This window comes from Pleurodeles waltl, chromosome 5 (genome assembly GCF_031143425.1).
Source record: "Pleurodeles waltl isolate 20211129_DDA chromosome 5, aPleWal1.hap1.20221129, whole genome shotgun sequence".
Classification (NCBI taxonomy): Eukaryota; Metazoa; Chordata; class Amphibia; order Caudata; family Salamandridae; genus Pleurodeles; species Pleurodeles waltl.
This window is the reverse complement of record NC_090444.1, coordinates 678,466,757-678,538,845: the sequence shown is the minus strand read 5'-3', so window position 1 is coordinate 678,538,845 and position 72,089 is coordinate 678,466,757. Positions and strand designations below refer to the sequence as shown.

Here is a 72,089-nt window from a genome sequence, read left to right as displayed (position 1 = left end):
GTTAACCCCCCACTGATGTTTGGAGCCTGTGCTGAAAGGAGAGAGGGGGCACTCCCAGAACCAGTTGTAACTGGCTGGAACCTCCTCTCCCTACCACTGTAAAACACTGTAAGAACTGACTATAAGTACAGGGGAATTTTCCCCACAATTTGAACATTCTTGGAACTTGAAACTGGACACAGAACGCTGATGAATGGACTCACCAGGAAACCGCCTTGGACTGCTGCTGCTGTGCTGACCTGTGACCTGCCTGGTCACTAGGAGGAACTGCCACCAACTGCACCCCTTGTGCTGGCCTGTAGCTGGGCCCACCAGCCCTGTGCTCCTTCTTGTTGAGTTGTTCCCAGGGGCAGGGTGCTGTGGCCCCTGACCCCTGTAACGATCCTTTAGACCTTTGCACAGAATGCGTCCACCAGGAACAAGGCATTCTTTTAAATTGCTGAGGCTGCTGATGTGTCCTCGCGCTTTGAAAGCGCTTTTCTTTGACTAAAAAGGAAATCACCGCCGCAGCCCGGGCTTTTAATTGTGCCCTCGCGCTTCCTGGAGCGCGTTTCTACTAAAGGAGATCACCGCCGCAACCCGGGCGCATAAATGTGCCCTCGCGCTCTCTACAGCGCCTTTTCTTTGCTGGAATCACCGCCGCAGCCCGGGCAGAGCATTTGCATTCCAGCGCGAGGTCCGCGCTGTCTCTAGTGCCCCCGGGGCACTTTCAGAAGTCAAGGAAGGAGCTAGCACGCTCCTAGCGTGCTCCTGGGGGACGCGCGCTTTTCAGAGCGCCCCCGGGGCACCAGCAGGCCCCACCTTGGGCCGCGACGTCATCTGGAAGTAGAGGAAGAGGAGGACGCCTCTCCCTCGCGTGCAGGAGTCCCGGAGGACTCTCCTGCTATCCCAGGCCGGGCGGCAGCCTCACCGGAGGCTCGCCCTGGCCCCCAGCTCTCTTGTTGGCCCCCTCGCGGGCCAGGAGTATGTCATTTCGGGGTCTCCCATAGTGGCAGGGCCCCCAGAGGCCCAGGGAGTTAGCGGGTCCCCGGAGGGGCCCGTGTTTCAATTAGGAGGGGGTGCGAGGCACCCCCTCCCCCTTTAAAGGTTTCCCAGACCTGGGCCCCCCCTCGAGAGGGCCGGTGGAGGCCTGGGAGGGCCCCCAGTGTTCACGGTCCCCAGAGGGGCCCATTTTTGTCACAGAGGAGGTGCGTGCCGCCCTCCCCTAACCCCAGGAGATCAGGGAGGCCCCCGTTTTGCGCAGAGGAGCGCCGGGGGCCCCATTATTCGTTTTAGGCACTGGAGGTGCCTCTACCATCTACCAGGTACTTTTAAATGGACCAATAGGATCATAATTGAAGTTCTTGTTACAGACTTTTCTAATTGTGATATATTGCCTACCTGTTCTTTGATGGTTTTACATATGTGTGCACATGTTCCTTTTATGGGCATGACTTGCTAATATGTTTGCTTAAACTTGCCATAGATTTTCTAATGTTCCTATTATGGGCATTTTATGATATTCTTGTGACAAGTGTGCTAATGTGATAACGTGTTTCCTGACTACTGCTTATGTTGCAGAATACTGAGTAACCTGTGTGTTATGTGTGACTACTGCTAGTTTGCAGAGTAACTAATGTGTAACGTTCTGACAACTGCTAAGGTAGCAGGATAGTACTGTTATGTGATGTTGGTCTAATAATTACGTTGTGTACAATACAGTGTATTTTCATATAATCTGGTGTTGTGTTTCCTTTGTGGTGGGGATATTGCGTCACATGTATGTGTGTGTTGTGCAAACGCTTTACGCATTGCCTCCGGGTTAAGCCTGACTGCTCGTGCCAAGCTACCAAGGGGGTGAGCAGGGGTTATCTTGGACGTGTAACTCCCTTGCCCTGACTAGAGTGGGTAAGTTCTGCCTGGCTGAGGTACATACCCTAGCCAACCAGAAACCCCATTTCTAACACCCCCTTAACTGAGTTGACTTCAAGAAGCAACCCAAGAAAGTGATCTGGACAGAGGCTTGCCAGAACGCTTTTGATGCCCTGAAGGCTGCCATGTGCACAGCACCTGTGCTGAAGGCACCTGACTACTCAAAGGAGTTTGTTGTGCAAACAGACGCCTCAGAGCATGGTATTGGAGCAGTACTCTCACAGCTTAATGAAGAGGGCCTAGATCAACCCGTAGCCTTCATTAGCAGGAGGTTACTACCCAGGGAACGTAGGTGGAGTGCCATAGAACGCGAAGCGTTTGCTGTGGTCTGGGCACTGAAGAAGCTAAGACCCTACTTGTTGGGGACTCACTTCCGAGTTCAGACCGACCACAGGCCCCTCAGATGGTTAATGCAGATGAGGGGTGAGAATCCAAAACTGTTGAGGTGGTCCATTTCCCTACAGGGGATGGACTTTACGGTGGAACACCGTCCTGGTACAGAGCACGCCAATGCTGATAGTCTGTCCAGGTTCTTCCGCCTTAGTGATGAGAACTCCCATGAGGTTGGGTAGTTGCTCCCCACTTTTAGCTGGGGGGGACACGTGTTAGACTTTTCATCCTTGGCGTGGTCTCCCTTAACTTTTTGTCTCTGTTCCCAAGGTTGTTGATGTGTGCTGGATTCTGATTTTACTGTTTTTGTTACTCTGGGCACTTTACCACTGCTAACCAGTGCTAAAGTGCAAGTGCTCCTGTTTAAAATATGTACGTAATTGGTTCTCCATGATTGGCATCTTTGTTTTACTGTTAAGTCCCTAGTAAAGTGCACTAGAGGTGCTCAGGGCCTGTAAATCAAATGTTACTAGTGGGCCTGCAGCACTGGTTGTGCCACCCACACAAGTAACCCTGTAATCATGTCCCAGACCTGCCACTGCAGTGTCTGTGTGTGTATTTTTACACTGTAAATTCGACTTGGCAAGTGTGCCCACTTTCCAGGCCTAAACCTTCCCTTTTCTTACATGTAAGGCACCCCTAAGGTAGGCCCTAGGTAGCCCCAAGGGCAGGGTGCAGTGTATGGATACGGTAGGACATATAGTAATGTGGTTTGTATGTCCTGACAGTGAAATACTGCCAACTTCATTTTCACTGTTGCAAGGCCTGTCTCTCTCATAGGATAACATGGGGGCTACCTTTAAATATGATTAAAGTGTAGATTCCCCAAGAGAGTAGATGGACATGTGGAGTTTGGGGTCCCTGAACTCACAATTTAAAAATACATCTTTTAGTAAAGTTGATTTTGAGATTGTGCGTTTGAAAATGCCACTTTTAGAAAGTGAGCATTTTCTTGCTTAAACCATTCTGTGACTCTGCCTTGTTTGTGGATTCCCTGTCTGGGTCAGTTTGATAGTTGGGTTGTTTTTCATCTCACACTAGACAGTGACACAAAGGGAACTGGGGTGTAACCTGCATTTCCTGATTAGCCATCTCTGCTAGGAGGGAGGGGTGGAGTGGTCACCCTCCTCTGAAAGGGCTGTGCCTGCCTCTGACAATGCAGACTCCAACCCCCTGGTGTGTGTCTGAGGCCTTGCCTGGGCAAGGCAGGATTTCACAAGTAGGTGTGAGTCCCCTTTGAAGAAAGGTGACTTCAAAGACTAAAATGGGTATAAGAAGGGCACCCAAATCTACAGACTTTAGAAACACTTCTGGAACCAAGAGGAATCTCTGCCTGGAGAAGAGCTGATAGCTGAGGAAGAAGTACTGCCCTGCCTGTGACTGTGCTTTGTGGAGCTTTCCTGCAGTGCTGCTTCTGCCAGAGTAAGAGGGCTAAGACTGGACTTTGTGTGCCTTCCATCTTGTGAAGAAATCTCCAAGGACTTGAGTTAGAGCTTGCCTCCTGTTGTTTGAAGTCTCAGGGACAGCAAAGACTTCTCTCTGCCAGCACCTGGAGTCTCTGGAGAGACTCCTGCCCCGACAAGTGGTGGCCTATACAGTCCCTGGGCCCTTGAAAAGAAAGCTGGTGGAAATCCAAGGAAATCGACTTCGGACGACTCCGGACCGACGCCGCTGCTGAATCCGGTAACGCCGCCTGTACCCGACGCCGTGACCTTCACTGGAACGCAACGCTCTTTGCAGGCCCGACGCCGCTGCAGCCCCGCTGAAGTCCGCGACTCAGTGGAAGACACCGCACCACGTCGTGACCAACGCCGCTCGAAGTGCACAGATTCAACGTTTCGCACAGACGCTGCGATCCCCGACTTCGCGCATCGGCTTGTTTTCACCCTTCACCAAAGGTACTGTACTTGGGGGTCTACACGACTCTGTGTTTGGCGCAGCTGGTGTCGGCTTGTTGGGAACGACTCCGTCACGACGCCGTGTTAACATCTCATCAAAGCATTTTTGTTTCTAAGCGCTATTTTTGGAGTTTAATCTTTAGAAATCAATAACCTGACTTGTGTATGTTGGATTTTTGTGGTGTTGGTCTTGTTTTGTTTAGATACATATTTCCTATTATTCTAAACTGGTGTTGTGTCATTTTGTGGTGTTTTCATTAAGTTACTGTGTGTGTTGGTACAAATACTTTACACCTAGCACTCTGAAGTTAAGTCTACTGCTCTGCCAAGCTACCAAGGGGGTAAGCAGGGGTTAGCTGAGGGTGATTCTCTTTTACCCTGACTAGAGTGAGGGTCCTTGCTTGAACAGGGGGTAACCTGACTGTCTACCAAAGACCCCATTTCTAACAGCCACCAAAAGGGGATGCAGCGTGACAGCCATCTACAAGCATTGACAAAGCAAGACCGTTTGTCTGTCCCAATTCTTGTTATGGATTCTTCTTCTGACACGCAGACAACTATTATCTGAGTGACAGGGGAATTTCCATGCAGGATGGCTCAGTGAGATTAACACCTGTTCCTAAAACAAGTGTTGAATGAGAAGTAAATCATGGTAATCCTTCAAAGGTGAGTAAATTGAGTTCCATTACTTTTAAAAGTAAGAGGTGTGCCATGAAGCACCCTGATAAAATAAGTTAATTGTATTTTATTGAAAAAGCTGACCCTTTTCCTCTTTGTCCTTTTTGTCCAATACCAAAAAATCCTAGGTGCTCTTCCCTTCCCTCCCTTCTGTACAGAGTTCATAAAATACCTTTTCAGTTTTTTGTTAGCAGGAATGATCCCCAGCAATGCTCCAAGGTAATGTTGGGAGTACAGGCATTCTTACTTACTAAATATTTCCTAAACAGGATATCAGTAAAAGATCCATCATATTGCATGATCTTGAATTTCCTCAGAATAGCGCCAAATGTATTCTATAAAGAACATTTTAGATCTGTTGAAGGACAATCCCTAGATTCTTCACTCATTCCTCAGCTCATTTAAATCGTGTCAGTTATTTATTTCTACCTGCTAGGTTTTGATACAGCGCTTCAACACCCCAGCCAGGTGGTAGACAACTGGACAGTAATGCTACAAGATGCATTCTTCTTCGTTTCTTTCCTTATACCCTAGTGTTCCAATTTGTTCATGTTACCTTTGAACCCATGGAGTTGCTTTAAATTAGGAAGGGAGAGCAGCGATTCTGCTCAAAGTCATTTTCGTTTTGATACAATAGCCTCAAACCCTCTGATGTTCATGTTGTTTGGGACTCTTTGAGCAAAAAGACCCCTCCCTGCTGCCTCTACCTAAGTTTTATTTATTAGATTTATACCATTTTACCTCAGTCCCAACTACGCTTTGCAAAAATAGTTTTTCAAAATTAATCTTGAATCCCTTATTCAGCACTTTCTCTAACTACATTTGAATTCATCCTGTAAACATTTTACAGGTTAATTTATTAGAGAAACCAGTCCTTTGCATGACACCTTAAAATATGACAAAGACGCATTAGATGCTCATCATGCATGTTGGAAAAGGACATAATTTAATTGCTTGAATCTTGCTTTGATCTATTTTGGGCTCCTTTGATGATAGACCAAAACCCCACCATTTTGAGCTCTACATATTGTCTTGTGTTTCAAAGATAAAGGGCCTGATTCACAAAGGTAAACCTAGACCTGAAATCTAAGTTTAGACCTCAAGTCTAAATTTAGACTTCAGGTTTAAAGTAAGACTTAAGATCTAAAGTTAGTTCAGGTTTAAAATTAGGCTTCAGGTCTAAAGATAGATTTTAGGTCTAGGTTGGGCAGGTGACAGACGGGTCCATCTTTGCTGGCGTAGGACAGTGCATGCTGTCAATCTCATTGGTTGGCTTTGCACTGCACCCTTCCTCTGGCTGTGGTCGTGGAAGCTTCCAGTGGGAGTTTTACTCATATCCAGTCCTATGATAACTTGCAGATTGTGTTATCAGTGGAGACAGTGTAGAACGAATGGTAACCAAGGCCATTCTGTTCCACAGGAGTACCTAAAAAAACCTTGAGTGACAGACATCCTCAGGCATGAGCATGAGAGAGCGTAGCTTATATAATCTATATTAACATTAAATGTTTATGAATTAATGTGTGATGATGCCGCATAGAAACTATATTAATAGCGATTTTGCTAAAACGTGCACTTGAATTGTGACTGCGATGAGTGGCCACCAATGTGTACGCAAACTAATAATAATGATCAAAATGTTTATGCTACTTTCAATTAAGCTTATTCTAACATTTGCGTTATTGAAACTGTGCTGAAATTCTTATAGGCCCTAAATTAGCATGACCCGGAGTTTAGCTGCCTGGCTCTCGTATTAAATGCATTTTTCTATTTTTCAGTGTGCTGACTCACAAGGGACCATGACCCCGCAATGTTCTTTTTCTTCAAGCTTGGAAGATGAATGTAACCATGTTAAATCCGTTCTCAGGCGCCTTTTCTACACCCATGGAATAAATGTTATAAATGAAGTGAAACAGTGTAGATTAATGTAATGTACAAGGTCATTCAAACCGGTGAATACAATGGAACTGCTGACCACAAGATGTGCAAAGAATTATCAAGAAATGAAGTCATACCGGACGTGTCACCTCTAAAGACGTCAATAACAAGGACCAATCAAAGACTTGTAAACCAATATGGGGTGAAGATTAGGGTTACCTAATGTCTAATTTGATAAATTAAAGATAGTGGGGTATAGAAGATGTCCAATAGAATTTTTGGGGAATGTGCTACGAAAAAGGGATAAAAACCCATGTCACAGAGAGGTCTCGTAGGTGGGTTAGGGAATGCTATTGATTTTATCCAGAAACTCTGTCACTCTGTTTGGTGACTTGAGATTATTGAAAAACCACCCTTGCCCTTAGTTTGTCCATTTACACTTTTCCTCCTTATGAGGGAAGTGCCCTTTTTGCCCTTTAGCTGACATAATCCTTGGAGGGTAATTATGACAATGCATTTGTAATTTGTCTGTTTGCTTTTCCTTTCTAGGTACCAACTGCTTGCTTTTGACAGAGACCATAGCTAGATGTTTTCCAAATTGGTATTCTAAATTGTTTTGCATGAAGCCCAACATGCGAATGCTAATCAGTGGTTAGGACAGGTGTTCACCAAACTGACGCAAATAGACAAATGACCGAGACTATGCTTTGTTGATCTGACGCGACATTGACACTCTGCTAAACTTTGATCTATGTTCACGCCGTGTTATATTCTAATGTTTGTGATTCTTGCCTTAATGAAATCTTATCAAAGTTGCCATATTGTGATTATGCTGTTATGTTTCTTGGTTTTGAGGTTAACGCACTTAGGCCCTCATTCTGACCTTGGCGGGCGGCGGAGGCCGCCCGCCAAAGTCCCGCCGTCAGGTTACCGTTCCGCGGTCGAAAGACCGCGGCGGTAATTCTGACTTTCCCGCTGGGCTGGCGGGCGGTCGCCTTCAGACCGCCAGCCAGCCCAGCGGGAAAGAGGCTTCCACGATGAAGCCGGCTCGGAATCGAGCCGGCGGAGTGGAAGCTGTGCGACGGGTGCAGTTGCACCCGTCGCGTATTTCACTGTCTGCGCAGCAGACAGTGAAATACATGTAGGGGCCCTCTTACGGGGGCCCCTGCAATGCCCATGCCAGTGGCATGGGCACTGCAGGGGCCCCCAGGGGCCCCGCGACCCCCCCTACCGCCATCCGGATCCCGGCGGTCCGACCGCCGGGATCTGGATGGCGGTAGGGGGGGTCGGAATCCCCGCGGCGGTGCAGCAAGCTGCGCCGCCGCGGAGGATTCAATGGGGCGGCGGTACACTGGCGGGACCCCGCCAGTGGTGCCGGTCCGACCGCGGCTTTACCGCCGCGGTCGGAATCCCCATTGGAGCACCGCCGGCCTGTCGGCGGTGCTCCCGCGGTCCTCCGCCCTGGCGGTCAAAGACCGCCAGGGTCAGAATGACCACCTTAATCTTAGATTGTAACTAATAGGGAATAAAATTCATAAAATTCTACTAAACTGGTGTGGTTATTCATGGCTGAAAGGTCATGGTAGCGTCCTGAATTGATTAATGACTTTGACTAAGGTGAAATGTATTGTTGTGATAAATATTGATGATGTTATTGATGTATTGATTGATATATTGATTAGCTATCTCGTCCTACGGTGTCTCTCAACTGGGTCAAAAGATTCATTGGCCTAAAACGAGTCCTGATGTGAAATAAATTATCATAAAGGGACGCGTTAACAGTTCTGGTAGCAGAGCGACGGTTTGGCCCTTTGGGGCCCTAGGATGGAGAGTCATCGTTTAATTTTTTTTTCTGTGATAATGCAAATTGGAGATATGATGTGTTTCTAAATTCACCATTACTTTCCCGGGATCTCGGAGCCTGCCTAAGTGAGTTGGGAATGTTCTCAGCGTCATAGCGTGTGAGGTATAGGGTTTTGCGCTTGCTCAGCTTATGCCTTTTGCAGGTGATTGGTGAGGTTTGTGTGTATTTAGGCCAGGCAAATGTTGTTTTAGTAGGAGTGGGCGTACTCCTCAGTATGAGAGTAGGGAGGTCGGCATACTTCATATGAGTATGGCGCTTTGTGCTAAAAATTATCCACGTGGTTGGTTGTTTTGTACGGACCCGTCGTGGTCTAAGACTCCGGAGTATATTGACAAGTGGAGGAGACACTTGGGTTAATGTTGTAATCTGTGCGGTTTAATAGGTCAATCGGGCGTGGTTGACAAGTCGAGTTTGAGTCGAAATGTATGTATGAAACCTTCGATGGAGATTTGTCAAGTTCTAAAGTGCACTAGGACGAACCATTGACAAGTCGAGAGTAGGATTTGCGGGTCGAATTCTGCTTGCGTATGCGGGAATTGAGAAGGAGAGAGTAGCGGCCGAGGCTTCAAGTGAAATCTCTGTAAAGTTCTGAAGCAAATGTGTTACCCTTCCTGTTGTAAACCGGCAGATTTGTGTTGTTGTTAAAGGTGCTCGCAGTAAATTTTGCATGAGTTTTGTGTGAATCCAGTGAGGGGCGGACGAGCCGCAAGACTTTGGGGGTCATTCTGACCCTGGCGGTCATGGACCGGCAGGGCCAACGACCGCGGAAGCACCGCCAACAGGCTGGCGGTGCTTCCTGGGCCATTCTGACCACGGCGGTAAAGCCGCGGTCAGAAAAGGGCAACCGGCGGTTTCCCGCCGGTTTACCCCTGGCCCAGGGAATCCTCCATGGCGGCGCTGCTTGCAGCGCCGCCATGGGGATTCCGACCCCCTTACCGCCATCCTGTTCCTGGCGGTTTTCACCGCCAGGAACAGGATGGCGGTAACGGGTGTCGTGGGACCCCTGGGGGCCCCTGCACTGCCCATGCCACTGGCATGGGCAGTGCAGGGGCCCCCTAACAGGGCCCCATAAAGATTTTCAGTGTCTGCTTTGCAGACACTGAAAATCGCGACGGGTGCCACTGCACCCGTCGCACCCCTTCGACTCTGCCGGCTCCATTCGGAGCCGGCATCCTCGTAGAAGGGGGTTTCCCGCTGGGCCGGCGGGTGGCCTTCTGGCGGTCGCCCGCCGGCCCAGGGGGAAGCCAGAATGGCCGCCGCAGTCTTTTGACCGCGGTGTGGTCATTCGGCGGTTCCCGCTTGCGCCGCCCGCCAATGTAGGAATGACCCCCTTTGTCAGCTGCAGTGTGTGAGTGTGACGTTAGTGGTGCCGCCCTGAGATAGGTCAGTTGTCGAGAGGGGTTGCGCACGGATTGGCTGCCGTCCGTGAGGGGCAATAGGTTGAGAAAGGTGGGTGAAGAGTGTCCTGGGAATTAAAGTCACTTCCTGATTAAATACAAATAAGAGAAAACCGCAAAGATTAATTTTGTCAAGGCATTTAAGAGTGCTCTGAAAGGAGACGCATACATTATGGCAAGTGAAGGGGGGCCTACACCGCCTGAGGGTACTCCAACTTACATAGTTATGTAGGAAAAAGGTGTTGCGCCTTGTTTATGGATGAAACAGTGGCGCAAATTAACAGAGAAGGAGGGAAGTTTAGTGTTCCCAGAACACGGGACATTCAATCCAAAGGTGTTAGAAAATTTAAGGTGGTTGTTAAGTACACAAAAACTACCTCCGAGGCTAGCTCAGTGTGAGGCTTTAGCGATTTGGGATTTAATGGCCCTTAAACATAGACAAGAAAGATTCCAAAGAAGACTAAAAAGGGCAGAAAAGTCTTATGCAGAAGCTAGGTGGGATAATGAGAACAAAATGTGGAGACGGGAATAGTTGATGGATTGAAGTTGTTCCCAGCAATTACACAGGGAGAAGAGACGCAGGGAAAGAAAGCCACTTGTAAAACAGACAAAGATTCTAGCAAGCCTAAGGAAACTAAGAGACCTTGGGAAGAAGACGATTCAGATGATGAAGAATTCAAGGACCGAATTTTACATGATTGCCCGCCACCCTATGCGGTGAGCGACAGTGTTCCAAGCACTAGTGTGGGTCCTGGGAACCAGACGCAGGAGAAGGGAGTTGCTGATACGGTACAGACTAGTGATACGGTTTCGCTGCAGAATGGTGTCAGTGTACCCACTGCGCCAGACATGCAGATACAGTTGCAACCTCCACCGCAGATACAGAGAATCTATCCAGACGTCCTGGTACTCGAGACTACTACAAATCTGATAGTGCCGCCAGACCCGATATATACAAAGTCGAGGTTAGTGCAGATTGAGTCAACTCCGCAATTGCTGCCCCAGCCGCAGCCACAACTGATACCAGGATATAAACCAGTAGCAGGTCCTCCATTAATAGCTGCCCCGGATTCACTAGAACAGACTTTTGGAGTCACTGCTCCACGAAGTTTAGGACTAGGTCAGACACCTGCTGCAATTTTGTTACCGATTATTGTTGGTCCTCCGGTGCCATTGTATGCACAAGGTAAATCTGGCGTATGTGATCAGGGAGTAATGACCCAAGATGCAATAAGAGGAGGGTCCATAGGAACTCCCCAGTTAATGGCCCCAGGAGAACAGGCAGTTGAGAAACCGAGGTCTTTGATAGGCCTTAGCCCAGTTGAAACGCCATTAGAGGCAATGTGACAGGCAGGGCTAGGTCTGCTAACCCCACAGACAATAAGTATGAATGCTTCACAATCGCCAATGATACATGCAGGGAACATTTCATTGCAAGGTTTTACAGTACAACAGTTGAATGAATGGTTAGAAAAGACCTATGCTTCACAAAAGACCACAGTGACTGCGGTAGAACCGGAAAGGTTAGGGAAAGATGAGTACCTGAACTTTGTAAGATTGGGGGTGGAAGCTGCTGAACTAGTGGACGGAACAATGGGGGTAAACAGATTAGAGTCATACACAGAAGCAGAGCTGAGATATCTGTGCCCTAAAATTACTAAAGAGGTAGGCAAGGTACATGAGAGACTAGCAAACCTAGCAGACAAATACAACATTGACATTGAGAACACCAAACATTTGAAAAGAAGTTACAGGTTAGACTTTGACGTAAAAGACTTTGAGCACATGAGGTCTGCCGGAATGAAAGCGCATCTAAAAGAAATACGGCTAAGTGTGCAAATTTGGGGTGCGTTCAAAAAATGGGAAGGCAGATGGGCAAAGAAAAGTGATAAGGAGAAAGGAGACAGTCCGGGATTGAGTCAGGCTAAAGCTTCACCCGATACGGAATCGGTAAAAATACTACCCATGAGAGAAACAGCTGGTGGAGTTTTAATTCATGTGCCGTGGTCCAGAGGAGACATCCTATCTTTTACAAATGATTATCCCAGCTTAAGGGAGAAACCAATAGAGTGGTATCAACAAACAGATAGGCTTGTGAAACTTGCAAAGTGTCTCTGGGAAGACTTGAATACCTTGTTTGAGATCATCGTTCCGCCTGATTTGTGGCTTGAGTGTAAGAGAGGAGTAGACTGGCCGACGAAGGAGCCGGCAAGGAATAAGGTGACCGGAGCTCCCTCTGAGGATGTAATGAAGTACTATCATAAAGTGATTGAGTTTTTGAAGTAGAAAGTGTCGCCGAAGGTGACTGACTGGCAGAAAATCGACCAGACCTCACAGGAGGTTAAAGAATCAATTCATGTTTAATATGAAAGCTTGTTAAAGGCATTTAAACATTACATTGGTACTGAGACCATTGAGCCGAAAGACATGAACCACCTTGTGTTCAGATTTGTTGAAGGGCTGAGACCAGAGGTCAGCCAGATGATTAAGAATCATTTGATTTGTTGGCAAGCAAAGCCGATTGATGAGGTGTTGCAGTATGTGAAATACTGTAGTGACGAAATTGAGCTGAAGCAGAAAAAGTTTAAGGAGAAAGTGATGGTGATGCAGATAAGGGCTGCACTGGCAGGAATACAGGGAAATGGAGTTCAACAGATGATACAGCAGCAACCGCAAGTAAATGGTGTGTTCCAGGCGCAACCAAGAGGTCGAGGTTTTGTAAATCGCGGTCCAGACTTGAATACTGTTGTGGTTCAAAATGACGTGCAGGGGATGAAAAAGATGTCACCATGTCACGATTGCAGGGGCGTGGGGCATTGAAAGCAGGAATGCCCGAATGTGGTGCAGGATGGTGTCGTTCAACAAAGCACTAATGTCGGTACATTGCAAAATGTAAGAGGTCCAAAATTGAGAAATCAAAACCCGAACTTCCAAAATAACATGGTACAGATGCAGGGGTTACAGCCCATGCAGCAAATGCAAATGCCGGGTGTTCAGCCTGCACAAATGCAGCAAGTACAACAGCAGGTTCCCATGGTACCTAGACAGCAAATGCAATTACCAATGGCTCCGATGGGACAGCAACAGGTGATGCTTCCTCAGCAGGTCACAGGTCAAATGATGAGTCAAAATAATACAGTACAGCAATTCCTATTACGTGGTGAAGATGGAATGAATGAGGAGTGGTCGGATGACAGCTCAGATAGCGAAGAGTGCAGGTTTGCAGCGTCCCTAGAGGTAGATCAGAGGGGACCCTATGTAGAAGGAAAAGTAATGGGTCAAAAGGTGCCTTTCTTGGTCGATACCGGAGCTACCCGATTTACAGTCGGAAGTGCAGAGGTACCGAAATTGCCACTTTCGGGGCGTACCATAAGGGTGGTCGGAGTAGCAAACCAGTACCTGACAAATCCGATTACAGATCCAGTGCAGGTTGAGATCGGCAACTTTCAGGGACTACATAAGTTTGTTGTCTGCGATTCAAGTCCGGTATCCCTACTGGGAAGAGACTTACTGTGCAAGACAAAATGTTCGATTACCTGTTCCAATGATGGAATCAAAATGCAGACAAACAGTGATGATGATGGGGATGATGGTCAGTTCTCGGAGTTAGAGACAGGAACTACGAATGAAGATTACCCTTTGATTACATTGTTCCAGATGCTTACAGTGATCGACTTACCTGCTGAGTTACAGGGAACGGTGACAGAGAAAGTGTGGGATCTGACAGGAAAAGAAGTGGGTCTAATAAAAGGAGTAGAACCAGTCAAAGTACAAGTGAAACCAAATGCAGTGTTTCCCCAGGTGCCACAATATCATATGGCACAAGATGTTCTTATTCAAGTGTCACAAATAATTGCAGACTTTGTGAAACAGGGAGTCCTGATGTAATTCACCGATAATGGGTCTGAAAAAGCCTTGTGGGAAGGTTCGAACTGTGCAGGATTTGAGGAAAATAAACGAGATTGTGGTAAAATGTTGCCCCATAGTGCCCAATCCAGCAGTGATCATGTTTCAGGTTCCATGTGATGCTGAATGGTTCACCGTTGTAGACCTGTCACAAGCCTTCTTTTCGATACCTCTTTACGAGGATAGCCAGTTTTTATTCAGTTTCAAATTCCTGGATAAGGTGTACAGTTGGTGCAGAATTCCTCAAGGGTTTTCTGAGTCACCGTCCGTCTTCAATCAGATATTGAAAAAGGACTTAGAATCCTTAGTACTACCTTTTAACTCAACTCTAGTGCAGTACATTAAAGATTTGCTGATTGAATCCAAGACAAGGGATAACTTTAAGTACAACACAATTGCCTTACTGAATCATCTGGGAAAGAATGGACATAAAGTGTCACCCAAGAAGCTGCAATACTGCCAGAAAGAAGTGAAGTACTTAGGACACTTAATTGAAAGAGGGTCCAGGAGAATATAGAAAGAAAGAATAACAGCCATTTTGCAAATGAACCCCCCAACGACAAAGAGATGTCGGGATGTTTTCTGGAATGTTGGGCTACTCCTGCCAGTGGATACCCAACTTCTCAATTCTCTCAAAGCCTTTGATAAAACTGACAGGTAAAGAGATCAAGGATGAGCCTTATACCATAGCTTTGTCCAAAGAAGAGCTTGAGTCATTCATGGAATTGAGAGAGTGCATGTGCAGGGCACCAGCTTTGGGTATGCCTGATTACACGAAGCCTTTTCTACTGTTTTGCATGAACTTGATGCTTGTTCTTTGTCTGTCTTGACACAGGTCCATGGAGGGGCAAATCGCCCTGTAGCATATTTTTCAGCTACCTTGGACCCCATCGCAGCAGCCTTACCGGGTTGTTTGCGCGCAGTTGCAGCAGTTGGTCAGAGCCTTACGCAGTGTGAAGGCATAGTAATGGGATACCCCTAACAGTAATGGTTCCGCATTCAGTTGAAATTTTGTTGACTCGACCCAAAACTCAGCACATGACAAATGCTCGTCTTACCAAATATGAGACAATTATTCTGGGTTCACCTAATGTTTCACTGAAACGATGTACTTTATTGAACCCGGCAACTCTACTTCCTGCTGAGAATACTGAAGTTAATAATGAGGAGGAAGTTGAACACAACTGTTTTGAGGTAACAGAACTATGGACCAAGCCACGACCTGATATTCAAGATACACAGTTGAAAGAAAATGACTGCATAATGTTTGTTGATTGGTCCTATTTGAGAGATTCAGTCGGAACACTGAGAGCTGGTTACGCTGTACGTACCATAGCTGGTATCATCAAAGCTTCCTGGCTCGAGAGAGTGTATTCCGCACAAGTGGCAGAGCTAATTGCCCTTACCAAGGCATGCCACGCAGCTGAAAACCTGAGAGTCACTACCTATACTGATAACAGGTATGGATTTTGGAATTGTACATGATTTTGGCCAATTGTGGTCGCAGAGAGGTTTCATGACCTCTTCTGGTTCTCCTGTGAAAAATGGTGAACAAATAAAGGATTTGTTACATGCAATTCAGTTACCTCTTGAAATTGCCGTGGTGAAAAGCAATGCTCACGTTAAGTCACAAGACTTTGTGTCCATGGGAAACGGTTATGCAGATCAAGTCGCAAAGTTTTGCGCATTGAACTGTATATCGTTCAAGGATCAGTGGGAATTGTTACCGCAAACTGAAAATGACACATGCTTGAACCTTGCATTAAGGGTGGTTGATACCTTAGATGAGCTAAAGACACTACAGGGTCGTGCTAGCAAAGAGGAAAAACGCTCCTGGCAAAGAATGCAATGTGCACAAAGGGCTGACGACTTGTGGGTCTCAGGAGGGGAAATTAGTTTTGCCAAACAGTCTTCTGTCACAATTCGCTAGGCTCTACCATGAGCAGGCTCACCTCGGGAGAGATGCGATGATCAGGTCATTCAAAATCGATTGGTTTAATCCAAAGTTCAGGCATGCCGCAGAGGTTACCTGTGACAGGTGCATCATCTGTCAACAGATGAATGCCGGAAAAGGGACTGTGGTAACTTTGAGCCACATAGGGAGAGCTGGCGGTCCATTTAGCAAGTTGCAAATGGATTTCATTGAAATGCCTGTTTGCGGAGGATTGAAGTATGTGTTGGTGATTGTGTGTGTTTTCAGTCACTGGATTGAAGCTTACCCCACATGTAAAAATGACAGTCTCAGAGTTGCAAAGCTGCTGCTAAGGGAATTAATACCCAGGTTCGGGTTTCCGGTCTCTATAGAATCAGATAGGGGTAGACACTTCGACAATGAGGTGATTAAACTCTTGTGTGCCGTATTAGACATCGAACAGAAGCTGCACTGTAGCTACCGCCCTGAAGCATCAGGATTAGTAGAGGAAATGAATGGTACCTTAAAATCAAGATTGGCAAAGATGTGCGCAGCTACCAATATGAAACGGCCAGATGCATTGCCATTAGTGCTGATGTCAATGAGGAACACCCCTGATAAGAAGACAGGACTATCTCCACACGAGATCTTGATGGGTAGAGCTATGACGTTACCCGCAGTACCTGCAAATGCTCTAGTGAATATCACGGATGATATGGTGTTGGACTACTGCAGAGGCTTGGCTGATGTGATTCGCTCTTTCTCTCACCAGGTAGAAGCTAACACATTGCCATCGTGTAGTGCTTTCCTCTTATTTAGTCTCTAAGCACTAACATAACACAACAGAAATGCACTTCTGAGGTCAAAGAAGACTTTTATTGTTATTTTATTCTTCCCCAACCACAATGTTTATGAATGAATGACGAATTAGTAGCTTTCAAGTCCGCGTTAATCAAACAAAATATATCAGTTTGCAATATACACAGCAGGTTATATTTATAAGATATTGAATGCAAAGCAAAACAAATACTTCACCGTGTAGGAACTATTTACAGCTACATCTTTCTAAGGTCTGCAAGCTGATGACCCCTGTCAGCCGCGAGAAAGAGTGTCATCTACCCACACGGGATGCTGGCAGCTGGCGCCAAGCTCCAGCACGAGGTCCGGCAGATTCGAATCTGACTCTCTGCAGCCTGTTACATTCGTTACAAAGGTGTGCCCCCTCCTCCCAGACCTGGGAAACTGAGCAAGCCTTTTGGAGACTGGCCAGGTCTCCAAGACTACTCCTGTTCCCAAGCTCAAGCGAGGAGAAACGACGCCCATGTACTCTCTCTTATCAGGTCTAGTCTACTGTGAGAGCAAAACATCTTGGTTCTCTGGTGCAAAAACACAGCTTGGAAAAATACAGCTTAGATTCTCAACTGCCATGTCTAACTCCACGTTAAAGGCAATGGGCAGCTAACCTAAATATCAAATGCAATGTCATGTTAAAGGCAATAGGCAGCTAACCTAAATATCAAATGCAATGTCTAGTGTCATGTCAAAGCCAATAGGCATCTAAGCTGAATACAAAATGCAATGTCTTATATCATGTCAAAGCCCATAGGCAGCTGAGCTGAATATAAAATGCAATGTATAATATCATGTCAAAGCCAATAGGCAGCGGAGCTGAATACAAAGTGTAATGTATAATATCATGTCAAAGCCAATAGGCAGCGGAGCTGAATATCATGTCAAAGCCAATAGGCAGTTAAGCTGAATACAAAGTGTAATATATGATATCATGTCAAAGCCAATAGGCAGCGGAGCTGAATACAAAATGTAATATATGATATCATGTCAAAGCCAATAGGCAGAATATCTAATAGCATGTCAAAGTCAATAGGCAGCTAAACTGAATACATCATGTCAAAGCCAATAGGAATGCAATGTCAAAGCCAATAGGCGGCTAGACTGGATACAGCATGTCAAAGCCAATAGGCAGAATACAGAATGTAATGGCTAATGCAATGTCAAAGCCCATAGGCGGCTAAACTGAATACAGAAAGCAATGGCTAATGCCATGTCAAAGCCAATAGGCACAATACAGAATGTAATGACTAATGCAATGTCAAAGCCCATAGGCGGCTAAACTGAACAAAACATACCATGTGCTACTGGTGAACATTGAGCAACTAATATGCGCAGTGGTGAAACACAAAGTCATTGGTCAAAACAAAACTTATCAAATGGCAGGACATTCCGCCCTTTGACCAATGAATTTTTGTTTCACATATCTCATATTTCAAACAAAAAAAAAAACATCAGCACACAAAAAAAACATTATGATCAAAGCAATCCCTGTAAAGCAATAGAAGTGAATTAACACATTGATCTCATAACCTTTCACATCAGCTACATCTACATAGAGAAGACTGGGCACATTTTTTTTTTTTTTTTTTCTCTGAATGAGTCTCTAATTCAACAGTGTTAGCAATTTGATGTGGCATGAGTTCTACTCATGTAAAGATGCACGGTCCACCTGAAAGGTTTTCTGGAAGGTAAGCAAAAGTCAGAGTTCCATACGAGAGGGAAAAAAAAAAAAAAAAAAAAAACACAGCAAACAAGTTGAACTTGAACTGAAGGCGCAGTTTGCGCAAAATGGATCCATGGTGCTGGCACTTTACTCAGCCAGGTTCAGGTTGGGGATTCGGTCCCTTCCCCGACCCCACACGCACACACCGGAAGGGGGACCACACAGCACACTCAGGGACAGTGGCGAAACGTGGTCGGATCTGCAAAAGAAACAAGTATGACTTTTCTTGCAAATAACATTTTTCATTTAAACTGCACCCTTCCTCTTTCTTTCCCTGTTTTATAATCAGCAGGACGTTTTTGGGGCCCTTTGTTATATTCTCTGCAGGTTCTGGAGGGTCACTTGGGGCTTCAGCCCACACATCAGTACTGAGGTTTTTATCTGCTGCGCCACAGCTTCCTTTTTCTTGCACTGTCAGAAGGGCTGGGGCAGACTCATTCTTTACCAAACCTCCATTCACTGCACTTTTGTCAATTTGGGCCATTCTGTCTCCAATTTGTATGAATGAATCAGATTCTTTTCTAGGTATCAGCATCATTTCGATTTTTCCTTGGTAATTTGCAGCAATCACTCTCCCTAAAACCTGATCAATTTGCCATTTCTGTTCTGGCAACTTTCCTCTCCCCAACTGCTCTGTGACTGCTTGCATGACAGATTGCTTTTGTGCATGCTGCACAGTTTTTATCAAATCTAGGGGAATGTGCATCTCTCTCATCTCTGCCCACCTGTAAGTGGCTTTTTCTCTCAGCTGGGGCACCCACTTAGCCATCCCCACTAAGGCAGAATTCTGGGTGTACACTTCTCTCTCTGAATTTTTCTCATTAACATCTGCAAGGTAATTGAACCAGTTAGGTACAAGCCATGTGGCTAAAACATTATCAAAGAACCAAAAATCAGCATAAAAATGACACATCTCACGTAGCTCTTGCTTTAAAATCTGACACACATTATACAACGCTGTTCCTTCTACGGTGCCAGAAAGCAACATTTCAGTCAATGAATCATTAGTAAAACAAACATGCTTTTTATCTTCAGTGGACACGAATTCAAATGGTGCACTCAACTTCATTGGTAATTCTTTTATCTGTGGTACTCTAGCCCTGTCTTGCAAGTACCAGATCCATTGTATGATTCTAGCTAGGGGCACTATTTTCTTTCCTTGTTCATGATTTAAATGTACATAAGTATTTCCTTCTTGCACTGCGCAGAAACCTAAAGTCTGCATTATTTCATTTGCCAAATCACAAGCGCGCAGCTGCATATTATTTTTCACAGTGACCATATACAAAAGTGTTAGGATTTCTCTCAAATGAGGGCTATTCTTTTTCCAAAAATCAAACAAGCTAATGAAACTCGGGGTGTCTTGCTCTAAAATCCTTCGTTTTACTTGTGCATTTTGCAACGGTAACTCGTAAATCACATTCTGAGCTCTCTCGTCCGTGTTATCAGTTAAGGAATGCACTTTGGCTGCCAAAAACCCTGGCTCACACGGAAACTCAGTGCAGCTCGGAGCTGTCTTAACCCCCTCATTACTGGAATGGGACAAGAAAGATTCTTCAAAAACAGCCCTTTTATAACTTTCAGTCTTATTTTGAATTATTGTATCCTGGCTAATTTGCTCACGTAAATTCCTATTTTCATGTTCCAACTGCCTACATTTCTCCTGCATTTCTCTGTAAGCAGATAAAGGTATCCAGACCTTTCTGTCATCATTACTTCCAAAACACACTTTTTCTACATATATACAACGGGAATTATTTCTCAAAACATTATCAGGCCTTTTAGCTACACATGCATTTTCTTCTGTAATTCCCCAAACAGAAAACAATTCACAGTTTTTCTTAGCACCATCAGGCAGTTCATCAACACATGTATTCTCAGACATGGTCTGCCGTGCTACTGTGATTCCCCAAACAGAAAACAATTTCTGTAATTCTCCAAACAACAAAAAACAATTACACTTTTAAAGTGTGCACTTAGAAATCTACTAACTCGTCAAACCCCTTTAATCACCTCTTAATGACCGACCCCACGACTCCAGGTACCAATTGTAGTGCTTTCCTCTTATTTAGTCTCTAAGCACTAACATAACACAACAGAAATGCACTTCTGAGGTCAAAGAAGACTTTTATTGTTATTTTATTCTTCCCCAACCACAATGTTTATGAATGAATGACGAATTAGTAGCTTTCAAGTCCGCGTTAATCAAACAAAATATATCAGTTTGCAATATACACAGCAGGTTATATTTATAAGATATTGAATGCAAAGCAAAACAAATACTTCACCGTGTAGGAACTATTTACAGCTACATCTTTCTAAGGTCTGCAAGCTGATGACCCCTGTCAGCCGCGAGAAAGAGTGTCATCTACCCACACGGGATGCTGGCAGCTGGCGCCAAGCTCCAGCACGAGGTCCGGCAGATTCGAATCTGCCGGACCTCGTGCTGGAGCTTGGCGCCAGCTGCCAGCATCCAGTGTGGGTAGATGACACTCTTTCTCGCGGCTGACAGGGGTCATCAGCTTGCAGACCTTAGAAAGATGTAGCTGTAAATAGTTCCTACACGGTGAAGTATTTGTTTTGCTTTGCATTCAATATCTTATAAATATAACCTGCTGTGTATATTGCAAACTGATATATTTTGTTTGATTAACGCAGACTTGAAAGCTACTAATTCGTCATTCATTCATAAACATTGTGGTTGGGGAAGAATAAAATAACAATAAAAGTCTTCTTTGACCTCAGAAGTGCATTTCTGTTGTGTTATGTTAGTGCTTAGAGACTAAATAAGAGAAAAGCATTACACATCGATCGGAGATCCAGGTCACACCCTACAACCCGGTGACTGGGTGGTTGTCAAGAAGCACGTGAGAAAGTCGTGTTTGGAACCGCGCTGGAAGGGGCCATATCAAGTAATCTTGACAACAACTGTGTGAAATGTGCAGGCGTTCCGTACTGGATACATGCCAGTCACACAAAGAAGGTAACGTATCCAACTGATGAGGAACTTGAAGTTTCCGGCACAACAATCCCAGAAAGTGAAGTCTCAAGGCTAGAAAACAGCCAACAGGGAACTGAGACTGCAGGAGAGCCCACTGAGAACATCCTAGTCCCTCAAACAGTGAATGAGTTTGAGAGAGGTGACAGTGTGCCTATCTCAGTAGAGGCAGCAGGAGAACTAAATCAAGGAGAGGTTCTCCCAGAAGTAGACGGATACGGGTTAAAACTTGAACCCGTTACAGATCAAGACAAAGAGGAAGAAGAAGGCAAAATAATAGAAAGAGATCAAAGTATACCGGCATCCCCTGAGCCAGTTGCAGGTCCATCAAGAGAAAACACCATAGTACAAGAGGAGGGTGCTGTTCAGCGTCCTGAAAAGACAAACCGAAAGAAGACGCATAGGGGAGATACTTGGCCAGAGAAACAGGCTGCAAAAGCAAGGAGCGTACCAGGTGAAACGATAACAGAAGAGACTGATACATCTCGAGTAGAGGAGCTGAGTGAAGGAGAATTACAAGGTGAACGCACATTGAAAAGAAAGAGAACCGCAAACACAAGGTACGCAGGTCCTGAGTGGGCATATGCAACAACATCTGAATGGCAACAAGAATTCTTAGCGTTCTCTTTTGATCGAGAAGTATCAGGCTAATACTACAATACCTGAAATAACTCAAAGAAAAAGACTTTGTTAAAATCGAAAACTGAATAACGAAAGAAAGAGACTTATAATTTACCGGATGAGACATTGATAACCTGATTTGACTCTGAGAAACCTGATTATGACAAGCTGCTAACCTGATTTGACAAAGGGGTCCTGGAGTGAATGAAAACGCTGTAAATACACGCAGAGAGAGAGGAAAGAAAAAGTTTTATATTGTCCTCAAGTTGATTGTTGTTCTGCTATCTGATTCTATACAGACATGGCTTATAATAGAGGTAGTAACAGGAAGGGTAAGGTGTGTGGTTGGTTGAGTCTTATAATAGGTATTGTATGTGCGATAATAATTGTAGGAGTGATTGTGGGAATGCCGTGGTTGGATAAGAAAGTGACAAACAATGCTCCAAAACCTGAGACTACAACATTAACACCGTGGGAAAAGTTTGAGCAGGATGCAAGACATTTGCATGAGGGAACGAATTCAAAGGGGGAACTTTCTACTAATGTCTTCTATCGCTTGCTGAATGAGTATGTTGAGACGATGGATGCGAAAAATTGTTATGTGTGTACAAAGATTCCTTTGTCAGTGCAAGAAAGGGTCACCTACCATAGCTTACCGCTAACTTATGGGATAAGTTGTAGCTTGCTATTAACAAGATTCTATAATCAAGAGCATGTGCAATACTTTTATTCAAATCTGGATGTTGTGTTTTCTTTTGTACCTGTGATTGAGTTTCTGAACAAGTTAGCTAAGGAGCATAATATAAAAATAGTTAGAGGCTTCTTTGAACCGACGCTTACATTTGGGACAGCTTATGCACACCGCAACAATCTGACCTGTTTATTGACACCTGTAGAGAAAAGCTTCTTAGATCACACTGATGATAGGCGCAAAGCATTGAAGGAAAGATTAGAAAAGGGGATAGAAAAACGCACATATGCAAATCATTATGCTTACACTGAAATAAAGACGCAAGACAAATTAGCTATAGATGCATTACATGTAGGGAGGCTTTGTATATATAGGCCAAAATCTGACCAAGACACTTTATTTGTGGGAATGAGTGAATGCATGTGTTTTTGTTTCAGAGTAAATGGACATTTATGTTAAATGGACAGGATCCAGCGATCCCTGGGATCTATTACATCTGTGGACTTAATGCTTATTGCCGTCTCCCTAAGGGATCGTATGGGACATGTTATTTGGGGATAGATTTCCCAAAGATTTACCAGATTGATGATTTAAAGCAAATACCTAAAACGTCTGAATTACAACATGCTAGACAAAAACAAGAGACAGCGGCTGCTGTCACTGGAGATATATTTGGAGCCATAATTCCTTAGGTAGGGGTTATCTTAAACTCCATGAAGATTCAAAGGTTGTCTACTAGTGTGGATAACATGCTGACAAATTTTACAGGGGCTATACTCCTGATGGATACTGAACTTGCTGCAGAAAGAGCTATGACTCTTCAAAATCGGCTTGCTTTAGACATTCTTTTAGCAAAAAGTGGAGGGGTCTGCAAGATGCTCAACGAGCGTCATTGTTGCTCATTTATACCTGACAATAGTAAAGAGATTAGAGGGATGCTTACTAACCTAACCAAAGATAGCGCAGATTTGAAGGATTTGAAGGAACCTGGAGTGTAGGAGAAATTTTGAAAAGGAATTGCCAGAGTGGGGAGATCGTTTAGCAACATTTGGAATGGGGTACCTGCAAAAATATTAGGGGGTCTATTAATTGTTCTGGCCTGTCTATTAGGATTATGGGGAGCATTCAAAATTTATGATAAAATTAAAAGAAATTGGACAAAAAGAACCAGGAGGAATGAAGAAAGTGAAAGGGAGAAAATGTTCACAGAAATTTGGGAAAGTTCACACAAGGGACAAGATGTTGAAATGCGCATTATGCGTAAAGTGAAAGGTCAAAGGGAAAGGTTTGTGTGATGACGAACGTCATCAGAGGAGGGACTGAGAGAGCGTAGCTTATATAATCTATATTAACATGAAATGTTTATGAATTAATGTGTGATGATGCCGCATAGAGACTATATTAATAGCGATTTTGCTTAAACGTGCACTTGAATTGTGACCACGATGAGTGGCCAGCAATGTATAAGCGAACTAATAATGATGATCAAAATGTTTATGTTACGTTCAATTAAGCTTACACTAACATTTGCGTTATTGAAACTGTGCTGAAATTCTTATAGGCCCTAAATTAGCATGAGCCGGAGTTTAGCTGCCTGGCTCTCGTATTAAATGCATTTTTCTATTTTTCAGTGAGCTGACTCACAAGGGGCCATGACCCCGCAATGTTATTTTTCTTCAAGCTTGGAAGATGAATGTAACCATGTTAAATCCGTTCTCAGGCGCCTTTTCTACGCCCATGGAATAAATGTTATAAATGAAGTGAAACAGTGTAGATTAATGTAATGTTCAAGGTCATTCAAACCGGTGAATACAATGGAACTGCTGACCAAAAGATGTGCAAAGAATTATCAAGAAATGAAGTCATACCGGACGTGTCACCTCTAAAGACGTCAATAACAAGGACCAATCAAAGACTTGTAAACCAATATGGGGTGAAGATTAGGATTACCTAATGTCTAATTTGATATGTTAAAGATAGTGGGGTATAGAAGATGTCCAATAGAATTTTGGGGGAATGTGCTATGAAAAAGGGATATAAACCCATGTCACAGAAAGGTCTCATAGGTGGGTTAGGGAATGTTATTGATTTTATCCAGAAACTCTGTTACTCTGTTTGGTGACTTGAGATTATTGAAAAATCATCTTTGCCCTTAGTTTGTCCATTTACACTTTTCCTCCTTATGAAGGAAGTGCCCTTTTTGCCCTTTAGCTGAGTCCTGACTAATGGTGATCTGACAGATTTCCTGAAGATGAAGACTGAACCTGTGTGCTGACCTAATCCTTAGAGGGTAATTATGACAATGCATTTGTAATTTGTCTGTTTGCTTTTCCTTTCTAGGTACCAACTGCTTGCTTTTGACAGAGACCATAGCTAGATGTTTTCCAAATTGGTGTTCTAAATTATTTTGCATGAAGCCCAACATGCGAATGCTAATCAGTGGTTTGGACATGTGTTCACCAAACTGATGCAAATAGACAAACGACCGAGACTATGCTTTGTTGAATTGACGTGATATTGACACTGTGCTAAACTTTGATCTATGTTCACGCCGTGTTATATTCTAATGTTTGTGATTCTTGCCTTAATTAAATCTTATCAAAGTCACCATATTGTGACTATGCTGTTATGTTTCTTGGTTTTGAGGTTAACGCACTTAATCTTAGATTGTAACTAATAGGGAATAAAATTCATAAAATTCTACTAAACTGGCGTGGTTATTCATGGCTGAAAGGTCATGGTAGCGTCCTGAATTGATTAATGATTTTGACTATGGTGAAATGTATTGTTGTGATAAATATTGATGTATTGATATATTGATTAGCTATCTCGTCCTACGGTGTCTCTCAACTGGGTCAAAAGATTCATTGGCCTAAAACGAGTCCTGATGTGAAATAAATTATCATAAAGGGACGCGTTAGCAAGCATACATGCCAACATTTATCGATCAATTCTTTTTATTAAGAGAGTCACAAGACAAGTAGGAGGGTACACAGCTATAAGCCTACAACCCCAAGGAACCAGCACCATATTGTCATTAAGGACTTGGCTGATATTTAAGACCCTGGGGTCGGCTACATCGTTAAGTCAAGCAAACAATGCGAACAGTAGAAATCCCAAAAATGAACCCCTCCCCCCTATTCCTTCTGAAAGTATGTGGAACTGGCAGGCAGTGTAGTCAGTCTTGTTTGAGGTGAACTGGGGCAGCAGCATTATTTCAAATAGGCATTAAGGGGACATGAGCTGTTGGGGAATCTGGAGTGGGTAGCAAGCGTAGCAGTTTCAAGTAGGTGGGGCAGGTCAATTTGTTGAATTCTCTAATTAAAATGCACATGAAGGGGGCCCAGACTATGGCGTAGTCGTCCGACCTCTGATCTAATGTAAGCGACAATTACTCCATACCTAAAATATACCATAGCTTGTGAAGCCAAGCCGTGTGTTGAGGAACTTTATCAGTGCCTCATAGAGCGAGAATCACTTGATCCCCTCCAGCATTCTTTTGTGCTCCCTGGGTTCCACGCACCAATTCTGGTCAGGGTTAAATACCAATAAGACACAATCTTATATGCTATCTCCATGCTTGATATGTTGTGTGCTGTGTGCCGTGCTCTGTGGTAGATGTTTGCCCAATCCTTGTCTAAGAGAAGACCTGACAATCTCTTTCTCCCATCATCCCTGCCACTGGTAGCAGACAAGAGGCTGTACTCTGCCGAGGATAGCGTACAATTCAAAGACCAGGTGCCTATCACTTTCCTTTTGGATTATCCATTTTTCGAAGTGTGTCAGTCCTCTCAGCGTGTGAGTGAATGTAAGGCTGAAGCATCCAGCAGCAGACTTGGAGGTATTGGACCCGATCTGTTTCCTCCCAGCCATAATCAATTCTGAGCTGGTCAAAGAGGAATTATACTTGGGAGTCAAACAGGCATCTGATCCATTTACAACCCCCCTCTCCCGCCACCGCTTGAACCAGGGTAAACTCTGGGTTGTCAGGAATTGGTGTCAATTAAGAAGAGGAGGGTCGTCTGACCTGTTTTAGTCGCCACTGCGTCCCATACACGAAATATGGAACTCGTTACGGGTGAGGAGTAGAGTCCCCATGCCCTATGCTTTTTAGGAAACCAGGGTTCTTTCCAGATGTGGGAGCTGGCCACTATCTGGTCCATGAAACACTAGTGCTTCTCAGTGAGTGACCTGCTCCATTCCACCAAGAACCGCAATTGCAAAGCCTGGTAGTATCTCAGGAGGAAAGGCACAGCAAGGCCACCCTCACGCGTCTGTTGGCAAAGGAGCTGTTTGTGGATGCGTGGTCTCCCCCCTCAGATAATCAAGTTGACATCACCTGCATTGAGTGGAGTGAAAGCTTAGGGGGGGTCAACAGCAACACCTGAAAGAGATTAAGGATGCACGGCTGTAATTCTGCCCAGCCAAGAAAGGCCCAAATGTTCCCAGCTGTTTATATCCTTCTTGATTTGCCTGGCCATGGTGCTGTAGTTTAGAAGGATTGGTTTTAGAAAGTGATTTAGTCAGCTGGATCCCAAGGCATGGGATATGGGTGGGTCCATTCAAACGGGGATTGGGCCTGTATGGATGCTTCAGTTGCAGGAGTGACCGAGAGGTTGACGATCCGCAATTTTTGCATACTTACCTTGAAACCAGATAGGCTTCCAAACATCTGAAGCTCCGTAACCAGAGCAGGGAAGGTGCTCAAAGGGTCTGTAAGGGCTGGGATCACATCATCAGCTTATAGGCTGATTACCCGTTGTTACCCCCACCCCCAAAACGAGATGCCAGAGATGCCCGGGTGGGCTTGTAGGTGTTGGACGAGGGGCTCCATGAAGAGGGTGAAAAGAAGAGGAGACAGCCCTTCCACTCCCCCAGTCTGACCGGGAGAGACAATGAGCTAAGCCCATTGACCCACACCGCTGCCCTTGGGGAGTTCTACATGATCCATTCCAGAAACTGGGCGCCAAAGCCAAAAAGTTCTAGGGTCCTAAATAGGTAGGGCCAATGGACTCTGTTGAAAGCCCTCTCTGCGTATATGGAGAGAAGAAGGGCTTCCCTGTGTGATCCGGAGATTTTATCAATCAAGTGGTATAACCGCCTAGTGTTATCACCGCATTGGCGCATCAGTATGAATTACGCCTGGTCCACAGAAATCAATCCCGGCCCAAGCAGGTTAAGGCTGTAGGCTAATACACTAGTAAACAATTGGGCATCAACATTAAGGAAGGATATGGGCCTGTAGGACCAGCATAATGACCGATATGGGGATGACCGATATGGAAGTTTCTAACATGGATTCCATAGGTGCAAAAGAACTGAATAACCTTGTAAGGATTGGAGCTAATTTGTGGCAGAAGGTTTTATAGAACTTAGGGGAGAAGCCATTGGGTCCTAGAGACCACTTCTTCAGTACGTATAGGTTTAGCTAGGAAATCTACTGTTTGCGGTGGGGTTGGGGGTGAAATAAGAGGAAGTTAGAGGGGTCCACTGTAGGCCCTGGCTGTGCTGCATATAATGCTTTGTAAAAGTTATGGAAACCATTGGCAATCTGTGCGTCTGAATGTACCTGCATAGCCAGAGTGGGACAGATTACACAAATGGATCCTGAGTGTACCTTGGTTAATAGGTGGTGGGCCAGTAATGGTCCAGGGTGGTTGCTCCCAAGGTAGAACTTGTGCTTCACTCAGACTAGTGCATACTCAGCTCTATCATGGTCTAGGCGCTTGAGGAGTGAGCTTTTTCTCTCAAGCTCTCTCCATATCTGTGGGGCCCAGATGCATTTATTGATTGCTTCAATTTCTAGGACTTTCCGCTTAAGGGCCTTTTGTTTCTTCATCAGAAGACGGTTTTCTGAGGTGGAAATGGCACTAAATTCTCCCCTAACTACCAGCTTCTGCACTTCCAAAGGGAGGATAGCGCAGTCTGGGCAGTGTCTTTAGTCTACAAGTAGTCAGCTGCGTGTAGATGTGTCTAGATGTGACAGTCGAGGGGGACTCGAGTAGTGTGTCTCTCAGGGGCCGACATGGAGTAGGCGGCTGCATGGAGCTGATACGCAGGGTGAAGATTATAGGTGCATGGTCTGAAAGTGATCGAGGGGTTATGGCGGTGAGAGCCTGCAGGGCAGGGGTTGTCAGGAAATAGTTTATCTGGGCATAGGTTTTGTGTGCTGCAGAATAGTGGATGATGTCCCTGGTGTCAGGATAGTGTGTGTGCCAGCCGTCTACAAGTCCGCAACCCGTCAGGCGATGGAGGCCCTGGGTGATAGCGCCCCTATTTGGTCCAAATGTTGGGCAGAGCGGTCAAGTGCATTGTCCATGACCAAGTTTAAGTCCCCCCAATCAGTATATCCACATCTGGGGTTTGGAGTAATGGTGTGATGGTATTCAGAATAAATGACTCTTGTCGGTTGTTGAGGGAGTAGATTTTCGCTAGGGTGAATTGGGGAGGTTCCCAGCTGGAGTCAGTATGTGAGAAATCACCCCTCCCTTTTTAGTAGAATTGGTGGACCACAGCTGTCGCAGGAACCATCATGACTGCATGCGTGGTACATCGTTAGGCAGCAAGGGAGTTTCTTGAAGTAAGCATATGTTGCTGCCTGTGCACTCTAAAAGGGGGAGGATTGCTTTCCGCTTGGCAGGGTTATTAAGGCGTTTAACATTGAGGCTCGCAATCTTAACTTCCAAGGTTGTTGTTCAGAGGGGTGTGCAGGTTGCTTCAGTCACCATTAGGGAAAGTGTGCCTCTCTGCTGTGTGAAAGAATAACAACCCCAACAACAATAAAATAAAGAGAACTTCTGTATGAAACAAGTGAAAAGAGTCCATCTGCGATGGTAATTGACATAGTCGGTCTGACCAAGGGGGGAACAAACCTACCCACGAACGCAGGATCTCAAAGTTGTCTTACTGTGGGAGGCATCCCATCCCCCGTCCCTATACCAATGTTGCCTTCCCACCTGAGAGAAGTACAGTGTGGCAAGGGTGTGGCAAGGCTCCTCTGGTTTATTAGCAGTCCCCACCTGTGCCTAAAGTACTGATTGTCTTTCCTTGGTCATAGATGCAGGATCTGGAGTGACACTAAAATGTGAACCATTGGCCCTTATCAAGACGCCTTGCGCTTCTGGGTGTCCGGGGGTCTGTTCTGTGCGCTGTCAGCCTTAGGTTCCGCAATGCCAAGAGTGTTGCAGGTCTCTTCGAGCAATCAGAATTGGAGCCGTTTCCCATCAAGGCGAACTATGATTCCGAAGGAAGGTCTCAGGAGTACGCTATTCCAGCTTTACGTAAGTGAGCTGTAATGGCGTGGAATTCTCAACATTTCTGTAGAGCGTGTCCCCTGAACCTCACAGGGTGGGTCTCTCTGGCTTTGCAGAGGATAGTCTCTTTCACCTGAAAGTCATGGACACAGGTCAAGATGTCGGCAGGGGAACCGCCATCTGGCCTCAGGAGCCCACGCAGTGGATGTGGTTGAGTGTGAGGTCTGAGTCCGGCTGGACTCCTAGAATGTTTTGAAATAAGCCCCCACATATTCTCGGAGGGCCGATCCTTCTGCATGTGTCGGGACCTACCTAATCCGCACGTTGTTCTGCTGTGAGCGATTTTCTAGGTCTTCAGCGTGGGCTTGCAGCTCGAAATGTTGCTCCCCTAGGCACAGAACCTCTTGTTGTAGTCACTCGACCTCGCCATCTCGTCCAATCTCTTGATCTATAGCGTAGACACTTTTACCCATTTCTTCCAATACGTCATACCTCGCGTAGGTCAGTAGAGAAGTTTCTTTTCACTGGTTGACTAGTCGCCTTGGAGATATGCGAAAAGAGCCTTTAAGAAGGACCTAGTCACCGGGTACCTCGCATAGGTCAGCAGAGAGGTCTCTTCTCACTGGCTGACTGGTCGCCTTGGAGAGATGTGAAAAGAGCCTTTAAGAAGGACCTAGTCACCAGGCCTTCCCCCTCTTCTGCTTCACCTGGGTGATCCATGACCTGTGTGAGTGGTTTGCTTTTGCCTGTGAGCGCAGTAGGTTTGGCAAGCATGTCTCTGAGGGAGCAATCATTTTTGGACCTTGCAGCAGACATAGTGGGAACCCTGGGGCAGTTAGCATGAGAGGGGGCAACCAGTAGAATGGCTGTAGATAGCTATAACAGTTCCTCACAGGGCCCACGGGTTCCACTGGGTGAAGCTCGGCATCAGAAGGGACATAGAATATCCTCTGTCCTCTACGGACTGTATGTTGCAGCCAGTGGAATTCAGGTGCTTCGTCCTTTTCTGGTTCCCAAGTGACTTTCACAGTCCTGCTAAGCTCCTGGGGTCTCCTGTGGATGATTACGGTGGTTGCATAACATGAAGGGCAGGGGTGTGTGCCCTGGCAGGGGAGTCGGGACGGAGCCTGGAGCTAGGCATCAAACCAGGCAAGGGTCTGTGGAACTCCACTATACCTGGCCCTTGGGGGTCGATGGTTGGTGCAGTTCTAGTATCTGAAGGGTCGGACCCCCATCCCATGTTTGGTGGGCTGGGGAGGAGTTTCTTCTCTGTTTCGGTGGCGGCCGCACAGCTTGTTTGGGATTGGGTCAGAGGCAGCGGGAATGATGGTAATTGACAGGGGGGGGCTCTTTCCTATCCACTGCCACCCTCCCAGCTGACCCGAGGCCGGCACCCTCACACTGCGGGACCCTGGGGAAGCAGCATCAGTCCAGGAGCTGGACTTGCAGCGGCCAGCACAAAGGCTTATCAGCCCAGTCAGGGGTGGCCCTTGTAGTGTCGTGACCAGTGACGTGAACTGGTGCACGGTCACTACCACTGGAGACATGCCAGAGAGGGGTGTTCGCCCTCCTGGCTTATTCACCCCTCGTCCTGTCGCGGGTAATGGTTTTACCCCAAGGTGACATGAGGGGGGATATAAATTCAAACGGTGCGAGCAGGCTACAGGGACGGACGCAGTGAAATGTCCTGCTCGCGCTCGACAACTAAAAAAAAATGTGTTTGAGCATTCTTTGCCGCGTGGCACGAGACAAGCGTTTAAGGAGTCTTATCTCCGAATCGACATTGGCAACGAAGACTCCTGGACCCACCTGCCTCTGTGCTGCATCAGACGTCATCTGCCCACTCCCAGCATGAGTTCTGTCTGCTGTTCCTCTACTCGGCAACCGCTGACGTGGGCGTGGCCTCTCTTTCAGTGCCCTGAGGGCAGTTTCTGCCGGTAAGCCACAGACGCACGCTTCCTCTGCATCCTTTTAATGTGGATCTCTCGGGGATGTCCACAGCCCGGCCAGGCTCCTGCTGTCAGTGAGGTGACCCACAGTCGTGCTGCTTGCTAGCCGTTTATTCCCAGCACCACCACAGACTAGCCAATAGGCTGCATTGCCACCCCAGCTGACACCATCAATACAGCACGTGTCTAAAAAGGTCCGACTCACACCCCTGCTCCAGTACTATTACAGGCCCCTACAAATTAAGCCCTCAGGAAGTGTACTTTGGACTCAAATATTGGCCCACCGGTTTTGGCCCCTGCACGCCAGTATTACGCCTGTCTCGTGAGCTACCAGCCACATCTCCTAAAACCCGCCTGACGCACTCACGCTCTACAACATGGCCTGCATTCCTGCCATCGCGCCATTCATCATAGAAGGCGCACTTTCCGCCCAGGCTTCCAGGTGGAAAGACTGGGTAGAGAGAGGTTGTTTGAAGCAACCAAAGTAGACAATGCCCAGAAAAGAGCAATGCTACTCCATCTTGGTAGGAAATACATTCACAGAATTTTGAAAACCATCGAAGAAGCCGCCCCAAAACCCACCTCACGCTAATAAAAGCACTAAACACCCACTTTGAGCTAATGCCCAACACAGACTACGAGTGTTTTATATTTCGCCAGGCCCGTCAACTGGCGGATGAATCAATAGGCTTATTCCACATGCGTCTGAAGGAATTAGCCAGCACCTGCCATTTTGTGAATGAAAGAGAGGAAATCAGAGGGCAAATTATACAAGGGTGCATGTCCAAAAAGCTAAGAGAACAAATTCTGGAGGAGTCAGGACGATCGCTAGCAGACATACTCACGTTGGGGAGAACAAAAGAACTCTCCAAGACTAGAGCATCGCATATGGAAGCCGCGCTACAAAGACATGTGAAAGAAGAACCAGTGAATGCAATTGCGACAACGCCCAACAAGCCGAGACCCAAACAGTGCTATGCACCAAATAAGATATGTGGCTACTGTGGAGGACCCTCTCACTGCCCAGCCAGAGGGAAGACATGCGCAGGATGCAGGAAACTTAAACACTTTCTGAAGGTGTGCAGGTCAATGAAAGGAAAGACCTCCAACCTTATGACCAACGCCATCTTTCATCCGCAAAGTCAAACTAATGACATGGATGATGATGACGACAATGAGGAACACCCTGTTCATTCCAGTTTCACGATAGACTCAGCATCTGGCATGACACGACAACTACCCAGGTGCAGCATACAAGTTGGAGGACACACAACCCCAGCAGTGGTGGACACGGGCACCTCGATTAATATCATGTCATCCGACACATATGAGGAGATGAATCCGCCCCCAAGTCTGACCCCAACAACCATCAGAGTATTTGCGTACAGACAGTCCTCTCCGCTTGTCATGAGGGTAAAATTCAAAATGACACTGACCTATGGACCCCATTCAATCGAACGACAAGTGTATGTGGCAAGCGATGGCCACGGCATGCTGCTAGGATGTGGGGCCGCCGAAGATCTAGGCATAGTATCTTTTACTTCCGGAGTGTACGAAGAGTCCACTGGTGACATGCTCAAAGACTTACCTGGCATCTTGGAAGGCATTGGCTGTCTAAAAAGCAAGGAGATCAATCTCCATATTGACAAAACCATCCAACCAGTAGCCCTTCACCATCGCAGCATCGCTTTTCACCTACGACCACTAGTTGAAAAAGAACTAGACAAACTTGAGGCAGCCGGCATAATTGAAAGAGTCACTGGTCCAACACCGTGGGTATCCCCGATCGCAGTGGCCAAGAAGCCCAAGCAGCCAGGAGAGGTGAGGATCTGTGTCGACATGAGGCTACCCAATGTAGCCATCAAGAGAGAACGACACCTCACCCCTACCATAGATAACCTGATCGGCGAAATTAGCAGAGCCTGCTGGTTCTCAAAGCTAGACTTGAGATCTGGATACCATCAACTAGTTCTTGCCGAGGAATCCCGCTACATAACAACGTTTTGGACACATGTGGGGCTCCGTTGCTATCGCTGGCTCAATTTTGGAATCTCCAGCGCTGCTGAAGTATTCCAAAACACCATCCACGAACTGCTGGCTGACCTCCCTGGAGTTTTCAATGTCAGCGACGACATCCTCATGCACGCTCGCACCCTGCCCGAACACCAAGATCGCCTAAGAAGGTGCTACAGAGAATCCCGGACTCAGGTTTGACACTCCATTGCAACAAATGTGAGTTCCTCAACAGAAAGCTGCAATTTTTTGGCTATGTTTTCTCATCCGAAGGCGTTGCTCCAGATCTGGCCAAGGTCCAAGACATCAAAGATGCACCTCCACCGACAACAGTAATGGAAGTTCACAGCTACCTAGGCATGGTAAACTACTGTGGCCTTTTCATAAAAGGACCCACCCTCCTAACACAACCGCTAATGAGACCTCACCAAATCAGCAACACCATGGGAGTGGGGACCCGTCCAAGATGCGGCATTTCAAAACACCAAGGACGCACTGTCTGCAGACACCATATTAAGGTACTTCGACTCATCCGAAGACACCTCCATAGCCATAGATGCAGGCCCAAGGGGACTAGATCTGGTACTGCTACAAAAGGAAAATCAAGAGGACTGGTCCCCAGTGGCTTACGCCAGTAGGTCCCTCCCCCTGACTGAGCAGAGGTACTCGCAAATAGAAAAGGAAGTCATTGCAATGCACTGGGGATGTAGGCACTTCCACCTGTATGTGTATGGACACCCATTTACAGTGCTAACAGACCATAAACCGTTGCTTCCCCTTTTTCATGGAACGGCCTCCAATCCACCTCCTCGAATTGAGAAGTAGTTGCTCCAACTCCAGGAGTACAACTGTTGAGTAGAATATCGGCCATGATCCAACAATCCAGCAGACTACCTCTTGCGCCACCCCCCATCAGCCACTGAAGAAGAAGAGAAAGAGGCGCAGGAAGCAGACGATTATGTTAGGTATGTGGCTGAACTATCTCGACCTATATCGAATAAAGAACTCTGTCAAGCTACATAACAAGACAAGTGTCTCCAGAAAGCGCTTGCAGTTGTCCGGAGTGAACAGTGGCACGTTTTCAAACAACAGTGGCCCCAACTCACGATGCAAACCAGGCGCATCATGGAGAGCCTACACAATGTTCGAGAATAACTTACTGCAGGCCCGGATGGATGCCTACTCCGTGGAAAACGTCTTGTTGTCCCTGCCAGGCTCGTAGATCAGGCAGTTCTGTTAGCCCATGCAGGTCACCAAGGCATGGTAAAGACAAAAAAACAGACTAGGGGCTAAGGTGTGGTTTCCCATGATGGATGAGATGATGGAAACCCTGGTCCGGTCATGTGAGTGGTGTCAAGCAGCAGGGAGTCCCAATCCTCCAGCCCCCATCACCACTGAACGAGGACCAAGTCGACCGTGGGACGAAGTGAGCATTGATTTTGGCAGTTTGCCAGATGGCCGGCACATGCTAGTCTCAATAAATGACTACTCGAAATATCCTGAGGTGGAGATGCTCCAGTCCTTGACAGCCACCAAAGTACTTCCCAAAATAGAAACGATTCTAGCCACCCATGGCCTCATTAAGGAAGTGCAAACTGACAATGGGCCACCGTTCCAAGGTTGAGAGGTGGCAGCATACCAAACATCCATGGGGATCGTCCACAAGAAGATAACACCTTGCTGGCCACAAGCCAACGGCGAAGTGGAAAGGTTCATGAGAACCCTCAAGAAGGTTGTCCGGATTGCCAGTGCGTCTCATCAATCACTTGAAATGGCTATCTACTCGTTCCTATGAAACTATCATGTGACACTCAATGCCACGACAAAATGCTGCTCATTTGTCTATGGGGTGAGTAGTGCCATACTCTATTCCACACCACCCAAACTGGGCACCCAAGGGTATCAATGATGAGCAAACCTATGAAAGAAGAAAGACCACAAATGATCGAGTGAGCCATCACAGGGGTGCCAAAGTATCAGATCTCCGGGTAGGGGACAAGGTGCTTGTGAGGGACCGGAACCCGGGCAGCAAGTTCAGGATGCCATTCGACCCTTATCCTTGGATGATTGTGAGATGCCAAGGCACCCTAGTAGTTGCTTGCAGTGGATCTGAGGAGCTCACCCGGAATGTGTCTGTGTTTAAATGATTTCATTCCTCAGCGTCTGGGCCAAAGCAAACTGTTAGCTCGCCAGAGGACAGAATTCCTGATCCCTCCACTGATGACAGTGTCCCGACATGACTGAGTGTGTCAGGGACCAAATACTTACTACTCCGTCACCCCGCCAGGTCTCGGACTGCCTGACTCCCGAACTTGAGTCATCAGAGCCCAGAATCCCGGATCGCTCCGTTCTCACAAGGTATTGTCTAAGGCGCAGCACTCTGCCGTCTGTCAAGCTCCAAGACTATATAGCTTGATCCGCTGCAGGTCACCATCGGGTGAGGACCTGAACCTGAATGTGACTGAACTGAACGTATCCTAAGTTATGTTGTTGTTGTTATTGTTTAATCTTTTGGAGGAATGTAGTGTCGCGACCAGTGACGTGAACTGGTGCGCGGTCACTACCACTGAAGACATGCCAGAGAGGGGTGTTAGCCCTCCTGGCTTATTCACCCTTCGTCCCGTCACAGGTAATGGTCTTACCCCGAGGTGACGTGAGGGGGGATATAAAATAAAACGTCGCGAGCGGGCTACAGGGAAATGTCCTGCTTGCGGCCGACAACTACAAAAAAAACGTGTCTAAGCATCGGGCGGAAAGGGGGAACAAACCACAGACGCTCGTTGTAAGGGATAAAAGGCCGCTTTACTAGAACAGGTCTGGTATAACAATAACCTTGGCTTTTTGCCTCACAAAACTACAAACCTCACTATACAATATTTCTCACCTAACCCCTCCCCCACCCTCTAAACTTTCCACTCCCCGAATCGCCCTTGAACAATCCCTTCCCCATCTGTCCTGTTGCCCACCTTCTGCAGTTACCCCTGCCTTTCCTCCCTCGTGCCCCTTGCTAAAACCTCCCTGCCCTCAAATCTTTGTCATCATCCCCTTCCCCCCAAAGCCTTTGCGTGTAAATCCCCCGCCACCCAGGAAAACCCGCCAGGCGTTTTCCTGCCCCACCCCTCCTAAGTTAACGATCCCAAAGCTTCTCCCCCAACAAATCTGCGATCATAATCCTAAAATCCAATAGATACAGCTCATTGCCCATGAAGGTTAAGTAAACCCCATCCTGTCGAAACAACTCACCCGATGATGTAACCAAATTTTCATGAAACAAAAAGGAAAAAACCCTTTTCTTGACAGAATTTCCTCATCTCTCTATTCACTTTTTTCCTCTGTTTTTCAATGCCTGTAAAGGAATATGCTCCTCTCCACACCTGTCTAGGAACCATAGAAGTCCAAACTATGTGCGTACCTGCCCAACGTTCTTTGATCCTGACCAAATCCATCTTCATTGTTTTCAACAAACCAATACCTGACAAAGAAACTAAATCATTCTCCCCAAGATGAATAACTAACAGGTCTGGGCAAATCCCTCTCTCAATCCTCCTAGAAAGAACTGACAATAACTCACCCCATCTCATGCCGCTCTTCCCCACCCAGATGACCCTAATTCTTGCTCCATCTAAATCAAGTTGCGTTCCAAAATGCCTGGAAGCAGCTTGCTTCTCCGCCCACCGTACGAAAGAGTGCCCAACTATCCAGACGGAACAGCTCCCATCAGGTCCACTGACACAACCTATAAGAAAAACAGCGAAAAACACACGTAAAAATTCTTTGCAATACCAAATATTTTGAGAAGGAAGAAGAGAAAGAAGAAGGAAATATACAGAGTTAGAGACAAGAAAATTAAGAAGTACCCAAACATAACTGCACATCATGATAAAAAATCATAACACTCCAACAACCTACCTGCAATCTATTAACGGACGTAACGCTTAAAACATTGTGATTTCCATCTCCCCAAACCCATAATAAAACCATCCGATTTTCCTAACGCCCTAGCTTCCGTAGCTGCTCCGATCCAAAATGAATGTGTACCATAACAACGAGGATCCAAACCCAACAAAACCAAAGACCTTCTCAAAATAACCATAAGTTGACTAGCCGTTAAACTTGAACCATCCTCATGAATGAACACCAACCTTGATGACGACGGCAAGAACCTTAAAAACAACTTCCACCAACTGGCGGGACAAATGGGAGATCCATCACCACCTAAAAACACCTCCTGTCCCCTCCCCAACTGATCAGTCTTAGATGCCCGTAACCAAAGAATAACATCCCCTTTTCTTACCTGTACATCAGACTGTAGAATACCCTCCTGTCCTTTCCAACCCAAAAGCTCTGAAACCCGCAACGCTCCATATAAAAGCCAAGACCTACATAGCGAAAACAATCTAACCTCCCAATGGGAAAAACAAACGTCCCCTAAAACCCCCAACAAACCTTGCAAAATTTGCGATGTTATGGGCCGCCTACGATCCCTCCTCGCCCCTCCCTCCCTTGCCCAACCTGAAATCAGTCGTCTACACAGCTCTCCCTCAACCGGATCATAACCCCAAAAATACTTCCCATAAAAAGAAATACCAGCCAACTTACCTGAAATAGTGACTGCCGCCAAACCTAACTCAATTTGCTGCATTATAAAATGGATCGCATCCTCCCTCCGCATCTCACAAACTTCGAGACCCCCCTCCCGTTTTACTGCACCTGACTGTAAAAACTCCAACCAGGCCTGTTCATAACTCCTCCGAGTGGACGGAGCTATGGACTGCTGAACCAGCTCCAACATTCTCAATCTCCTAATTCCCATAACTCCCTGGGAACCGCCATCTTCCGCACATCTGCTCCCGGTGCCAGCCCACGGAATCTCTGCCACTGAAAACGAGATAACGCATCAGCCAAATCATTATTAACACCTGGAACATATCTTGCCTTGAATAAAACATTAAACTGCTAACATTTTAGCAGAAAAAAATCGCAGAAGCTTCAGAACTTTCTCATCTTTCGCCCTCTGTGAATTAACAAGATTAACCACTGACTGGTTATCTACATTGAACAACACGTTTCTATTCGCAAAAGTCGAACCCCACACAAACAGCGCAACCACTAAAGGAAAAAAATCCAAAAAGGCAATGCTATGTTTAGCCTTCTTCCAGCTTACAGGCCAACTCTACGCCGCCCAATGACCGTCCCAAAATAGCCCAAAACCATGGGCTCCGGATGCATCCGAAAATACTTGAATCTGCCAAAGCCAATCAATATCATCAACCAACATAGTGAAACCATTGAATTGCTGTAAAAAGCCGATCCACATCCTCAAATCCTCTCTCACACTTGCCCGAAGCCGAATGTGATGGTGGGGCAACACAGCTCCTTTCATTGCAAAACCCAAACGCCTACAAAATGCTCTGCCAACCCGAATAACTCTACATGCAAAATTCAAATGACCCAAGATACTCTGAACCTGTCGTAACTCCAATTTTGGCTTCTTAACCACTTCCTCCAACAATGAAATCAACAACTGAACCTTCCCTCGTGGCAACCTCACTTCCATCTGCACAGAGTCCAACTCGATTCCCAAAAAACTCAAACAAGTGGAAGGCCCTTCTGTCTTCTCTTTAGCCAAAGGAACACCGAACTGGGCCATAGTCCTCTGAAATAGCCCCAGCGCCTCACCACATTCACCAGACCGAGGTCTGCCCACAATTAAAAAATCATCTAAATAGTGGGTAACAAACTTCACCCCACACTGAGCTTGTACAAACCATTGTAGAAAAGTACTAAACATTTCAAAAAGAGAACAAGACACAGAACAACCCATTGGCAACATCCTGTCAACGTAAATAGCATCTTCAAACTGCATCCCCAACAATGAAAAATCCTCCGGGTGCACCGGCAACAGACGAAAAGCCGACTGAATATCTGATTTTGCCATCTCCGCACCCTGCCCGCATCTTTTTACCAGTGAGATTGCATAATCCACCGATGCGTAGTGAACAACTGCATCTTCAGGAGTGATAAAGTCATTTACTGATGCCCCTGCAGGCCAAGACAGATGATGAATAAGGCAAAATTCCACTTCCTGCTTCTTAGGTACAACTCCAAGAGGAGAAATAGTCAAATTAGGTAAAGGCCAACTATGGAAAGGACCAACAATCCTGCCCAAACTCACTTCCTTCTGGAGTTTTGCCCTTACCACCTCCGGAAACTGCTTTGCCAACTTCAGATTATTAGCCCATCTCCTCACTCTCGGGCCCTGATAACAAAGGTTGAAACCCTCTTGAAAGCCTCTCAACAAAGTCTTTGCCTCTTCTTCATGCAGGTAAAATTGTAACCAATAACCAACAACCTCTAAATTAATAGGAGTAATGGACTTTACCTGCCAGTTGTTGTCCGTGAGCCCTACCTCTCTCTGCTCCTCTACCCTGCACCCCTTGTCCTGACCAATTAAATCCCCCAAAACATTGATAGGCCGGGTGCCTGCCTCCACAATTGGCACAATCATGTCTAAATTTGCACTGTTGCCTGGTGCACAACGCACTATTAAATGCCCAACATGCCCCATTATGGGGGAATTGACCCCTGTGACTGAAACCAACCCCAAATTGGGTGGGGCGGGCCTGAAAGGGCTTATATTGAACAGGTAAGCCACTAGCTGTATGTGTAGTAGGTGCATTCCTCGCAGTTCTTAACCACTGCATCCACAATTCATTGTCAATCTCCCCCCAAACTTTCTCCCGGTAAATAGCCTTACGGGCCCGAAACTCCTCATCATAACGGAACCAACCAAAGCCCCCATAATCCATCTGGGCCCTTCTCACAACATCCATATATTTGAACAAGGCCACACATAGGTCTGGAAAACGTTCGCATAATACACTTGCATAGATTAAAAAGGCAGACATCCAATTCTCAATATTCGTTGGCACCTTCGGTCTCCTCGCCAACTCCCACTCCTCCTCTTTCGATCCTTCCTTTGCCTGCACTTCCCTATGCCATAGTTTAAAAACATCAATAAATTCCCCTTTACAAATTTTTTCTTTTAAATTCTGAGTGAGATGCGCCCGCAAAGGCATCGACACTCCCATATACGGCAACTTCTTACCTTTAGAACCCGCTTGTCTCACTGTAACCGATTCCACTGTACTCACCTGACCCTCCACTGACTTACCTGTAACCACTTGAGTAGCATTAAGCACCCCCTTCCGGTTTACTCTCATTTAAACCTACCCTTGTTTCCACCTGAATCGCTACATCCACATTGTTAGAAATTGGGTTTTTGGTTGGCAGTCAGGTTGCCCTCTGTCCAAGTAAGAACCCTCACTCTAGTCAGGGTAAGTCACACAATCCAAAATCAGCCTGTGCTCACCCTCCGGTAGCTTGGCACGAGCAGTCAGGCTTAACTTAGAAGGCAATGTGTAAAGCATTTGTGCAATAAATCATACAACACCATAGCATAACACCACAAAAATACACCACACAATGTTTAGAAAAATATATAATATTTATCTGGGTATCTTCAGGTCAAAACGATCAAAGTTGCAATAAGAATTTGTAAAGATATCACTGAAAAGTGATATAAAGCGTCTTAAGTCTTTAGAAAGTAAACAGAGTCTCTTTCAAACACAAAGTACCTGGTTTCTGGTGGAAAATCTCCTCAGAGGGCCACAAAGGAAGAGGTGCGTGGAAAAAGGGTGTGTGCGTCGATTTCTCCCCAGCACACACGGACTTGCGTCGTTATTTTCCACGCGGGGAAGTCGGCGTCGTTTTCCGGCGCGCGGACAGTCTCTTTCTGTGGATCGCGGGGATTACCAGATGTCCCGGGTCTGTGCGTGGATTCTCCTGCTTGTTCTCCGGCTGCGCATCGGTCTGCGGGGCTGTGCGTCGAAATTACGATCTCACGGCAGGCATTGCGCCGATTTCTCCTCTAGACTTCGATCTGCGGGGCTGCGCGTTGAAATTACGATCTCACGGCAGGCGTCGCGTCGATTTCTCCTCTAGAGGTCGGGCGGCGTTGTCAAAACGATCAAAGTTGCAATAAGAATTTGTAAAGATATCACTGAAAAGTGATATAAAGCGTCTTAAGTCTTTAGAAAGTAAACAGAGTCTCTTTCAAACACAAAGTACCTGGTTTCTGGTGGAAAATCTCCTCAGAGGGCCACAAAGGAAGAGGTGCGTGGAAAAAGGGTGTGTGCGTCGATTTCTCCCCAGCACACACGGACTTGCGTCGTTATTTTCCACGCGGGGAAGTCGGCGTCGTTTTCCGGCGCGGGGACAGTCTCTTTCTGTGGATCGCGGGGATTACCAGGTGTCCCGGGTCTGTGCGTGGATTTTCCTGCTTGTTCTCCGGCTGCGCGTCAGTCTGCGGGGCTGTGCGTCGAAATTACGATCTCACGGCAGGCGTCGCGTCGATTTCTCCTCTAGACTTCGATCTGCGGGGCTGCGCGTTGAAATTACGATCTCACGGTAGGCGTCGCGTCGATTTCTCCTCTAGAGGTCGGGCGGCGTTGTCCTTGCGAGGCCGTGCGTCGGATCTTCGATCGTCCCAAGAGCGTCGCGTCGATCAGCGTCGGAGTGCGGCGTTTTTCTCGCCGCAAAACAAGCTGTGCGTCGAAATTTTCGCGCACGGATCGTCCAAGTAAAAGAGAGAAGTCTTTTTGGTCCTGAGACTTCAAGGAACAGGAGGCAAGCTCTATCCAAGCCCTTGGAGAGCACTTTTACAGCCAGACAAGAGTTCAGCAAGGCAGCAGGCCAACAGCAAGGCAGCAGTCCTTTGTAGAAAAGCAGACAGGTGAGTCCTTTGAGCAGCCAGGCAGTTCAGCAAGGCAGCAGGCCAACAGCAAGGCAGCAGTCCTTTGTAGAAAAGCAGACAGGTGAGTCCTTTGAGCAGCCAGGCAGTTCCTCTTGGCAGGATGTAGTTTCTGGTTCAGGTTTCTTCTCCAGCAAGTGTCTGATGAGGTAGGGCAGAGGCCCTGTTTTATACTAAGTTGTGCCTTTGAAGTGGGGGTGACTTCAAAGAGTCTCTAAGACATGCACCAAGCCCCCTTTCAGTTCAATCCTGTCTGCCAGAGTCCCAGTAGGGGGTGTGGCAGTCCTTTGTGTGAGGGCAGGCCCTCCACCCTCCCAGCCCAGGAAGACCCATTCAAAATGCAGATGTATGCAAGTGGGGCTGAGTCCCCTGTGTTTGGGGTGTGTCTGAGTGAATGCACAAGGAGCTGTCAACTAAACCTAGCCAGACGTGGATTGAAGGGCACAACAAGATTTTAGTGCAAAGAAATGCTCACTTTCTAAAAGTGGCATTTCTAGAATAGTAATATTAAATCTGACTTCACCAGTCAGCAGGATTTTGTATTACCATTCTGGCCATACTAAATATGACCTTCCTGCTCCTTTCAGATCAGCAGCTGCCACTTCAACAGTGTATGAGGGCAGCCCCAATGTTAGCCTATGAAAGGAGCAGGCCTCACAGTAGTGTAAAAACGAATTTAGGAGTTTTACACTACCAGGACATATAACTACACAGGTACATGTCCTGCCTTTTACCTACACAGCACCCTGCTCTAGGGGTTACCTAGGGCACACATTAGGGGTGACTTATGTATAGAAAAAGGGGAGTTCTAGGCTTGGCAAGTACCTTTAAATGCCAAGTCGAGGTGGCAGTGAAACTGCACACACAGGCCTTGCAATGGCAGGCCTGAGACAAGGTTAAGGGGCTACTGAGGTGGGTGGTACAACCAGTGCTGCAGGCCCACTAGTAGCATTTAATCTACCTGCCCTAGGCACATGTAGTGCACTCTACCAGGGACTTACAAGTAAATTAAATAGTCAATCATGGATAAACCAATCAGTAGTACAATTTACACAAAGAGCATATGCACTTTAGCACTGGTTAGCAGTGGTAAAGTGCCCAGAGGTCAAAAGCCAACAACAACAGGTCAGAAAAAATAGGAGGAAGGAGGCAAAAAGTTTGGGGATGTCCCTGTCAAAAAGCCAGGTCCAACATGACCCCCCACCAGCTTAAAGCCAGGGGAGAACAATCACTATCCTGATGTACTTCCCTGTTTGAGGCGACAGAACAAGGACCCAGGCCCACAACAGCAGGGGCATGCTCCAGTTCTTCGCCTTCCTGACTCCAATTGGATCACTCTGTCCATACTCTCAGGGCCCACTAAGCCAACCCATGGGGAACCTTTCTCCTTACCTGCGGATCCCATCTGTGCAGCACCTAACCTTACTTTGCTCACAGATGTATCCCAGGAGCCGGATAGTACCACCATGACCAACACAGTGGTGTTGCCCACTCTACCCCCGGGGTGTGACACTTGTCCCCTCCCCAGGGAGAACTCTGTCCACCCGGACAGCAAGCCACAGTGATTACTGACAGCTGTCAGGGATGAGAGCCAGGCCCCAGGCCTCTCAAAGCTCTCCAACCCCTGTGGCTGTGGAGAGTGGGGGGCGGTAGCCCCAGGTGCTGGGCACCCTTTAACCACTCTCCCTTCCACCAGGTCAGGGATGACAGCCTGAACCTGGTCCTCCCCTCTGGGGCTCTGTACCCTCCCTCCTGGAGCGGTACCCCCAGAGTCCAACATGGTCAGGGTGCTTACAGAAGTCGCCCTGTACCATTCCTCCACCAGTGCAGGGCTGTTAACCTGCAACTGGCCCTCCAACCTGGGGTCTGTACCTTCAGGTTGGACTAGGGCCTGGGGTGAGGCTTCCCTCCCCCTGCCCTCCCTTCTGGGGTCCAGCACCCTCCAACTAGGAGTGGCCTCCTCAGAAGACAACATGGTAGGGGCACTGTTATCAGTAGCCCCTCCCTCCAGGTCCGGGGGGACACCCTGAACCTGGTCTTCCAGCCCAGGGTCTGTACCCTCAGACTGGATCACTGCCTGGCAAACCAGGACTTTCTGGGAGGCACACCTACCCCCCACCAGGTCAGAGTTTAACCTCTGCACCTGACCATTCAACTCAGAGTCGCCACCCTGAAGTTGAACAATTGCCTGGCACGCCAGGACTTCCTGGAGGGCACACTGACCCTCCACCAGGTCAGAGTTTAACCTCTGGACTTGGCCATTCAACTCAGAGTCACCACCCTGAAGTTGAACAATTGCCTGGCACTCCAGGACTTCCTGGGAGGCACACCTACCTCCCACCAGGTCGGAGGTTAACCTCTGAACCTGGTTCTCCAACCCAGGGTCACCACCCTGAAGTTGAACAATTGCTTGGCACGCCAGGACTTTCTGGGGGGCACACCTACCCCCCACCAGGTCAGAGTTTAACCTCTGAACCCGGTTATCCAACCCAGAGTCAGCACCCTGAGGTTGTACAACTGCCTGGTACACCAGGGCTTCCAGGGAGGCACACCTACCTCCCACCAGTTCAGAGTTTAACCCCTGAGCCTGGTGCCCCAACCCAGGGCCACCACCCTGAGGTTGGGCAATTGCCTGGCACGCCAGGACTTTCTGGGGGGCACACCTACCCCCCACCAGGTCAGAGTTTAACCTCTGAACCTGGTCATCCAACCCAGAGTCACCACCCTGAGGTTGAACAATTGGATGGCACGCCAGGACTTTCTGGGGGGCACACCTACCCCCCACCAGGTCAGAGTTTATCCCCTGAACCTGGTTAGCCAACCCAGAGTCACCACCCTGAGGTTGAACCATTGCCTGGCAGGCCAGGACTTCCAGGGAGGCACACCTACCTCCCACCAGGTCAGAGTTTAACCTCTGAGCCTGGTTCCCCAACCCAGAGTCACCACCCTGAGGTTGGGCAATTGCCTGGCACGCCAGGACTTTCTGGGGGGCACAAATACCCCCTACCAGGTCAGAGTTTAACCTCTGAACCTGGTCATCCAACCCAGAGTCAACACCCTGAGGTTGGACAATTGCCTGGCACAGCAGGACTTCTTGGGTGGCACATCTACCCCCCACCAGGTCAGAGTTTAACCTCTGAACCTGGGTATCCAACCCAGAGTCACCACCCTGAGGTTGAATCTTTGCCTGGCATGCCAGGACTTCCTGGGGGGCACTCTCACCCCCCACAAGGGACACACCGTCCCCAAGGGCCACACAAGAGTCTGGTTGGCGCAGGTCTCCCGACCTCTGCCCATCCGGCAGAGTCTGGGTTTCCCCCAAACCAGAAACGGTTTCACCTGGGTCATTCCTGGGGGGCTCTGCTCTCAGAGCTGTCCCCTGACTCTCAAGGTCCTCCACTGGGGTCTGCAACCCCCTCTCAACCCTATGTCTGGACTTCTGCACCCCCTCACTAGGAGGGGTACTGCCAGACACCAGAACTGTTGGGATGCTGACTACAGTCACCCCCCCAAGTTCTTCTGACACTGCGGGGCTTCCCTCAAAAGGTGGCCCTACGGTACAGGCTAGGCTTCCCTCCTGGTGTTCCCTCATGGAACCCTCTAGGACCTGGGACCTACCTGGGACACTACAATCCTTTCCCACCACACTCGGTTGGGAACCACCTAGACCACTCCCTTCAGGAGCACCCCCAAATGCCTCTTCAGACTCTCTGGTACTCACCCAGAAGTCTGCCTCCATTGTAAGTTCCCTGGGGTCAGAGAACTCACACTCCACCTGGTGTTGGCGTAGCTCTGGAAAATAAGGACCAGACATATGCTCTCCAGCAATTACATCACTCTGCCCTTCACATGTATTAACCACATTACCCTTCACCCAACCACCCCGTAACTCAACCTTGGAAAAGCACTCTACTTCACCCTCCTGAGACTGGTGAGACAGTATCTGTCTGTCCCTGACACTCAACCCATACTCTTCTGGGATGTCTCTACACTCTATATTCAGGACGTCCACCAGGGGGAACCCTTTTCTCTGTCACTCTCTGCTAGAGTCAGTAAAGTGTCCCTCCCCCCAGTAGGAATATGACTCCCTGTGCCAGTTCCCCAATCCTTCTCAGGGACCCTGTGCATAACGGGAACTATCTCATACCCTTGAACCACCTGGGGTGTGTCAACTCCCTTCTTCAAGTTGGGCACCACATCTCTGGGCTTGTGCCCTTCTTCAGCAGTACTGGATGCAAGATTTTTGCTGCCACCATCTGAACAGGACTCAGCCCTTCCGGCCTACAGGTTCAGCTCTTTACAGCTCAGCTCTTGAGCTGCAATCTTTTCTTCTTCCAGGGCTAAGAGACTTGCTGCCTCAGCCCTTTCAAGCTGCTCATCTAGCTCTTCCATACACCGCTCTAGAGCTAGGAGCCATTCATCTCTCACGGGTTCTCTTTCCTCATCTGAGTAGTCTTCCTCCTCATTTGAGCAGTCCCCCTCCTCATCTGAGGGGTACTTAGTCATTTGGTTTTTTTCTGCCTCTCTCTCTGCCCATCTTTCTTCCCCCCAGACTATGTAGGCATGTAGCATTTCCATCTTAGTAGATTTCCTTGATACAGGAAGGCCCCATTTTCTGCAAAGCCTCCTTAGGTCAGCCTTAGTGAGGTGGTCAGTAGGCAGAAAGAGTGAGCAGGTAAGCAATCTCATTGCTGATAAAGTCTTACTGGCAAAAACCAAATTCCAAAGTCCAAAATATCAATAGTATATCCAGGAGGACATCAGAGAACCAAAAGCAAAAAAAGATGAAAAATCAAGTTGACCTTCAACTGTGGGTAGGTAGTGAAATACTTAGCTACTGTATGTCACTGCACAAACACAAGTCCTATCCTCACCGCTGATCACCAATGTTAGAAATGGGGTTTTTGGTTGGCAGTCAGGTTGCCCTCTGTCCAAGCAAGAACCCTCACTCTAGTCAGGGTAAGTCACACACAATCCAAAATCAGCCTGTGCTCACCCTCCGGTAGCTTGGCACGAGCAGTCAGGCTTAACTTAGAAGGCAATGTGTAAAGCATTTGTGCAATAAATCATACAACACCATAGCATAACACCACAAAAATACACCACACAGTGTTTAGAAAAATATATAATATTTATCTGGGTATCTTCAGGTCAAAACGATCAAAGTTGCAATAAGAATTTGTAAAGATATCACTGAAAAGTGATATAAAGCGTCTTAAGTCTTTAGAAAGTAAACAGAGTCTCTTTCAAACACAAAGTACCTGGTTTCTGGTGGAAAATCTCCTCAGAGGGCCACAAAGGAAGAGGTGCGTGGAAAAAGGGTGTGTGTGTCGATTTCTCCCCAGCACACACGGACTTGCGTCGTTATTTTCCACGCGGGGAAGTCGGCGTCGTTTTCCGGCGCGTGGACAGTCTCTTTCTGTGGATCGCGGGGATTACCAGATGTCCCGGGTCTGTGCGTGGATTTTCCTGCTTGTTCTCCGGCTGCGCGTCGGTCTGCGGGGCTGTGCGTCGAAATTACGATCTCACGGCAGGCGTCGCGTCGATTTCTCCTCTAGACTTCGATCTGCGGGGCTGCACGTTGAAATTACGATCTCACGGCAGGCGTCGCGTCGATTTCTCCTCTAGAGGTCGGGCGGCGTTGTCCTTGCGAGGCCGTGCGTCGGATCTTCGATCGTCCCAAGAGCGTAGCGTCGATCAGCGTCGGAGTGCGGCGTTTTTCTTGCAGCGAAACAAGCTGTGTGTCGAAATTTTCGGCGCACGGAGCGTCCAAGTAAAAGAGAGAAGTCTTTTTGGTCCTGAGACTTCAAGGAACAGGAGGCAAGCTCTATCCAAGCCCTTGGAGAGCACTTTTACAGCCAGACAAGAGTTCAGCAAGGCAGCAGGCCAACAGCAAGGCAGCAGTCCTTTGTAGAAAAGCAGACAGGTGAGTCCTTTGAGCAGCCAGGCAGTTCAGCAAGGCAGCAGGCCAACAGCAAGGCAGCAGTCCTTTGTAGAAAAGCAGACAGGTGAGTCCTTTGAGCAGCCAGGCAGTTCCTCTTGGCAGGATGTAGTTTCTGGTTCAGGTTTCTTCTCCAGCAAGTGTCTGATGAGGTAGGGCAGAGGCCCTGTTTTATACTAAGTTGTGCCTTTGAAGTGGGGGTGACTTCAAAGAGTCTCTAAGACATGCACCAAGCCCCCTTTCAGTTCAATCCTGTCTGCCAGAGTCCCAGTAGGGGGTGTGGCAGTCCTTTGTGTGAGGGCAGGCCCTCCACCCTCCCAGCCCAGGAAGACCCATTCAAAATGCAGATGTATGCAAGTGAGGCTGAGTCCCCTGTGTTTGGGGTGTGTCTGAGTGAATGCACAAGGAGCTGTCAACTAAACCTAGTCAGACGTGGATTGAAGGGCACAACAAGATTTTAGTGCAAAGAAATGCTCACTTTCTAAAAGTGGCATTTCTAGAATAGTAATATTAAATCCGACTTCACCAGTCAGCAGGATTTTGTATTACCATTCTGGCCATACTAAATATGACCTTCCTGCTCCTTTCAGATCAGCAGCTGCCACTTCAACAGTGTATGAGGGCAGCCCCAGTGTTAGCCTATGAAAGGAGCAGGCCTCACAGTAGTGTAAAAACGAATTTAGGAGTTTTACACTACCAGGACATATAACTACACAGGTACATGTCCTGCCTTTTACCTACACAGCACCCTGCTCTAGGGGTTACCTAGGGCACACATTAGGGGTGACTTATGTATAGAAAAAGGGGAGTTCTAGGCTTGGCAAGTACCTTTAAATGCCAAGTCGAGGTGGCAGTGAAACTGCACACACAGGCCTTGCAATGGCAGGCCTGAGACAAGGTTAAGGGGCTACTGAGGTGGGTGGCACAACCAGTGCTGCAGGCCCACTAGTAGCATTTAGTCTACCTGCCCTAGGCACATGTAGTGCACTCTACCAGGGACTTACAAGTAAATTAAATAGTCAATCATGGATAAACCAATCAGTAGTACAATTTACACAGAGAGCATATGCACTTTAGCACTGGTTAGCAGTGGTAAAGTGCCCAGAGGTCAAAAGCCAACAACAACAGGTCAGAAAAAATAGGAGGAAGGAGGCAAAAAGTTTGGGGATGTCCCTGTCAAAATGCCAGGTCCAACACACATTATTGGCATTACGCTCTAAATTTGATTCCCCACTAATCAATAAATAAAAGTCTCCCCAGAAACCTCACCTCTGCGCAAACCGCCAGCCACTTCACGTCGTGACGACAGACGATCGCCCTGGACCGCCTGTCCACTCGTCTTCGGAGCCGATACAGCCTGCACCGTAGTTTCGTCTTTGGGAACTAAGCCTGTACTAGCGCTCTGGCTAGCAGGAATCCCCCGAGTATCTCGCAAAACATGATCGAAAGACTCAAATTCGTGAACTGATGTCTCCCTCGAAGTCGGGCGAACCGCTCCGGATTGCGCCCTCTCTTCAACCCGATGTGCCGGAGGTGCCCTGACCTCCACCGGTACCGAAAAATCAGCTGGTCGCCCCAACCGCTGACCCTCCAAGGCCAACCCGTGCTGCTCAGGAACATGGGTCTGATTACACCCAGAAAGGTATGCCATCGCACCCTGGTGCCACAAATCTAACCGCACCTGCGCAGGACCTAACCTTCCAACATCTGTGCTCACCCCTGAAATGGTACCCCTAAGCACCGTACCCTGCTTGTCCACAAACTCTGCCCGACGCTTTAATTTGGATTATTGGGCTCGAGAGAGCCAAAAATTGCCTTTCCCGAGGGCGCGGCCATCTTGGCCGCCCCTCCCAATGGTCTTTTCGCGAATTGCTCTTCCCCGTGTTCCCCACCGGTCTCTACAGCGAGTGGGGCTTGTTTTGCCGCTTTTTTGGAGCGTGCACGTGCGTTTATACGCACGCTCTGACGCCCCACACACCACCATCCGGCCCCTTGAAGGCACCGCACTCATCGCGCTCTGTGAGCGCTAATTCACCACACCCGCCGCCTTGCCCCGACCAACGCCCGGCACCATATTAATGGAGGAGCCTCGCCCCATAGCAGCTACGCGCTGCCCCAGAAACGAACCGGTCCTCCTAGTTAAACGCGCGCCACCTCCTCGCATATCAGGTAATTTTAATAAACCTTGCTCACTACCCTCCGACTGCTCTGGTGACGCAGAAACTTTTCTGCCTGCTACACTTTTAACCTTAATTTTTTTTTATTTCCTGGGGCTCTTGGGTGACGTGCATGCTAACACAGTAGCAGTAACACGCTCTGCTGAGGACCTCTTTGGCCGTTTTAGCCCAACCCACGCCTGCTCTAAAACACCTTCCTTTATTAAATCCTCCCTACCTGCATCCTGTAATACTTTAAGAGCCTCAACTACGCTATTCTCTGCCATGCCAACCCCTTAACCCAAGTAAACACCTCTACAATTACACACTCTCGGCCTAAAAAATGCCCCCCTAAAAAACAGTACCCCTCATGGGTGTGTACAATGGCCGAAGAGGCTGCCTACTTCCAGCCCACACTATATATACACCCACCCCCAAGGACCCGCCCCATCCTGTCTAACTACCCAATTATTTTTCCGATCCCCCCGTGGCCCGTTCCACCCGCCCGATAAACCCGGGGGAAGACCGGGTTAAACCTCGGCTCCCCCCAAGCCCAGTTTCTTTGCCGCACGGCGCCCGACAAGCGTTTAAGGAGTCTTATCTCCGACTCCACAGCCCTGATGCCCCGGGCTAGATTTACCGCTACTCACAAATCTGGATATGCCCAGCTGGCTGCTGCTCAATCTCCCATCGCGACATCCGCCATCTTAGTGTTGTGCGCAGCCTGGCAGTTATTCAGGTCTCTGCTGTGGGTGCTAATGTAGAGTTGTTGCGGGTGGCTGGCGGATTCAGACTGCACCAGTGTGGAAGCAGAGGTTTTAGGCAGCCAGGGGGGATGCGCAAAATAGGCAGGAGCAGCGGGGGCAGAAATACAGGAGAAAGAGTCTCACTGGTCCGCTATCCTTGCCGCGCCCCCCATGTCAACATTTAACCACTGGAATGTGGGAGATTTTTAAAAACATATTAAGGGAATATTTTTTCCCCTTTATCTTTTACTAAAGCACAGCTCATTTAAGGCGGGAGACCGCTAAAATAAAGCCCTTTTTGGTTTAATAAATCGTTAGCCCATACCTAAATCGGGTCTGTTGCCATGTATGCTTTGGTTCTGGTAACTTAAGGAAACGTGCACTGTGTGTCTGTCACAAAAGTGAGTAAAGAAAAAGGCTTTCGAAACAAAGTGGTTGGGGGGGGTGGAGAAGAGCAAGAGTCTCCTGAGACGTGAAGAGCTTTAGTAGTGTCCGAGTTAGTTATGGTTAATCTTCCTAACTACATATATCCTTCTCAGGGCGAGGGCTCAATTTATAAAGGCACCCTTTAGAGAGGTAGCTAGTGTTGGTAAACCTCATAAATATCGCCGCTTACTTTGAGTATGCATAATATCTTGACTTGACATTCCTACACATATCCACTAGATGGTAGCTTTGACCACCCCATGATTATAATCAGTCAAACGTTCACCATGTTCAGGATTGCGGCACCGATTCGCACACGTCAGTAGAAGGCACACATCTACAAATCGTAGACTTACTAATGTCATTTCACTAGATTCACAACTTTTAGAGGGTTTACAAATCTCCAGCCATAATTATAACAGATCTTAGAGTACTGTTCTGTACTTCTTTTTTCTCCACAAAGAAGACGTTTGTCCCTGTGGAAAAGCTCTTTTATCTACACCCCCAATCATTTGGTGAATCTTGGCCTCCCACACTGAAAATTAATTTCTTCCAACTGACTTTTGTAGCATGTTTCCTGGTGTTTCAAGGGTGGATCTATTGGGCACATTCACAAAATAAAGAGTATTTATAATTGAGTAGATATAAGTCGGTTTATCCCAGATATTACCTTTTTTTAGGGCCTTCGTAGAATTCTGCAAAGTTACTCTCTTAAATCTGCGACATTTGTAGATTTTCAGCATTAAGACAGCCCCCTACCCATCACTGGTTTCACGAATGGGTGTACACGGGGGGCCCGATCTGCAAATTTAGCCATGAGCAAGTACTCTTCTAGTACTCCTCCTGGTTTACTCCTGATTCTATTACTAAGCCTGGAATACCCTTGTCCCTTCTTGACTCACTCCTGGAAATCAAGAGTAAGATAGGAGTACTGCAAGAGTAAGTCACAACAAAATCTGTACGAATTGCGCCCAGCCCAGTGTGTGTTGCACACGTTTTAAACTGGCTTATGCACTCCTGCTCCCGCCTTTTACGGGAATAGTTTTCACTACACCACCAAGGAAATCTTTTTTAGATATTCCCAAAGTTGCGTCTTTCAAAGAATTTCGCATACACTTCTCCTAGACTTCCCATTTTCTCCCTCTTTCCCCTTGCTTAATACAGACTTACTCTTGCAGAACAGCCAAGGAACTTTTCTGCATTAGCAATTGGAATTTCTGTCCATTTAAAAAAAAACACAAATCTTGATGCACTGAAAAGGATTTGGAATTTAGAGATATTTCCCACAACTCTTTGATATCTGGGTACACAGAGGGGCATTTTTATACTATATTTGCGCCAAATGTGCGTAATTTTTTAATGCAAATTTGGCGCAAACTTAACTCCATAATTATATTATGATGCTAGACATGTCTAGCATCAAAATATTGGAGTTAGCACCATTTTCTGGATTCGTGCACCTACCTTGTGTCAATGAGATGCAAAGTAGGCGTTCCCATCAAAAAAATAGTGCTAACCACATAGCCCCATATTTATCCCCCCCATGCTAAAATGATGCACAAGTGGGTGGAGGGGCTCAATAAGGGTGCAAAGCTTAGTTTGCACCATTATTTAATGCCTGGGTCAGACCAGGCGTTAGGGGACCTGTGGACCCATTTCCACTGTGAAACACCATGGAATGGGCCAAAGGTGCCCACCCAGAGCCCCAGGAAGACCACCACGCACACCAGAGGGACACCAGAGGATGGGGATTTGGCGCCCGGCTGGTGTATGAGCAGTTTTGAGGCAAAAAGTATAAATACTTTTATTACATATAAATATGGGCCATAGTATTTTGTAAATAAAACCCTGTAGGATTACCAACACAGGTCTGACTGTGTGGGTGTTCCTCCCATCCTCCCCTGTATCTACCTGTCTTTCCATTGATCATAAATGTAGGAGGCTGGACTGGCTTGTAGTGAGTACCAAGGGGTACTTACACCTTTCACCAGGCCCAGGTATCCCTTATTAGTGTAGAGGGGTGTCTAGCAGCTTAGGCTGATAGAAAAGGTAGCTTAGCAGAGCAGCTTAGGCTGAACTAGGAGACGAGTGAAGCTCCTACAGTACCACTAGTGTCACTTGCACAATATCATAAGAAACCACAATACACAGATATACTAAAAATAAAGGTACTTTATTATTATGACAATATGCCAAAGTATCTCAGTGAGTACCCTCAGTATGAGGATAGCAAATATACACAAGATATATGTACACAATACCAAAATATGCAGTAATAGCAATAGAAAACAGTGCAAACAATGTATAGTCACAATAGAATGCAATGGGGGCACATAGGGATAGGGGCAACACAAACCATATACTCTAGAAGTGGAATGCGAACCACGAATGGACCCCAAACCTATGTGACCTTGTAGAGGGTCGCTGGGACTGTAAGAAAACAGTGAGGGTTAGAAAAATAGCCCACCCCAAGACCCTGAAAAGTGGGTGCAAAGTGCACCTAAGTTCCCCAAAGAGCACAGAAGTCGTGATAGGGGAATTCTGCAGGAAAGACCAACACCAGCAATGCAACAACGATGGATTTCCAGACGAGAGTACCTGTGGAACAAGGGGACCAAGTCCAAAAGTCACGATCAAGTCGGGAGTGGGCAGATGCCCAGGAAATGCCAGCTGTGGGTGCAAAGAAGCTGCCACCGGATGGTAGAAGCTGTGGATTCTGCAAGAACAACAAGGGCTAGAAACTTCCCCTTTGGAAGATGGATGTCCCACGTCGTGAAGAGTCGTGCAGAGGTGTTTTCGTGCAGAAAGACCGCAAACAAGCCTTGCTAGCTGCAAGGGTTGCGGTTAGGGTTTTTGGATGCTGCTGTGGCCCAGGAGGGACCAGGATGTCGCCAATTGCGTGAGGAGACAGAGGGGGTGTCCAGCAAGACAAAAAGCCCACTCAGAAGCAAGCAGCACCCGCAGAAGTGCTGGAACAGGCACTACGAAGTGGAGTGAACCGGAGCTCACCCGAAGTTGCACAAGAGGGTCCCACGAAGCCGGAGGACAACTCAGGAGGTTGTGCAATGCAGGTTAGAGTGCCGGGGACCCAGGCTTGGCTGTGCACAAAGGAAATCCTGGAAGAGTGCACAGGAGCCGGAGTAGCTGCAAAACGCGCGGTTCCCAGCAATGCAGTCTAGCGTGGGGAGGCAAGGACTTACCTCTACCAAACTTGGACTGAAGAGTCACTGGACTGTGGAAGTCACTTGGACAGAGTTGCTGAGTTCAAGGGACTTCGCTCGTTGTGCTGAGAGGAGACCCAGAGGACCGGTGATGCAGTTCTTTGGTGCCTGCGGTTGCAGGGGGAAGATTCCATCGACCCACGGGAGATTTCTTTGGAGCTTCTAGTGCAGAGAGGAGGCCGACTACCCCCACAGCATGCACCACCAGGAAAACAGTCGAGAAGGCGGTAGGATCAGCGTTACAAGGTCACAATAGTCGTCTTTGCTACTTTGTTGCAGTTTTGCAGGCTTCCAGCGCGGTCAGCAGTCGATTCCTTGGCAGAAGGTGAAGAGAGAGATGCAGAGGAACTCTGATGAGCTCTTGCATTCGTTATCTAAGGAATTCCCCAAAGCAGAGACCCTAAATAGCCAGAAAAGGAGGTTTGGCTACTTAGGAGAGAGGATAGGCTAGCAACACCTGAAGGAGCCTATCATCATCAATACAACTTTATTTAGTGCACAAAGGTTTATTCAGAACAGTGACAAGTACTACAGTTACATTTTGTCTCCTTTTACATAAGGTTTGGTACTCTCCAAGCACAACTAAATATGACAAACATGCACTGGAATATTCCAAGCACTTTATTAGAACTCTTGTGAAACCTAGAGGATATGCATAATTAAAACAAAAACAATACACAGCAAATCAGCCCAGTTGCAAAAACGAACAGACAAACTGGGACAGCACAAGGCGTTGTAAATACAGCCGAGAGCGAGCCAAGCACATACATCAAGAAAGCTCTGCGTGGAGCCATCAAGTTTCAGACTTCAAATCAGATTGAACAGTAACACACATTTTTATGAATTTGTAAACATGCTGATCCCAGATGCCAATAAATTTGTGTTCACTCTGAAGCCTAAGCTGAAAGGAAAATGAGGTATACACCCTTTCACAAACTCCAGGACAAACCTAAAAGGATGTACTGTATTTTAGGTATTTATCTAACTTTCAAGCTGCCTGGTCCAGATGGCTCGTGATGAAGCTATGATGATTTTGCTTGGAATCTCCTTGGAGACTATTGGATAGCCGGTATGCTTACTTGGTGAGCCCCTTGGACTATAAATCTAGCCAATGAATGATCTTATTTAATTTGATTATCATACATAGAGATTATTCAGTGCTTCAGTACCACTTTTAAGGTCCCAAAGTGTCTTCACAATCTGAGCAGTCTTCGACGTTATGCTTCGCTTTCGCTTTTATTTAATTGTTGTTAGCCTATCCGGCCATAACAATATCACACAATAAGTATCAATCCATCACACTCGAAAAAAAATAAAAAAAATAATCACGTTAAATAAAAACATCTCAATAAAAGAAAATTATGCTTGAATTTTTGATTTAACATGTGCCGAAGTGTATCCGATTTGCCCTACATCATCGAAAAACTAAATACGTAACCATAATTTGCATAAAGCTTAACCTTACGGTGGCTGCCAACCGTTTAATAAAATCCCGATGCCTAACCCAGTTTTGCAGCACCCTGCACCAATTTCCCAGACTAGATGGCCATGGGCTATGGGCTAACACATATGGTTATGTTTGAGTCAATTGTGGGTGCATTATTGAGCGTAGCTTCCATGCTTCCAGTATGTAAGTTGAAACTTTTGTCACAATGTGTTTCTCGTCTGATCGCTTACATAACACTTCCGCCTCGTTGCACTTCCTGACACCGTAAGATCTAAAAAGTGGACGTAAATACAATTTGCGGAGTTTAAGCGTGAAGTGACATAATAAAAGGAAGTGGGAAAGTGTTTCTAAGCCACCGTGAAGACATGGGCAACATTCTAATCTATCCGGAGGGACGGATTGCCATCTGTTGGTCACCGCCATCACAGGTAGTGTGCCCATGCGGAATTTAAAATAGAGAAGCCTTTTTTCCTCCGGATAAATACTGTCTATAAATATTGCTGGTTTAAGCTCTTGGTTAAACAGGATATAGCGCTTGAATAAGGGGCTAAGTGTCTCACACATACTCTCAGTCTTTTTCTCCCAGTATGCCTTTTTTATGACAGCTAAACTAGGCCTTCTGATTTTCTCTGGATGGAACCAGAGGTCTTCCTGGCCGATAGCAGCCAGGGTAGTTGAGATGTGTTTGAACCAGGGCAATTTCAGATGGCTTTGTAGCTTCATGATGTCCTTAAGTACATCTCTATATGGTTTAAGTTCCTCTTTTGACCAAATACGGATCCAGTATCTTATTGGAGCCAGAGCAATGTAGTCCTCAACCTTTCTCATTTGTAGATCGGTTCTTATTGCGTTCATTGGTGTGGCGTTGCCTAGACAAAGTAATCGGCGTAGAAATTTATTCTCGGTTACTTGTATTGATGGAGTCTTTCTGAATCCCCAAATCTCTGCACTGAAAAGTGCTGCGGCTCTTGCTTTTGTTTTGTATGCGAGCAGTGCAGAACTCACAGAATGGTTGCCTGTAGCTTTTGCAAATCTGAGTACTGCTTCAGCTTGTTGGGCCAGGGAGATACTACTTTTATAAATTTGTGGTTTCCATGTCTGTTTTTCGTCTAATCTGCAACCCAGGTAATCATAAGTAGCCACTCGGGTCAAAGGCTTGTTATTTACCCTAAAGGTTGATTGCATCGTCTGTTTTTGGTTAAGAATCATAAACTTTGTTTTCCCCTCGTTGATTACCATACTCCTTGAGGTGCAGAATGATTCGAAACCCCTGAGTAGTCGATGCATTGCTATCTCCGTTCTTGCCAGTAGTACAGCATCATCAGCAAAGAGCAGGATAGGTGTACTTTCATTGGCTACTTTTGGAACGTCCAGATTTAATTCCCTCAGGTCTTGGCTTACTTTATTTATATAACAATTGAATAAGGTTGGGGCCAGAACACAGCCTTGTTTTACACCTCGCTCGATTGGAATTTCTGCCGTATAATCATTTCTCGTAGTATATCTGACCCTGGCGGTATTTCCTGTATGCAGTAGAATTAACAGCCTTAAATTTTTTCCCTCTATGCCCATTTCCGACAATAGCTGCCATAATGTTTGGCGGTTTACGCTGTCGAAGGCTGTTTGAAGATCCACAAAGACCAGATATAGTGGACAGTCTTTTAGGGTGGCGTATTTCGCACAGATCATGTTTAACTTAAAAAGTTGATCTGTTGTACTTTGGCCTCTCCTAAAACCAGCTTGGTGTATTGATATTAAGTCTCCATCCTCTAGCCAGTGGTCTAGGCGCAACTGAATCAATTTGGCAAAAATCTTTCCAACACTATCAAGCAGTGAGATAGGCCTGTAATTGCACACCATGTCCCGAGGACCTTTTTTATGAACTGGAACAATTATTGATTTCTTCCAGGAGGTAGGGATTACCTCGTGGTGCCAAACACTGTTGAATAGACGGGCTAGAACAGGTAGCCATAACGTTAACTGGTTACGGTAAGCGTCTAAAGGAATACCGTCTGGGCCTGGAGCCTTGTGCGTCTTTTGGAGGAGAATAACTTGTTTAATTTCTTTCTCACTGAATTCCGGTATTAACTCCATTGCGCGTGGAGTGGCATGGGTTGCTTGCATGGAATTTGTGCTGGGGAGTTCATTAGGAACTAATTCCTTCTGAGATTCATTTGCTGATCTAACAAGCCGGTTTGAAAATACTGCATAGGTCTTTTGAAGTGGAAGTCCCTTACTTGAACTTTGATTTCTGCCTGCCAGCCATTGTATAAGACTGTTTGGATTGTTGGTGCACCCGGATACCGTCTTGGCAACTTCCTGGTACAATGCTTTACCCAAAGTTGAGGGTTGATGTTCAGTTCAAGGTTTTTCGAAGGACCTTCGCAACCCCACCTGACTATCTCCCAAAACCTTTTACAGTTCCCTGCCGATATTGCCTGCAGTAGGACTTTCCAGAGTTTATGTGGGAATGTCTTCCTTTTATATCTCAATAATTTTTTGTACTGTTGCCTACATTCATGAAAATATTGCTAGTTAAAGTCATTCAAATGCCGATTCTTTAGAGCTTGTGATAAGGTATTTTTTAATTTCAAACACTCTTCATCGAACCAGCCGTTTAGGATTAATTTGAAGATGCTTGGTCTTTTCCTTTATTGTTTGTAGTAGCAGATTATTAAAATTATGCAGGATTGGTAAGGCTTCGTTAGCTGGTAGATTTAAAAACGTGCTATGTAATAGCAACCAGGTTTGACTAGGTGTGCTCGTATAAGGTTCATCCTCATTTGATCTTAATATGTTTTTCCTATTTGGTCTCGTAGTTATTGTTAAACTATTTCCGTTAAATGGAGACTCGGCCTTCCCTGGGCTCATGTCCGGATGGACTATCTCCATTAGCAGTGGGTCGTGATCACTCTCAATCCTGTCCCGTATTTCCATATCGATGACATAATGCCAGGCTTCGATGTTTATTGCCATGTAGTCGATTATACTTTGCCTTTTTCCAGAACGAAAGGTAGATTTGAAGTTTCTATCTGAATTTGTTCTTCCGTTTAAGGTGTGGATTCCTCCTCCTATTAATGCTCCAAAGATTAGTTCTCCTTTCTTGGAGTCTTTACTACATTGGATGCGGGGCGTTGGAATATTCCAAGCATGGTCTTCCTCTACTACTTGTTCATCCCAGAGGATAGAGTGAGGTTTAGTGTTGAAATCACCACATATCAGAAAAAAGGTTTTACAAGGCTGGGGAGAGCGGTTGTTCGTATGACCTAGTACTGGGTTCCTCCAACCCGTAGTTCTTTAATTTAGGATATGTTCCTTGAGGAGTCGCACACCTGGCATGACTTGGACCCAGCTAATAGGAGGGAAATACACATTTACTATTTCGAGTGACCACTCCTCATATTTTACCGCAAGCGTCTGAATTTCCTTGCTTAATACAGCATAGGTTACTACGGAGTTTCCCAGTAGTGAGGTTCTGAACCAAATGATCAGGCCTCCCGTTGGTCTTCCTTTTTTTTGCTTAATAGCGGGTGAATGGAAAGTAGAGAACCCATCTAGGTCGATAGCATTAATGGCCCAAGTTTCTTGGAAACAGCTGATGTCTTGTTTTTTAATGAATTCAACCCAGTCCTTATCTTCCATTTTACTTTTTAGGCCTGCAATGTTCCAGCTTAGAATTTTTAATATGGGACTAGGTTTATCTTTTGTGTTCAAGTCATCTATTTTTAGCTACAAGCTTCTAGGTGATTGATCTTCGTAAATCTGTGGCTGTGAGAGATTACCCCTGCTGTTTCTAGGGGAATTAGCCGACAGGCAGAACCTCATGTTACTCAGATTTGTTCGTTCAGGGAGTTGTTGTTTGGAGCTAATTGCTCCCTGGAGTATCGAACCAGAATTGCCTTTTACCTCTTGCCTACCCAACATGTTTTGATTTAAGGCTTTTTCAAGAAATATTGTTGGGTATGGTTCTTTTTGTGGAATAGCAATAGATATTCCCCAGGTCTTCATCATGTTAGAACATTTTAGGATCTGATCTGCTATCCAAGGTGAGACCCAGACTGTTTCTGTTGATTCCCTGTTCTCTAGTTCTTTACTTGGTATGAATCTTACTGAGAGGAGGTCTTTGGATGTTACATTCTGTACGGCTGGCAGGGAATTGACCAGATGTAGAATATTAGACCTGTTCAGGATGTCATGACTTCCTCTTGAGGAGTACTCGGGGATAAACATAATCGTGGCTTCAAGATCTTTAGTCATTTCAGTGCTGATCTCAGTATGCCCGCTACCTCCCTGCGTCCGTCTTCCTTGGAATTGATTGTCTTCGTTCTTTCTGTTACGAGTGGTAACTGCCCAACCGGTCAGTGTTCGTTCTACCTGGCCTTTTTCCCTCCCAAGTTGCAACTCTTTGTTCCTGGGATCTTCATAAGGTTGCCTTTTTGGGGGCCAATTATCCCATTTTCCTTTAGTATCCAGGTTCAGCACTGGTCGCGGTAGGACAGGTGAATCAGTGATCCACCCAGGCTGGTTACTGAAAATGAGATTTCCAGCGCTAACCTGAGAGCAGTATTTTACCTTTGACCGGGGTGCGGGGACCGGGGCAGTTGTGTTGTCCACGCACTTGGTTGTTTTTATACTTTGTTTGCTTCCTATACACTCAGGGGTCTCAGCCCTTCTACTTTCACCTTTGCTGTTGTCTTGTTCTGCCCCCTTAGTGATGGAATTCAGAGGCTGCTGGCGTTTTCCATAATGGTCTCCTTCTGTGTTTGAGTAATGTACCTGGGCTGAGTGTTCTATTTTTGTGACTGGGAGGTGCTTGTCGATGCTGGCACATGATTTGGATGTTTCTGGGCTCCATTTGAGTTGACCATTAGCTAGGGAGTCGTTTGCCTCTTTTGTCCCGTAATTTGTGTCAGGATCTTTTTCAGGCCTCCTTCCTTTGTCTAATTCATGCCCAACTGCTTGGTATCCCCTGGGGCCAATGGGTATACGATTTATATAGGAATGGTGAGTGCAACTTTTGTCGCACAATAATCCAGGATTTTTATTTATGAAATTAATGACTTTGTCAGTAGGTTTCTCGAGGCTCTCGAGACTCTCAAACTTGATGTTGTCATCTCTATGCTGCTGTTGGGCAGGCTCAACACCTATATTCCTGATTTCCGCTATTAGGCTTATCTGTTGAGGCATGTTTGAAGTCTTTTTTGGTGGTAGTTTTTTATTTCTTCTGGCTTTTTTCCATGTGTTTTTCCATCTGCCTATGGATTGAGACCTTTTTTCTACTGTATTTGAGGCTTTGATTCCAGGTTCAGGACTTCCATTGGTTCTCTCCATCTTGTCTGACTGATTTTTTGCGTCTGGGCAGATCTCTTGTCCTGGACCAGAGTGCCCTTCACCATCTACTCTGTCTCTAGGCCTTTAAGTTAATCTGGATTCTGTTTTTCCTGACTCGTGATTGCACACCTCTGTGCTTTTAAGGCTATGTTTGCAATCTTCAATTATATCTTTGATTACTTTCGGGACTTCCAGTAGTTTTTCCAGCAGTGGTCCGCAGGCTTGTCTATCCATCTTATCCATTTTATCAGCCTTTGCCTGGTGTAACAGGTTTTCCCTTATTACGCCCTCTACTAGGGCCATCCTATAATCTATAGTCTGTATTGAGGTTGTAAATTGTTTAGTCAGCTCAAGTTGATCGTCGAATTTTTGAGACTGGGCCATGATCGTTGTTGCAATTGAGCCCAGTGTTGTACATATGACTTTCATGATGCTAAGGATTGGTTGATCTAATGAGAAGTCATCTCTGTTTCCCCTGTTTTACCCACTTTGCTCATTAGTTATCTGGCCTTCTAAGTTCTTATCATCCTCTCCTCTGTGGCCTTTTATTATGCTGTCTTCCAGGAAGTTTAGATCTTCTGACGTTATGCTGTTTAGTTGGGGGTCTGTATTACCAATAACGGAGTTGTCAGGCGAGGACAGTTCCAGACTAAAGGAGCTACTATTGAGTCTGCACAGCTTTAAGTTAGTTTTTACAGTTTGGCTTTCGCAGTAAAGCTGTGACTCTGAAAGTTTATGGGTCTGTTTAGGTGGTAGTTGTTCTATTTCAGGACCCATTATGTTTTGGAGTACTGTAAGTTCTGCTTGGGCACTTCGTGGAGGGAGTGTTAATGAGGAGTTCCCGAAGTTTAATAGTCCCATTTGGGGTTCGGGATAAGATGAATCATTGCTTTTTCTTTGCTCTCCCGGAAAAATCCCCCACTCTGGGAAGTTATTTGACTCTGCTCCGCCGTTCCCATGGGGGTTATTCGTTGGACAGGATAGTCGCGATAAACCATCCAATCGCTGCTGGAGTAGACAAGTATCCTGGTACCCGGTCTCTGAGAGCTCTAGTTCATCCCCCCCCATATTATTGCCACCCTTTTCCCCCAATGGCTGTACCGGGAGGTCAGTAGCTTTGGAGCTTTGCGTTTGCGCCTGTTCATAGTTTAAATTCACTTGGTTCACTAAGCTATAGTAGTTAGTAATGGTGTTTATCTTTAGTTTTGTTTTCCTTGCACCCAGGCCCAGGTGCATCGGTATATACTGTTGTCTACTGCACAGAGGATTTGCAAGGCCCCCCGTAGATACTCCTGCGTTCAGTATTGCACACTCGATGTCATCAAAGTCAGTATGGGCTGGCAGCAGGGGCACTGACACTGCTTCTGTCCCAACCCACTCTCCTCCTGGTTCGTTTTCGTCGCTGGGAATCCCGATTTGGACACCCTCTGCTGTGACCTCTCCTTGGGTTGTGAACCCTCCTTGGTTTGTGAACCCCCCCTGGGATATCTGGACGATTCCAGGATCCTGGTCCTGATCCTGGTCCTGATCTAACCTCAGATCTTCTAAACTATTGAGTTCCTGCTCCGAACTTTGAAATTTCACTGGGTGAACGAGTGCCTCATTGGCCTCCCTGGCCTTCTTTGTTTTACCTCTTGTCCCAACCATCTTAGAGGACTTCGCCGTTCTCCGCTCTCCGCTCACCAACCGCCGTCCCTTCCCCTTGATTCCTTACTTACTTACTACCTTGCTTTAGTCTTAGTCTTAGTCTTTAAAAAAAAAAAACACCAGCCAGCCAACCAGCCGGACCACCAACAACACCAGACCAAAGCCGAGACTAAAGTAGCTAGCTGGGTGTGGCGACGCGACTAACACTGGCACCAAAGCCGGGACCGTAGCTGAGGCACAGCTGAAGCAGAGGGTAGAAGAAGCAGAGGATAAAAATGGGGGGGGAGGAAGGGATCAGGTGGCCAAGGAGTGTCCCGCACGCCAAGATCCGACCAGGGAACCTATCAGAAGGAGTCTCTGACATCACCTGCTGGCACTGGCCACTCAGAGCAGTCCAGTGTGCCAGCAGCACCTCTGTTTCCAAGATGGCAGAGGTCTGGAGCACACTGGAGGAGCTCTGGGCACCTCCCAGGGGAGGTGCAGGTCAGGGGAGTGGTCACTCCCCTTTCTTTTGTCCAGTTTCGCGCCAGAGCAGGGCTGAGGGATCCCTGAACCGGTGCAGACTGGCTTATGCAGAGATGGGCACCATCTGTGCCCATCAAAGCATTTCCAGAGGCTGGGGGAGGCTACTCCTCCCCAGCCCTGACACCTTTTTCCAAAGGGAGAGGGTGTAACACCCTCTCTCGGAGGAAGTCCTTTGTTCTGCCTTCCTGGGTCAAGCCTGGCTGGACCCCAGGAGGACAGAAACCTGTCTGAGGGGTTGGCAGCAGCTGCAGTGAACCCCGGTAAAGGTAGTTTGGCAGTACCCGGGCCTGAGCTAGCGACTCGGGGATCATGGAATTGTCTCCCCAATGCCAGAATGGCATTGGGGTGACAATTCCATGATCTTAGACATGTTACATGGCCATGTTCGGAGTTACCATTATGACGCTATACATATGTCGTGACATATGTATAGTGCACGCGTGTAATGGTGTCCCCGCACTCACAAAGTCCGGGGAATTTGCCCTGAACAATGTGGGAGCACCTTGGCTAGTGCCAGGGTGCCCACACACTAAGTAACTTAGCACCCAACCGTTACCAGGTAAAGGTTAGACATATAGGTGACTTATAAGTTACTTAAGTGCAGTGGTAAATGGCTGTGAAATAACGTGGACGTTATTTCACTCAGGCTGCACTGGCAGGCCTGTGTAAGAATTGTCAGATCTCCCTATGGGTGGCACAAGAAATGCTGCAGCCCATAGGGATCTCCTGGAACCCCAATACCCTGGGTACCTCAGTACCATATACTAAGGAATTATAAGGGTGTTCCAGTATGCCAATGTAAATTGGTGAAATTGGTCACTAGCCTGTTAGTGACAATTTGGAAAGAAATGAGAGAGCATAACCACTGAGGTTCTGGATAGCAGAGCCTCAGTGAGACAGTTAGGCATCACACAGGAACACATACCTATAGGTCACAAACTTATGAGCACTGGGGTCCTGGCTAGCAGGGTCCCAGTGACACATAACAAACATACTGAAAACATAGGGTTTTCACTATGAGCACTGGGCCCTGGCTAGCAGGATCCCAGTGAGACAGTAAAAACACCCTGACATACACTCACAAACAGGCCAAAAGTGTGGGTAACGAGGCTAGAAAGAGGCTACTTTCTCACAATAAACTCATGACTGCAAAAATGACTTTATGCTTCAGATTTTCCAGTCGGAAGTTGTATGCTGTTACTCGAGCTGATAAATTATGCCTGTAGATTGCCCTAGCTAATAACAACCATGACTGTTACAGGGGATACCACATCAGGTATGGGCATCAGTTTATTCTATTAACTCTCTCTCTTTATGTTTCTCTCTGTCTCTCTTCCCCCACCGATCCTCCTCCAAGGGCCCACTGTGCCAAGTGGCTCTGCTGCATGGTGACTGGTTATGTTGCAGGCTTCATTCTGTCAGTCTCATTGTGAGTGTGTTTGAGCATACATCTATGCCGTTCGTTGGTTAGACTCGCGTCTACGTCAAGGGACTGAAGCTCAGCAGTGCTCCCTTCTGTGATATGTACAAGGTAGCGCAAGTAGGCTGAGGATCCTCTGAATCATGTACTGGGATGGGCTCCATGTCGAAAAGCATGTTATTGCAGCTGGGAAGCTACTGGTAGCTCCTGGCTATCTGTTGGGGATCCCTGCTCCAGAGGCTTATGGAAACACCGTCTCTCTCAAGCAGTAAAATCACAAACATCCCTCCGCCTCAAGGATGACTGAAGGCACTTGCAAAAGCAAACATGCCTCTACTTAAGCTCAAGTTCAGGTGTTTAGTGTTACCAGACAAGATGCTGGGCAAAAGAATGGCGAGTGCCTCATGCAAAGACAATGAAAAAAGATACTTAAGTTATACTTGCTATAGGATACTTTTACACCAGATATACAACAGAAATCATGTGCTATAACAGAGAAAGCATTGTAGCTCTAGGACTGCAAGAAGATGTCTTGACCCCATAGTGACCAGGAACTGCTTCTGGTAAATGGTAGCTTCAGGTTAAATTAACCCCAGAGCTGACCCTAACATTATAGTGCTAACTTTTGTGATGACCATGTTCCCCAGAACTAGCTGTTCTACTGTACAGTCAAAAACCTTTGCTCACAAATTGTCATATCTTCTATGCCTCTTAAGAAATGCTCCTCAGTCCCATAATACTCTTTGACTTTGGTTGCCTCTTTGCACACGCACATGCTAGGTGCCACCATGCATCCAGCTCCCTCTGTTAGCCCATGAGGATTTCTTAAGCTTTTTCACAGAAGCTGATGCCCCAAACACAAGACAGTAACAGGTGTTTAGCTGAGCATTCCGCTAAGCAGAAGTCTAATACAGGCACCCCCCTCTGGTATTCTTTTGAGCTATATACACATGTTGCTACATCAGGGTGTTAGGCTTGACATCCTTGGCGTGGTCTTCCCACAAACATGTTGCCTTCTCCTCTCCTATTTTCTGAAATTCGTTTTTATTGGCAATAGGAATCTGTGCACTTAACCACTGCTAACAAGTGCTAAAGTGTTTTAGCTCTCTTCCTAAAACATGGTAAACTTGGCCTACACCTTGATTGGCACATTTATTTTACTTAAAAGTCCCTAATAAATGGTACTACATGTACCTATGGTCTGTAACTTATACACTACTCGTGGGCCTGCAGCACTCATTGCGCCACCCACTTAAGCGTCTCTTTAAAACATGTGTCAGGCCTGCCATTCCAGCCTGTAGTGGAGTTTTAAAACTGCCAATTCGACCTGGCAAAAGAAACATTTTGCCAGCCTAATCCTCCTATTTTAATACATGAAAGCCACCGTTAAGGTAGGGCCTAAACAGCCCGTATGGCAGGATGCATTGTATTTTAAAAGTAGGACGCACATTTTTAAGTTTTACATGTCCTGGTAGAGAAAGAAATCCTAGATTCATTTTTCACTACTTTAAGACCTACATTTTTCATAGGATAACATTGGGTTACCTTATTATATTATTAAGTGACTATGAGCAGGTTTAAATGCCATGTTTGGTCTCTAATGAATTATTATTTAAAATACTCTTTAATGGTAAAATCAGGTTTTAAGTCACAGTTCTGAAAATGGTACTTTTAGAAAGTTGGCATTTTTTATCCTAACCTTTTGGTGGGTGCAGCCCATGCCCTGAGTCACATGACTGTCAATAGCATGGCACTTGGCCTTTATGTATTCAGCGAGACAAAAGGGGACTAGATGTTGGCACGGTGGGCCATCTTGATAGGATGAGTTGGGCGGAGCTCTTCCCTGCCCCACTTACATTTCAAAGCGCTGCCTCTAACGCACTCACAAAGGAACTTGACACACGTCTTATCTCACCATAGATAAATTGAAGCCTGGGTGGGGAAAGGAAGGTACTTTGCAGAAGCACATGTGGGGATAGCCTAGACATTTTCCCCACTTCAAAGGCCTGGCATCAGCTATCAATACTAGACCCTGTTAGAAATGGGCTCTTTGGTTGGCAGTCAGGATACCCCCGTCCAAGCAAGCACCCTCACTCTAGTCAGGGTAAGTCACACACAATCCAAATTATCCTGTGCCCACCCTTTTGTAGCTTGGCACTGAGCAGTCAGGCTTAACTTACAAGGCAATGTGTTAAGTATTTGTGCAACAAATCATGCAATAACACAGTATAGCACCACAAAAATACACCACACAGTGTTTAGAAAAATATCTAATATTTATCAGGTAAAATGCAGGTCAAAACGATTAAGATGCAATAACTATATGTTGAAAATATCAGTGTAAAAATGATATAAAGTGTCTTTAGTCTTTTAAAAGCAATCAATGTCTCTTTCAAGCACAAAGTACCTGATTTGCATTCAAAATCTCTGCAAAGAACCGCAGAGGACGACTTGCGTGGAAAACAGGGAAGTGTGCGTTGATTTCTCGGGCCGCACATTGCGATGTGTCGTTTAGGTTTCACCCTGGGATGGCTTTGCGTCGATTTCTGGCGCTCGGTCGTGGATCCTCATCGGGTTGTGGGGTTTTGGACGCCCTGGGGACGATGCGTGGATTTCCGGCGCTGACAGGACGAAGTCACAGGGGCTGCATCGATCCGGTGGGCATTGTGTGGAAACTTCTACCGCACGGCAGGCGCTGCGTCGATTCCTCTCTAGAAGTTGGGCTGCCTCGTTCCAGCTCGGATGTGCGTCCATCCAGTGGGCTGTGCGCCGAATTTCCGGTCGCTACAGCTGGTGCTGCATCGATCTCCTCGTTGCAAAGTCGGGCTGCATTGTTCCGGTTCGGTGTGAGGTGAATTTTTCACTGCAATGCAGGCTGTGCGTTGTTTCTGGCAGGCTGTGCATCGATTTTCGCTGCACAAGGAGTCCTTCTTGTAGGGATGAAGTCTTTTTGGTCCTGAGACTTCAGGGAACATGAGGCAAGCTCTATCCAAGCCCTTGGAGAGCACTTCTCACCACAGACAGAGAGTTGCAAGGCAGCAGGGCAACAGCAAGGCAGCAGTCCTTCAAAGAAAGCAGACAGGTGAGTCCTTTGGGCAGCCAGGCAGTTCTTGGCAGGATGCAGGTTCTGGTTCAGGTTCTCTTCTCCAGGAAGAGTCTTGTCAGGTAGAGTGTCTACCTCAGAAGTGTCTAATTGGTAGGGTCAGAGACCCTGCTTCAATACCCAAATGTGCCTTTGAAGTGGGGGAGACTTCAAAGAGTGGCTCAGATGTGCACAAGGTCCCCTTTCAGTTCCATCTTGTCTGCCAGGGTCCCAGTAGGGGGTGTGGCAGTCCTTTGTGTGAGGGCAGGCTACTGTCCTTTGACATGTAAGTGTTAGGCCCTTCACCCTCCCAGCCCAGGAAGACCCATTCAAAATGCAGATGTATGAAAGTGAGGCTGAGTGCCCTGTGTTTGGGGTGTGTCTGAGTGAATGCACAAGGGAGCTGTCAACTAAACCTAGCCAGACGTGGATTGGAAGGCACAGAAGAATTTAAGGGTAGAGAAATGCTCACTTTCTAAAACATAGCATTTCTAAAATAGTAATATAAAATCCAACTTCACCATTAAGCAGGATTTTGTATCACCATTCTGGCCATACTAAATATGATATGGCTACTCCTTTAAGATCAGGATCTACCACTCAAACAGTATATGAGGGTAGCCCCAATGCTATCCTATGAAAGGAGCAGGCCTCACAGCAGTGTAAAAACGAATTTAGGAGTTTTACACTACCAGGACATATAGAACACACATGTTCATGTCCTGCCTTTTACCTACATAGCACCCTGCCCTATGGCTACCTAGGGCCTACCTTAGGGGTGACTTATATGTAGAAAAGGGGAGTTTAAAGCTTGGCAAGTACTTTTAAATGTCATGTCGATGTGGCAGTGAAACTACACACACAGGCACTGCAGAGGCAGGCCTGAGACATGGTTAGGGGGCTACTTATGTGGGTGGCACAATCAGTGCTTCAGCCCACTAGTTGCATTTAATTGACAGACCCTGGGCACATGTAGTGCACTTGACTAGGGACTTACAAGTAAATTCAATAAGCCAAATGGGTATGAGCCAATGTTTTAAGGAGAGAGCATATGCACTTTAGCACTGATTAGCAGATGTAAAGTGTGCAGAGTCCCAAAGCCAGCAAAAATGAGGTCAGAAAAAGAGAAGGAGGAAGGCAAAAAGTTTTGGGGGTGACCCTACAGAAAGGCCATTTCCAACAGACCCCAAGACCAACTCTTCAGGGCACACCTGGACCAGCAGAAGACACCAGAAGGACTGCCTTGTACTTCAGAGGACTGCCCTGCGGTGGTTTGAGGCCTGCTTTGAACCTCAGCAGGCTGCCTTGCTGCTACCAGAGGACTGCTCATCTGCTTAAAGCCTGCCTTGTACACTGAAGGAATGTGCTTCCACTTGAGGCCTGCCTTGCTGCTTGAAGCCAGTACTACCAAAGTGACTCCAAGAACTATTTGGCTGGCCTCCTGTTTGAACTACAGAGACATATCAAGCTCCAAAGACCTTGAACCCTGCAACTGGTCTCTACTGGAGTGAGTCCCAACCTCCCCAAGTGGCGCCAATCCAGTCCTGGACCCTTGGCTGAGGTGGTGAAGGTGCTGCACCTGACTAACCGTAAATGTTGGGGCTTGAAATTATTTTCACTAAAAGTGGCCTGAGAACCGACAGAAAACCAGGACCTACCTGCCTGCTGATCCACCACAGGTGTATTGCCGGTCGGCCTGACTTCGTTGTAGCTCCTGCTACATTCTTCTCCATAGCAGCAAATCTTGTTCATCAGGGCCTCCAAGCAATGGTATTTGACCTTGTGGAGCCCTTGTCGGCTACAGCCTACAGCTTCTTCCTGCTAGGGATTTTCGATTTTCAAAAAAGTGACAAAGTCTGAAAGTAGAAATCTTCACTGCTATAGTGCCCAGCTGCTCCCAGACGGAGATGCCTCCTCCTCAAACAATGCTGGCTGTCTTACCCCCCTGAACTTTCTGACCTTCATAGAGAGGCGAGTAAAGGATCGTAGATATGTTTCTGCAATAAATATTCCTAATGGGTTAGAATGATTTGTTTTGTGGAAGTATCTCTCCCTCCTTCTTTGGAACAAGACTATTTGTTTTCTGATTTGCTCTTTGTTGCATCTGAAAATCTCCCTGCATTCTGCAATTACAGGAAAGGTAAACATGTTATACCTTATGTCATATTTCAACTTTAAACATTAGAGTACTATAGCTCTGTCCCTTATAATTCTACCCACAAAGGTTACTGCACTAGTGTGCTGCTCGTAAGAGCTGAAGCATAACAGTTTAACTGCTGAGTGTCAGTCAGGGGCCAGGACCAAATCGTTTGCAAATGAGGTTCTTGACACTGTCTTCAAAGTAAGATTGTTTTCAGTTTGATGCTTTGTTTCTTAGCACCCTTTTCCCAACATGTGTGTTTGAGTCGTCTTGGTTTACACGGTTCCCCTCTTATTCAGTACGTGTATTTCTCCCAGTTTCTTTGTCAGGATCTTGGTCTACACAATAACAAATGTAGTCGATGGTACTCAGCCTCTGCTAACTATTCACAACAGTTTATAATAATTTTGCTACATCACTGTCTTTCTTTAAAAAACAATTTCTCCAAAAATCATTATTGATATTTCTTTAATATTCAACCACTTTACAAGAATCATGGCATAGTGAATTTAACAAATCTTAACATTGTTTTGCAACAGTAAGTCATCTTGATAATAAAAAATTACCAAATCAGGAAAGCATATGTTAATTTTGCAGTTGATAAAAACAGGTGGATTGAACAATGGGTGGTAAAGCGACAGAAGGGGAGGGACCTGGGTCATTCTGGTCTGTATGGGACAGAATCATTGGGGAGTTAGGGCCATTTAGTATTTGGAATGCACAATTTACTGGTTAGCAAGAGTAAGAGAGTCAGTGGATAAACCCTGCCTTGAGGCTCCTAATAGTGGGAGGGAGGCACAATAAGGAAAAGCAGGGTGGCAAAAGGGGGATTGTTATGCCAGCGTGTCAGTATATAATGATGACTTCATGCCCTCCAGGAAGACATCCTAATTTTTGCCTATTGGGATTTGCAGAGACGTCTGACTTCCTTTCTGTGTAAGGCCTTGCTCCCAGCTTCCCCCCATTTCAGAAGGGAGTTACTCCAAAGCCAATATGGAAGATGAAGTAGTTGATTCCAGTTATTGGTGATATCCCATTTAGCCAGTAGGAGGGCAAAGTTGGCAAAACTTGATGCTACTTTATCGTTTTTGGAGCTCTTATAGATTTGTAAGGCTACTGATGCCCAGTCACGGTGGACTGATTTAGGAATTACATTTTTTTATTTAGAGCATTTGTAGAGTGCAGCTGTCACCAATCTAGTATACTGGCACTAAGTATAGAGCAAGATACTATCCAGCTGAGAAGCTCACAAGAACCGCTC

The 72,089-nt window shown here is 46.6% G+C and overlaps 1 protein-coding gene across 3 annotated transcripts; it reads right to left on the bottom strand.

The window, feature by feature from the left end:
* Positions 1-16,692: 16,692 nt before the first annotated feature.
* Positions 16,693-51,726, bottom strand: LOC138295924 (uncharacterized). 3 transcript variants are annotated; one of them, XR_011203715.1, is made up of 3 exons: positions 51,494-51,594; positions 37,506-37,670; positions 16,693-18,608 (listed from the first exon to the last, which is right to left on the bottom strand). XR_011203715.1 is itself a non-coding variant. In XM_069234552.1 (3 exons), the coding sequence occupies exons 1-3, from the start codon at positions 50,336-50,338 to the stop codon at positions 18,580-18,582; spliced, it is 576 nt and encodes a 191-aa protein (XP_069090653.1). In that variant the 5' UTR covers positions 50,339-51,726; the 3' UTR covers positions 16,693-18,579. The 3 variants fall into 3 exon arrangements, 2 of the variants coding, with proteins under 2 accessions (XP_069090653.1, XP_069090651.1); XM_069234552.1 differs by having other exon boundaries at positions 49,957-51,726; XM_069234550.1 differs by lacking the exons at positions 37,506-37,670; positions 51,494-51,594 and adding an exon at positions 19,135-20,419.
* Positions 51,727-72,089: the final 20,363 nt, after the last annotated feature.

Bases quoted from the DNA above. Each gene is read 5' to 3' on its own strand.
- LOC138295924 (XM_069234550.1), bottom strand. From the start codon at position 20,294: ATGTCTGAGAATACATGTGTTGATGAACTGCCTGATGGTGCTAAGAAA. The intron at 18,609-19,134 runs GTGGGCAGAGAT...TTTCTTTTGCAG, and splicing joins AGAGAAAAAGCCACTTACAG to ATCCGACCACGTTTCGCCAC.